The sequence below is a fragment of the Camelus bactrianus genome, chromosome 8 (assembly GCF_048773025.1).
Source record: "Camelus bactrianus isolate YW-2024 breed Bactrian camel chromosome 8, ASM4877302v1, whole genome shotgun sequence".
Classification (NCBI taxonomy): domain Eukaryota; kingdom Metazoa; phylum Chordata; class Mammalia; order Artiodactyla; family Camelidae; genus Camelus; species Camelus bactrianus.
Genome location: NC_133546.1, coordinates 54,698,924 through 54,771,012, shown reverse-complemented (window position 1 = coordinate 54,771,012; position 72,089 = coordinate 54,698,924). Strand labels below are relative to the sequence as shown.

At 36.1% G+C, this 72,089-nt stretch overlaps 1 pseudogene; it reads left to right on the top strand.

The window, feature by feature from the left end:
• Positions 1-49,553: 49,553 nt before the first annotated feature.
• On the top strand, positions 49,554-52,569 carry LOC123614947 (ferritin light chain pseudogene; annotated as a pseudogene).
• Positions 52,570-72,089: the final 19,520 nt, after the last annotated feature.

The following is a 72,089-nucleotide window of genomic DNA, read 5'->3' as shown; positions in this document are numbered from 1 at the left end:
TTCTGGAGGATTTTAATTTTTTCTTCTAATCAGTATTTTCCCATTTATTTTTATTTTTATAGAATGAACTATCTTTGATTACAATTTTATTGATTTCACATTCATCTTCATTAAACTGAACATGAGTGATACTTGTTCATTATAAATTATAAATCTTTTCTGTATCAATTTGTTTCTCATTACTTTTTGTGCTATTCAATTTCTAGTCATGTTTCTACAAAGTTAAATTAATGTTAGGGGTGAGGCACTAACCGCCAAAGCAAAGAGATTCTGATTCAAAGATGATTCATTTTTAATAAAGAACAAAGTTGTCACAGTAATACGTTAATTTTCTGAAGCGTAAGGTGCCTTTTACTCTGGTGGCAACGTATCTCCATCACCTTTGCCCTGCATTAGTGAGATGAAATAGTTCTTGTTGGACATGAAAGAGCACCGTGTTGTAAACTATCATATTTCTGTTCATGGAAAACGAACAGAAAATATAAAAATCATCTTGTAAATATGAGTCTTATACTCTCCTTATTAGGGTTTCAAGAAGCCCATGTACTTAAGAATTCATTATGTTTTTCAATGATTCTTATATAGTAACTATTGAGCCATTGGATCCTTCTGAATTTTTCCGTTTATAGAATTACATCAATCAACTTTTTCTTCAGCATGATATAATCCTAAAATCTCAAAGGTTTACAACACCGTTTAGTTCTCACTCATTTTACACAAATGCTGAGGGTTGGCTTCTCTTGGCCAGGCTTTACTGGATTTGGTTGGCTGCCATGGGGTCTTACTATATTTGGCTTTGCTCTATGTGGTTTCTTAGTACAGGACCCAGGGTGAAAAATCAAACACTACTACAACATATTGTTGTAATGGCAGAAGGCAGAAGTTCAAGGAGACTGACAGAAACTTGCAATACTTCTAATAGCTTCTGGTAAGATGTAGCATCTGTTACGTCTGTTTACATTCCATTGGCCAAAACAAGTCACATGTCAAAGCCCAACATCATTGGTGCACGGAGTTATACTTCTCTCATGAGTGGGGCCAGGTGTAAGTAAGTGGGTGATGAATATTTGGAAACTAAGAGTATTACCTACCAGAGAAGGAAACTAAGGAGCAGATTTATTTTACTCTGCTTGTTAGTAGATAGGCAACTATTCATCCACCTACTAATTTAAACACACATTGCTTGAACGTCCACTGTGGGTCAGGTCCTTATTAAGGATTCCTTTGTGACATGAATTGACAACAGTGGAAGGAAATAGAGAAACGCACAAAATGGTCTCTATCAAGACACTTTCATTTTTTTAGGCCTGGGGTTGGTAAATGTTTTCCATCAAGGGCCAAATACCAAATTCCTTAGAGTTTGTGGGTCACCTATAGTCGCTGTGGTTGCTTCCTCTTTTTCCTTTCTTGACCTCTTCCTTTTCTTTCTCCTTTTTAAATTATTTTTCTAACAATTATTTAAATACGGGGAAAAAATTCTTAGCTCTCAGACTGCATAAAAATGGAGCACTAACCAGATTTAACCCATTTAACTGTCATTTGCCAACCCCTTCTTTAAGGAAATACAACAGAGTACTCATAAAAATCTAAGCAAAACAAAACAACTGTCTACAAAATGGGAGAAAATATTTGAAAATGACACAACTGACAAAGGTTGAGTTTCCAGAATATATAATCAGCTCATACAACTTAATAAGAAAAAAACAAATAACCCAATCCAAAAATGGGCAGAAGACCAAAACAAGCAATTCTCCATTGAAGACATACAAATGGCCAATAGACACATGAAAAAATGCGCAATATTGCTAGTTATCAGAGAAATGCAAATCAAAACTACAAGGAGGTATCACCTAACACCAGTCAGAATGGCCATCATTCAAAAGTCCACAGACAATAAATGCTGGAAAGGGTGTGGAGAAAAGGGAACATTCCTACACTATTGATGGGAATGCAGTTTGGTGCAGCCATTATGGAAAACAGTATGGGGATTCCTCAAAAAGCTAAAAATAGAATTACCATATGATCCAGCAATCCCACTCCTGGGCATATATCCAGAAGGAACTCTAGTTTGAAAAGATACATGCACCCTTATGTTCATAGCAGCACTGTATACAATAACCAAGACATGGAAACAACCTAAATGTTCATCAACATATGACTGGATAAAGAAGTTGTGGTGTATTTATATAATGGAATACTACTCAGCTATAAAAAAAGAAGAACATAATGCCATTTGCAGCAACATGGTTGGACCTGGAGATTGTCATTCTAAATGAGGTAAGCTAGAAAGAGAAAGAAAAATACCTTAGGATATCACTCATATGTGGAAACAAAAAAATTAAAAAGGGGGAAAAAAAAGACACTAATGAACTTATCTACAAAACAAACAGACTCATAGACATAGTAAACAAACTTATGGTTACCGGGGGAAAAGGGGTGGGAAGGGATAAATTTGGGAGTTTGAGATTTGTAAATCTTAGCCACTATACATAAAAATAGATTAAAAAACAAGTTTTTTCTGTATAGCACAGGGAACTATATTCAATATTTTATAAGCTTTAATGAAAAAGAATATGAAAATTAATATATGTATGTATATGCATGACTGGGACATTGTATTGTACACTGGAAGTGAACACATTGTTAACTGACTGTACTTCAATTAAAAAAAAACTACTCATATTGAACAAAGCCTCATCATTTCAAATAAGACTACAGACTCTGTAGTTTGATTAACCCATAAATCTGTAAGTCGATTCTTTTTTAGTTTGCAAAGTCCCCAAAACTGAGAGAACAGTACAGAACCTCTATATCAAAAAGTACCTGTGACAAAGCCTGTGTGACTCTGACCACTTCCTTTAGTTGCTCAGTCCCTTCCTTTAGTGGACAGAATTCAAACTTTAGCTACATGCTCAACTTTTCACACAGATTCTGGACTTCTGAGATGGTTTATTTTGAACTTGGAATAATGAAGATAATTGGTATAGTATGTAAGGACATGAACTGAGTTCGGGTCTTGGTTCTGTCACTTATTAGCTGGGTAGAGCGTGTCTGTAATAGCTAATTTATGGCCTCTGTGTGATAATCCCAACATCCGAGTCATCTTATGGCTGTATTTTCCCTTATGATTTGACAGTCCTGGCTCTTTGTAGACTGATTAGGGATTGAATTGTAGACTTTGTTAGCATGATGTTATGGGACTCCAGGTCTTATTTAAATCCTAAGGAGGATATTGATTGTTTCCATTTCTTTACTAGGCAATTGGCCAGATTAGGTTGAGGCCACAAGTTCCAAGCTCTTTCTGTGGATTCTTATTGCAATGTTAGTTCAGTTTTCAAAGCATTTGCTGTGTTATTTGGGTTAACCCCACATGTGTACCAGCCAACCTCAGAATGGGTGGAATTTTACCCTATAGTTCAGTTCCCAAAAGCTCTGATATGCTGTTTAAGCTGAGATCTGTGCAGTTTAGAGGTAAGCGCAGTAGCAGGTGTGGGATTTATGGGACTGCCGGCCATTCCCTCCTCTCCATGATCTCCCCCAAATTTTCTGTCTCCTTGTGGCCTCTTTTTCCTGCTTTCTGGGGTCAGAAACCTAAAATCTTGCTCCTCCAGACACTTTCTGAAACTGTGTTTGCATTTAGGATCAAATGATGGGAGGACACAGAAAGAGAGCAATGGGGATTTTCTTCATACCCTTAGAACCACAGTCCCTCTCATCTAGAGGATTTCCTTCTCAGAGTTGTGGACCCAGCCTGGTTGCCATTGCTACTGCTGGGCAGCTACCACCCACCACCCACTACAACAGCATTGCCTGTGGGCTGTAGCAGGAGAGGATGAAAAAAGACAGACAAAACTGTCCATTCTCCCACTTTCTTCAACACTCAGCAGCTTCTTCCTTGTCCTTAGATCAGCATGTTTCTCCTGGAGCTCTTCCTGTCTGCTGGAGGTATGCACTGACAAACTGGCAGCTGCCTTTTGTCCAGATTGGGTGATACCACCATACACACACACACACACACACACACACACACAATCTCACCACTGGTTCCATGGAACTTTGAATTCTAAAATTCTCATCTCCTTTCCCAACCTCCCTACTACCATGTACTTTTCAGGACTTTCAGATTGCTGGTCTCTGCTTTCTGTCTAGGATTTAGAACTGCATTCAGTTGAAGAAGTGGAGTGGAATGTATTTATGCATTTTCCCTAGAATCTGAGCTCCAAGTTCCTTCATAATTTTATTTTTTTAATGTTTTTTTTTTTAATTTAAATGGAGGTACTGGGTATTGAACCTAAGACCTTGCATATCTGCCACTGAGCTATTCCCACCCTCCTGTCAATAATGTTGAATGGGCATGTATAGGAGTGAAATGAAGGGTGGTAGAGATGAGGAAAATAGAGGAAAATTATTAGAAATGGTAATAGAATTCCAAACAGGAGGGCACAGAAGGAAAGCACCAGTGTGGTAAGGAAAACACAATATGCTAACATACCATGGTGTTTTTGGTGATTGATGTGTCCTGGTAAGTTACCTGGAAAAGCAGAGCTTGGAAACCTGAAAGAGTGCATCTCAGAATACAAGTAAGGCAGTGAGTCTGGTCAATCAACATTTCTCCTAGTGAATGTATTTAGAGCACTTAAAACAGTTTGTTGCTGCTCATTGTAAAGTCAAAAAGATAGTGGTGGTGGATTTCAGTCATATTCTTTTACTCTATTTGATATCCTTTATTATAAATAAAATAACATGCATGCTGTGTGTTACAAGGGTAGGAGAAAAGAAAAGAAACAGAATAATTACTTTAAAAATTCCAAGACTATACATATATATATAAAATACATATACATATACATATATACATATACATATATATACACATATATATACATATATATATAAAAAACTGAATCACTTTGCTGTCCACCTGAAACTAACACAACAGTGTAAATTAACTATTCTTCAATAAAAATATTTTTAAAAAGTTCAAGTCAACTGACATGAAGAGAACAAATGTTGAAATAATCAATGAATAAGTAATAATGATTAAAACATAAAATTTGGGAATTATAAATTTGACAATATTATTTCATCAAACACTCTCTGGTAATGTCAAGTCATCTCGTTTGAAATTGCTTCCTTTTCAGTTTAAAAACACTTCAGTAACTGGTACCTTGCTATTAGAAGAGAAAGTAAGATCGCTGTTTCAATATTTGTCTATTTCAGAGTCTTTCTGGTTCTTGACCTTCTCTTGGTTAATCCATGTGAGCCAACGGCTCATAGGTATCAATGTCATCTTCAACGCTCTAGTATGAAAACTATAGCAGTTTCCCCAAGCAGAATGATTTCCTTCTTGCACACCCATGCAGACCCAGTGTGAAATTCAACAAGAGGGGAGCTCAAAAGGACATAGAGAAGCTGCAGAGCCTTAGTCTCCATGGGATCCTAAACTCCTACTCATGTTTCTATGAAAATTTGTTTGTATTTTAACTAGATATTCAATGCACAAATGAGTTTGCCTTATTCCTTGTTGATTGTAAAAGATTTCTGATGGTCCCCTGTGGTTGTACTTTTTGTTTACACACTTAAACACAGAAAGAATTGACTTTTTTGAGCCAAATTTGTCAGTTGAGGTTTCTTTTATCATCTCTAACATATTATAAGGTCAATAGCAGACTAGTCTAAAAATAATAAAATAAATAGTTTTTGAAAAGGATTTAAATTGACATAAACTACTGAATTTTATCTAGATAACCTACTAGTTTATGGGGACATGTTAAGACATCTTCATCAGAATTTCATTCATATTTACCTTCATCTGTTTGTGAACACTGTGAGATGTATAAGCATGTTTGTAGTTGCAAATGTTTAAAAAATTGCTATCTGTAAGAACCTTAAAAAAAATGACAATAACAGCAACTTGGCACATTTATATTCCATAGGAGTAATGAACAAATCTATTTATTTGTAAACATTTCACCTTCAAGTTCTTGCCCTTCAGCCATACAGACATGATTTGAAGACTTTAAGCACACAGCAATTTAATCACAAATATCTTCCAGCTGCTGGCCAGTAATGGCATCATTTCTTATTGTCTCTCTTTTCCTTTTTCTTCTCTCAAAAATACATCCCATATAAGTAAAACTGCCAGATGTCACAAATTGCAACCCTGATAAACACAGTGAAGCCTCAAAAACAGATGGAGGTATCTGAGGCTCACTGCCTTCAGTGACTCTGCCCTTTCTCTGGTGTGATTCACAAGAGGTGATTATCATGAAGCCCAGACGCCGGCTCTGCAGCTGCCGCCCAGAGCTGCACCTTCTCGCTGTGTCTTTTGCTTTGTACAATGAGTCTGAGAACATTTAGACCCTGCTGTGTGTGTTTTTGTTTTGTTTTGTTTTGTTTTTATGATTAGTCAGTAGTGAAACTAAACGGGATCTGAAGATAATAAATCAAACTTAACAGGGAGCAAAGACAATTTTTTTCCTGAGGCAATGCTAGCATTTTTTAAGTACAATACCAGGAGAGCTTGGTGCCTATGTAAGATGCAAGTTGAGGCAAATTCCAAGTGATTGAACAGGCTATAATGATGATGGCATTCTAGTATGGAAGCCTAAAAGATAGATCTTGAGAGAAAGAATTTTAGCTCCATCTAGCCCACTTAAGATCTACTCTACCACATGAAGCAGGTGTTTCACAGCCAGATGATTTACATGTGAGGATGGAGAAAAACAGTAAGAGAAAATTAAATAGTACTAGATCAGAGATCCCAAGGAGTCATCCATTATTATAATTGGAAGTATCAAGGAAAGACATGTTATTGACCAGGGACGAGACAACACATTGAATTTTTAATATTATAACCTGTTTCAAGCACACAACTTCAGCAAATATTAGGTAGACAGATGCCCAGAGGAAATTTAAGGCTGAACACAGGTCATGATGCAATAGATTTACTTCCCTGCACATACTTCCCAAAACTCATGTAATGTGGCACACAAGGAGGTGAATTAGATTTGTTAAGGCAATTAGCAATTATTTGCTATTTACATATGCTTTTAAAAAGTGGGTGACAGGATGAGGGGTTAGAGAAAAGGATAGAAAACCTGCTTACAATCTCAAAGTAACTAATACTCTGATTCAAGAGCTAAGACACACACACAAGAGACAGTAGCATCCTACAGGAACCAAGTGCTTCTGTACAAATAACAATATAAGTTTCTTATTAAGGGCAAAGATCACATCTTATGGATACTATGACTCCAGTGCTTACAAATATTCATTGAATAAGGTGAAACACAAAACAGGCTGAATTAGAGTAAAATTCTTATTGGCCAATACTTCAAGGGGTAATAGGCATGATTTGGCAGAAAAGAATGAGAGAAATCCAATGTGGGAGAAACTATTATAAAATAAAGAGAAAATTATATATAGCATTTAAATTTGCATTTTTTAATTAAAGTATAGTCAGTTTACAATGTGTCAATTTCTGGTATACAACATAATGGTTTAGTAAACCATATACATACATAGATTTGTTTTCATATTCTTTTTTATTATAGGTCACTACAAGATATTGAATATAGTTCTCTGTGCTATACAGAAGAAACTTGTTCTTTATCTCTGTATATATATATAGTAGTTAATATTTGCAAATCTCGAACTCCCAATTTATCCCTTCCTACCCTCTCCCACCCTGGGTAACCATAACTTTGTTTTCTATGTCTATGAATCTCTTTCTGTTTCATAGGTTAGTTCATTAGTGTCTTCTTTTTTCTTTTTTTTAGATTCCACATATAAGTGATATCATATGGTATTTTTCTTTCTCTTTCTGGCTTACTTCACTTAGAATGACAATCTCCAGGTCCATCCATGTTGATGCAAATGGCATTATTTTATTCTTTTTTATCGCTAAGTAGTATTCCACTATATAAAAATACAACTTCTTTATCCAGTCATCTGTTGATAGACACTTAGGTTGTTTCCATGTCTTGGTTATTGTATACAGTGCTGCTATGAACATTGGGGTGCATGTATCTTTCCAAATTAGAGTTCCCTCCAGATATATGCCCAGAAGTGGGATTGCTGGATCATATGGTAGGTCTGTTATTAGTTTTTTGAGGAATCCCCATACTGTTTTCCATAATGGCTGCACCAAACTGCATTCCCATCAATAGTGTAGGAATGTTCCCTTTTCTCCACACCCTTTCCAGCATTTATTGTCTGTGGACTTTTGAATGATGGCCATTCTGACTGGTGTTAGGTGATACCTCCTTGTAGTTTTGATTTGCATTTCTCTGATAACTAGCAATATTGCGCATTTTTTTCATGTGTCTATTGGCCATTTGTATTCTTCAATGGAGAATTGCTTGTTTAGATCCTCTGCCCATTTTTGAATTGGGTTGTTGTTTGTTGTTGTTGTTATTAAGTTGTATGAGCTGTTTATATAATCTGGAAATTACACTTCTGTCAGTCTCATCATTTGCAAATATTTTTTCCCATTCTGTAGGTTGTCATTTTGTTTCACTAAATTTGCAGTTTCTGAAAAATATAGACTAAATTCCTGACTTTAAGTTCAAGACCATAGGCAAAGGGAAGTACCATAAGTTTATTTAAGTGACTAAAGAGGAATAAATACTATATAAGGAAAAATGTTCTTGGAGCCACATGTAGCCTGAGTCGTCATAGGAATGTACTAAAGGCAAAAAAACTACTTGAAGACTCATAAATATTCCAGCATTACTTGAAGAAGGACTAGTATAGCTTATGGGAAAGGAATACAATGATCAGACATAGTCTGTAAGAACTGATTTACATGTGAAAATTGAGAAAAGCAATAAAAATAAAGAGTACTAGAGATCCCAAGTCATCAATTAATATCATAATTGAAGGAAACAAGGAAAGATGTCTTATTGGCTGAGGAGATGGTTGGGAAAAGACAGAACACTGAGTTTTTAATATTAAAACTAATTTCAAGCATACAGATTTGATAAAGGCTATAGTTTTGCCATATTTGTTTATATTCTTTTCTTTCAAAGAAATAAAATAATACAGATGCCTCTGAACTTCCTTCGTTCCATTAAGTTCTCCCTATGATCAAAGGTAGGCATTAAATTAGATTCATGTGTAGAGTCTATGTTTTTATACCTTTATTAAATCGGTGTGATTCTATAAAATATTGATTATGGTGTTTAAAATGTATATAAATGTTTCATTTTGCAGCTTGCTTTTTTAAACTCAGCATTTGGGGTTATCCATGTAAATATTTGCAATACAGGCATATGTCGGCGGTATCGCAGGTTCAGTTCCAGACCACCACAATAAAATGTGAGTCAAATGCATTTTTTGGTTTCCCAGTGCATATAAAAATTATATTTACACTATGCTGTAGTCTATTAAGTATTCAATAGCATTATGTCTAAAAGCACAATATACATCCCTTAATCAAAAAAATAATTTATTGCTGAAAAATGCTCACCATCATCTGAGCCTTCAGCAAGTTGTGATCTTTTTGCTGGTGGTGGATCTTGCTTCAGCAGGTGGCTGCTGACTGATCAGGGTGGTGGCTGCTGAAGGCTAGGGTGGCTGTGGAAATTTCTTAAAATAAGACAACAATGAAGTCTGCCACATTGATTGACTCTTTATTTCGTGAATGATTTCTCTGTGGCATGCAATGCTGTTTGATACCATTTTACCCAGAGTAGAACTTCTTTCACAACAGGAGTCAATTCTCTCAAATGTAACCACTGGTTTATCAACTAAGTTTATGTGATATTCTAAGTCCCTTGTTGTCATTTTCATAGCATTGGTTTCAGGCTAAAGTCACCAGCTGCGTTTGACGCTAACAAAAGAGTCAGCCTCTCATTTGAAGCTTTGAAGCCAGGTATCGACTTCTCCTCTCCAGCCGTGAAAGTTCAAATGGCATCTTCTTTCAACAGAAGGTGTTTGGTCTGCGTTGAAAAATCTGTTGTTTACAGTAGTCACCTTCATGATTTATCTGAGCTAGATCTTCTGGAGAGCTTGCTGCAGATTCTCCAACAGCACTCGCTGCTTCATCTTGCACTTCGATGCGATGGAGACATTTTTCCTTAAAGCCCATGAACTAACCTCTGCTAGCTTCAAACTTTTCTTCTGCAACTTCTTCATTCTCTCAGTTTTCACAGAATTGAAGAGAGTGAGGGCATAGCTCTGGATTAGGCTTTGGCTTAAGGGAAGACTGTGGCTAGTTTGATCTTCTATCCAGACTAAAACTTTCTTCCTATCAGCAATAAGGCTGTTTTGCTTTCTTGTCATTCGTGTATTCCCTGGAGTACCACTTTCCATTTCCTTCAAGAACGTCTCCTTTGCATTCACATCTTGGCTGTTTGGTGCAAGAGGCCTAGCTCTCTGCCTGTATTTACTTCCCACATGCCTTCCTCACGAACCTTAATCATTTCTAGATTTTGATTTAAAGTGAGAGATGTGTGAGTCTTCATTTCACATGAACACTTAGGCACCACTGTAGGATTATTAATGGTCCTAATTTCAATATTGTTTTGTCTTAGGGACTAGAGAGGCTAGAAGAGAGGGAAATAAACAGGGTAATGGCTGGTGGGTGGAAGAGTCAGAACACAGACATTTATTAATGTATTTCATCATCTTCTATGGGGGTGGTTCCTGATGCCCCAAAACAATTACAATAGTGACACCAAAGACCACCGATCACAGATGACCATAACAAATATACTTTAACAAATATTATTTAAAAGTTGAAATATTGGGAATCCCCCAAAAGTGACAGACACAAAGTGAGAAAATGCTGTTGGAAAAATAGCACTGATAGACTTGTTTAATGCAAGGTTGCCACAAACCTTCAATTTGTAGGGGGGAAAAAAAGGCAGTATCTGGGAAATACAATAAAATGCAGTATGCCTGTACAAGTTCCATGCATTCTGATTCATTCACTGTGACTGATTTGCTGACTTTGTTCATGGGATCTCTGGTCATACAGAAGTTTTCAACTGTAATGTCTAATTTATCAATTTGTTCTTGTAGGGTTTGTACTTTCTTTCTAAGAGATTCATCTTCGGCTTGAAATAATAGTGCTTCTGGTTATTGTTTGTTTATTGTACTTCATTGTTTTAAATTTTCTTCTAAATTTTGGGACTTAAACAGAAATTTACAGCATGTTGTGTGAGTTAAGGATATACTTTTCTGCTCTTCAATGTGGATAATCAATTATCCATTTATTAAACAGCCAATCATTTCTCCACTTACTTTTATTGTTCTCTCTATCATACAGAAAGTTGTCATGTGGGTGATTTTTTTCTTTCACTGACATATTTGTTATCCTTGCACTAGCACCACAATTATTATGATTTTTTATAACATCATTAGTATTGGTAAGATTATCACTTGTTAACATCTTGCTTGCTAGGAATTTGATTGGATTATGTTAAATCTATGGACTGATTTTGGGATATGTGACATATTCATGGTATCGTCTTCCCATTCATGAAAAATAATACCTCACCATTTATTTAGTCCTGACTTCATATTCATCACAAACTTTTTACAGTATCCCACATAAAAGACTCCTGTTATATTTAACTAGATTTATATATAGGTTATAATTTTAGTTGTGATTTTTAACTGGATCTCCTTAAAATTTCAATTTCTATTTGACTTTCACTGATGAATAGAAACACCAATGATTTTTTGCATTCCTATCTTATACATATCAAATGTAGAACTCCTAGAGGGGTTCTAATATTTGCCTATGTAAGTAGTTCAGTCTTTATGAAAATGTGTTATTAATAACAATTTTGACTGGGAGTTATTTTTATTTACTTATTGCATTGGCTACAAGTGCACTGTCCACTATATTTAGCCACCAGCCATGTCTGGCCATTTAAATTTAAGTTAGTTAAATTTAAATAAAGCTAACTGCTCAGTTCCTCAATTGCTATAGCAACATTTCAAGTATCCCATAGCCATATGGCTACCATATTGAACATTTCCCATCATCACCGGAAGTTCACTGGGCAGTCCCAGGCTAGAATCTTCAGTGTAGTAAAGAATAGCACATTCAAGATTTCTCACTGTATTAATTTCATACTGCTGTGTAACTAATTATCACAAAGTCTGTGGCTTAAAACAGGACACATTTATTAGCTCACAGTTCCTGCAGGTCAGATATCAGAGCACAGAGCATAGTGTGACTGGATCCTCTGCTCAGGGTCTCACTAGGTTGATATCAAGTTGTGGGCCAGGGGTGTAGTTCTCACTGAAAGACTGGCATTTTCTGAGCTGACTGGTTCTGGTGGTGTTCAGTCCTTTGTGACTGTAGGAATGAAGTCCCCAGTTTCCTACCAGGCACTACCTATGCCGCTCTCAGCTCCCAGAGCTCTACAGCTCCTTGCCACGTGGCCCCAACGGGCAGTTCACAACAGGGATCTTTTGTTTCCTTAAGGCCCACTAGAGTGTATCTCTCTTATTTCCTCTTCTATGACCAATGAATGACAACTCTGCGTTCAAAGGAGTCTCCTGGTTGGGTCAGGCCCACCACAAACGCGTACTGTGTCCCTTGCCTGGGAATCCTCTTCACTCCACACCCAAGTCAGATGCAACCACTGCTTTGATTTGTATCATCATAGGTTACTCTTGTCCATTCTTGATAAATAAGTGGAATCCTCCAGGACGTAGTCTTTTGTTTCTGGCATCTTTTGCTCAACAAACTGTATTGACTGTTTTATGTAAGTTATGCTGTGGTATCTATCAGCAATTTGTTCTTTTTTTAACTAAACAGTAGTATTTGATAGTGTGAGTTAATCACAGTGTGCTTTTTGCACTTTCCTGTGTAGGTTGTTTCCAATTTGGGACTATTATAAATAAATCTGTGAATATTCTTATATGATTCTTTTGAACACATATTTTTATTTATATTGGATAAATATGTAGCAGTGGAATTTCCAGATCACAAGGGTATGGATGTTTAATTTCCTTAAGCTTAGCGACTGCCAGTCTTTCAAGGTAATGGTACCGTTTTACATCCTCATCAGGATTGTATAAAGAAATACTCATTTTTAAATCCTTTAAGATTGCTCTATTATTTATATGGCTTCAAGAATAAATTTTCCTAATTGTTCAATTTGGGACTAACTTTTATTGCATATATTATGTTTGTTTTTCTTCTTGTACTTTAAAACTTTAATTTTTATCTCATCTTGAGTGATAGTATTCCCTCCTCATCTAGCAGCTTGGGAGCCTCTACCCAGCCTCCTGGAGGCACCACCTTAGACACAGTTATTATTGTGATTCTCAGCCCCTGAGAGTTACGTGTGAATTGAAACGAATCTGGCCTATTTACCAGCTTTGCTTAGGTTCTGTTTGTGTAACTCTTTCTACTTGCTTCAGTTTTTCTGAGTAGAAGTTCAAACTTCAGACCTGGGCAACAATTTCAACTCTTTTCAGCACCCTGTCCCTGGAGAGCTAGAAGAATGGAAGCCACTGATCCACCTTCAGTCTGGCTCTTATCCCCTGACATACGTACACATGCGGCCTATTTTCCATTTCAGTTACCCAGAAGTAAAAAAAAAGAAAGAAAAGAAAACTCCAGGCCACCTTTTCCAAGGTCCATTTCCGAGAGCCCGGTAAGCATACACAGTTAGCTGTCAGCCACTGTCCTTTTTATGTTAATTGTATTTTATATTAATACATTGTCCTTGGAGATGGATAGCTTGCCTTTACTCACAGCTATGCCTTTTAAAGGCATTTAAATATTTATTTCCATCATTGCTGTTTATTTGGAAGTTGCAGGTGGTTGATTAATGTTTGAACTCCCAGAATCATCTTGACTGACTGGAACGTCTTTGAAGTTTTTAACTTCAGCTATCGAAATTAATATAATTATGTTCATGATGATTGAAAATGTATATTAGGGAAATACATAATCAACCAAAAATTTCTCCTATAACTTTAGTCAGGTTTGTCTGGAAAATTTATGTCCTTACCTTTGTTCCTAATTATGGATCTTTGCATCATTTATATAGAATCATAAATGGGGAACATTGATAAGATAGATACTTTGTTTTATTTTTATAAACCAATATAACGGAATGAAGACTCGGAGTGTGAAATACATTTTCAATTATTGTTTTCCAATAGCAGTGATGTCATTGCACTTATCCCTTTCTGTTCACTTTCCAAAGACCCCTCATAGTCAATAATAAATATTTTCACAACAGCTAGCCATGATTGTGACATAGAGCCCACATAGAGGCTAAACCAATGATTTTGATGAAACAGCTAGACATTGATCATTTTGTCACAGAGAACCATGGTTAATAAATTGCAGTAAAGGGTTTAACTTGATGGTTTCCTAAAATGGTGCAGTTATATAAGGTAACAACTGAAATGAATGTCTAAAATACTGAGAGAAAGTTGGTTTACATTTTCTATACAAATATTGCAATACAATTTGCTTAAATTTTATTGATTTCTTACAATATTTAAATCATGAGAAAGCCCTTCTAGGTAGCGTTATTTGTCTCAAGGAGGTGAAGGTGAACAAGATTTATTTCAATGGACTGAACTTTTACAGAGAACTAGAATTCATTACCTTCCTATCTATTACTACAGGAGACTTCATAACATAAAATCTAATGGAATACTTTTGAGAAAAAAAAGTCTGGGTTCACAAATAAAGATGAAGAAAGGCGGAAAAGACTCTTAAATTCAGTAAAGATTTCTAACCCTATTGGAGCGTTGAGAAGCTGGCTAAACCACTTGAAAATTTCAGTTGAGTCTTCTTGAAAGGATCTGGAGACCAAAATCGAAAATGTTCACCAGAGTCATAGTTCAGTTCAGCAGAAAAGAATACAGTAGAAATAAATGGACATAATGCTCTACTACTGAAATAATAAAAACTATTTAAGACCTAGAAAATATTACAGGTAACAAGTAAATGAAGAAGCTCTGTGAAGAACACATGCAGAGACACTGGTCCTCACTAGCCATGTGAGCACGCGCTTCAGGTATATCAACTGCAGTTGTGGCTCGAGAGTATTTTGCCGATGATTCCTAAATATGATGCCAATGTACAAATTGTGAGTCACCTGCTGGCAGGTGCCTCTATAACTAGTTGAAGCAGAGACCAAAGCAGGATGTTGGGAATTTGTAGAAAGCAAGGGTAAAACTCTGCTGGTGGGTAGTACTGATGAGATAGGGTGCAGTCTGTGTTCCTATGTCCTGTGCTCTATTCAGTACTGCCCTGCATCAGACACACAAAGCTTAAAGTGGAAAAAGAAGTTGGAGGATGATTTTAGGAGGGAGTATTAAGTAAGGCTTCAAAATAATAGATTCCATGAGGGCAATATTCTAGTTTCTTTGAAGATTGGTATGTTTCAAATATCACTTAATGAGAGATGATTATGCATTAGCAGCCTTTTTTTTTTTTTTTTGTCTTCTCAAATGATAAACACTATGGTAAGCAGAATAGTTGCTCCACAAAGAGGTCCATGTCCTAATCTCCAAAATCTCAGAATAGATAACTTTATATGGCAAATGGTGATTAAGTTAAGCACCTGCAAATGGGAAAATCTTCCTGGCAGTGTCTGGGTGGGCCCAGTGTCAGGATCCTTACAAGGATCCTTATCAGAGGGAGGTAAGAGGGGCAGACTCAGAATGAGAGAAAAGCATACAATGAAGAGATGCAGTCAAGTCAAGAAATGCAGAGGCCTCTCAAAGTTGGCAAAGGCAAGGAACAAGTTCTCACCTAGAACTTCCAAAAGGAATGCAGTCCGGCTGACTCACTGTAGAATTTGACCTCCAGAAGTATATGAGAATAAATCTGTATTGTTTTAAGACATGAAATTTTTGGAAATTTGTTACAGCAACAACAGGAAACTCACACAAATGCGTGGTCATCCTTTCCCCCAACTGATTTGATGGCACAGATCATTTATTCTATGAACCTAGGGCAAATTAACTAGTATTGTGATGAGGCTGAAAGCTATATTTTTGTCTGTCTACCTTCCTTTCTTCACAGTCTGCTTTTATCTTAACTAGAGTCTGGGAACATCATCTTCTCTGTGATAACTTCTCTGGGAGCTAAGATTAACTTTTACTAATTTTACTATTTACAGAACCAGCTTTTTGATAGTATTACATGCTCTATGAAGAAGTAAAATACAAGAGATTTTCTGAATGGACTGACTCCTGAATGGATTGATTGGTTGCATCTGCACATGCCCTGCACAAAGAATCTGACTGAGACTCCTAGAAGTTGGTTGGTTAGGAACAAACTGTGCTCTTACCCTCCTTTAGGTTTTAATATCATTAGACCTAATATCTTGAACAGTGACAATAATAAAAGGATTACATTTTTGGATTTTAATTTCTGCCTGGATATTTGGTTATGAGAAGGGCATTATAATGTTTAAATTTGAATCATTTGATGAAACATTGGTTCAATATGGAGGTAACTAATGTTATCAGGAGATCTTTATAAAATGTTTGGGGAACTGCCCTGGACCATGGATTAGTCTTCTATGGTTGCCACAGCAAAATACTATGGACTGCATGGATTAAACAGGAGAAATTTATTTTGTTAATAGTTTGGATGCTGGAAGTCCAAGAACAGAATGCCAGTGTGGTCAGGTTCTAGAAAGGGCTTCCTCCCTTGCAGAGGACCACCACCCTTTCTCATTGTAATCTCACACGGCACAGAGAGCATGAGAGCAAGCTCTCTGGTGTCTCTTATAAAGGAACTAATCTCATCATTACAGCTCCACTTTCATGATCTCATCAAAAACCTCCCCAAAGCCCTATCTCCAAATACCGTCTCTTTGAGCATCAGGATTTCAACGCGTGAATTTGTGAGAGACACAAACATTCAGTCCATAATAAACCATAGGTCTAGGCATTATTTGAAATGAAATTTAGAAAAGGATAAATTTTCAACCTGAGGTACAGTGGGAACTTGTATTTATTTTAATTAATACATTTTTGTTAACAATATCAAAGCCTTTTGCGTTAGAAGTCTGAACTATTCAATATAGGTCCTAGAAAACACGCCAAGGGTCAGTGAGTGATGGTGGATGTGAGGGCTGCTGAAAGCGGGAGCAGGATAGCCACTGAAGAGGGCAAACGGCTCGGCAGTATTAGGAGAGAAGTCCTTGTTTTTCATTTCTCATGTTTCCCTATGTGAGGAATAATTTTCTCTCCACTCCCAGAAGGAAAACACAGGAATTTTTTTTAAGTCTAACCTTTTCTGAACCAAACTTCCTGCTCTAAGAGATGATAGGTGAGATTGGGAGAAGGAACTCAGTGCCTGTTGATGAGTCTTATATGAGATCTCTCTTGTTAAAGCAGCCTCGCCTCAGAAGCCATGCTTTTTCTGCTTCTGTGTGATGCACTTATTAAAGCGTCTTGTAGGCAGATTAGTATGATCATTTAAGTGTTACGAAAGCCTAATTTTGGCTGTATATCCAAGCCACATTTTTCCTATTCAGCTTTATCAATAAAAAAACTCACATTTTCATATCTCAGTTTATGTGTGTCTTAGCCCACGTAGGCTGCTACAACAAAAATATCATAGACTGGGTGGCTTAAACAACAAACATTTACTTGTTACAGATCTGGAGACTGGGAGGCCTAAGATCAAGATACAGGTAGATTTGTTGTCTGGTAATAGCTTGCTCCCTGGTTCATAGACTATCGTCTTGTTATGTCTTCACGTGATAAAAGGGGTGAGAGGACTCCCTATGGTCTATTTTGTAAGGGCACTAACCCCATTCATGAAGCTTCATGCTCATGACCTAATTATCTCCCAAAAATCCCACCTCCTAATACTATCACATTGGTGGTTAGGATTTCCACATACAAATTTTAGGGGAACACGTTCAATTCATAACAATCTGGTTCTTTTGCAGTTTCTTCAATTTGTCTAGAAATCTTATTGGAGAGAAAGGAATGAATAGTTATCACACCTAAAACTCTGTTCCTAAAATTCGAAAATCAAGAGGTTCTGCTGTAAAGAGAGGAATGTTTTGTAATTACACAAAAAGCACCAGCCTAATTTTTGCTGAACTCTCTTACATGGCAATGTGTTCCTTGCAAGACTAATAATAATTCATATATGTTCATCTTTTCCAGTTTTTAAGTTGTCTATACATCTTTTCTCCCCTGATCTTTCTAGACCTTGTAATATAAGTAGGCAGGTATTTTGCCTCATTTTACACACGAGGCAATAGAATTTTGGAGACTCTAGAAGTGCCATCATAAGAACTAGAAAGTAAGAAAGAAGAAAATGGAACCCACACTTATAATCCAGAGTTCACTCATTAACTAATTAGTAAGGTAATTAAATGGCATTGATTATCAGGTACTGTGCAAAGTCCTACAGATACCTTGATGAGCTAGAGAGACATGATAACTGCTTTTACAGAGTTCACAGTCTAGAAAGGAAAACAGACAATAACATTTTTAAAGTCAATGAAGTTAAAAATGTGTAGTTGCAGGAGAAGGTCAGTTTGTCATGAGATCATAGAGTAGAGAACCCCTAAGCCAGGCTATAGCTTTGACACTTCTCTAAATAGAGCTTTAATGCTGATGATGTGTCCAAAGGTTGTCACTATTAGCCGTAAAGGATCAGAGTAGCTACTGTTTCTATCTAACAAAAACTATTACAAAGAAACTCTGATCATTCTTCAATATTTAATTTAAAGTATTCAATATGAAGAATACAAAGATAAATAGGACACGGTTTGTGTCCTTAAAGAATTTACAACTTTGTGGAAGAGATAGATACATAAGAGTGTAATTGCAACAAAATATGGCAGTTTATCATGAATCTTTATGCCAACTGCTTCATAAACACAGAAGAGAGTACGGCAAACTATCTGGGATGTCCATAAAGGTATCACTGAGAGAATAAACTCTGAGCTCGCTCTTGAGAGATATATAAAAATTGATCAAGTAAAGAAAATGATGAAAGCTCCAAAAAGAGACAGAATGTGAAAAGATAATCTATCATTAGTGTCATGACACATCCAGGAGATGGGAAATGTTTAATTTCTTTTCACTGCTGAATGCTTCAAAGGAATATATAAAAAGGGCCAGAGGTCCATGCGGAGTTACACTGAGGTGAGACTGCAAAGGCAATATGATTATAACCTTAACAAGGAGGCAACAGAGAGCTATTAAAGGTCTTTAAATACAGGATTATTATGAAGATAGTTTAGGATTCTGCATTGTAGATGGGTTGTAGTAGAAAGACTCATTCAGGGAGACTAATTAGGAAGCCGTGGCAATAGTTCAGTCAAGAGACAATAAGGGACTTTACCAAGGAAGTCAATGAGTATGGACAACAGAGGCAAAATTCAGGACACTTTCTAGGAGAATTTTCAGCACTTCAGTGTTTGGGATGAAGAGAACTCAGAATGATTAACGCCCAGTTACTGTAACACATTTAGGTAGAGCAGATATCCAGGGATGGGGTTGTGGCTACTATAATAATTTAATTAACTGTAACCACTGAATAATTAGTGATACCAATAATAGATGCCTCCAGAGAGTAAACTGTATCAGTTCAAAGATCCTAGAATATATGACTTGGTTGAATTGAAGTTGAATTTCAAGATTTGAAGGATTAGAAGGTAGATGGTTTTCGACAATGGAATTACATAAGAAATATGTTTGGAGTTTAGATACAGGATAGGCATAGGAGTTCTGGAGGAAGCAAGTGTCTCAACAATGTAAACAAAATAACTAGTCTTTGGTTAATCACACTTTATGGTGGCTAGTGTTCTAACTCAATTTATATATTTTATTTTACTAAGATGACTACACTCTTTGTTTTTATTAGACAGAATATAAATTTTATACAACTTATGTGTGTAAAGAATGTAGCTTATTGCATTTATTTTATGCTTTATTTTTTCCAGCTAATCAAATAAGTTCCTCTTGTGGGGGAAAAATATGTATTATGTCACCAAAGCCAGAAATAATAATTTAAGCACAGAATTTGTGATCTTCTCTGTTTTAACTTATTCTGTTGATCTAAAGGTTAAGAGCCATCATATGCCTATTATATATAAATGGAATGAATTTCTATAAATTACTTAAAAACAAAATGAACAAAATTGGATAATAAAGTCACATAAATAATTTTAAATGATACTACAAAATATTGTGATGAGTTGAATACGTAAAGACAAATCATGCCAAAAAAATTTTTTTAAATGAGTATTTTCATTTGGATATCTTTGTAAATGCAGAAATATAGTCATATACATGCAGAGAACTTTGCAAATATATGGCAATAACTTTTAGAAATAAATTCTCCAATTTCTGAAACATGAAATTGCTAAAACAGTTGTAAAATCCTAGTGGTAGATTTTCTACAACATAATCCTATGACAGTCTCCATCTATTTCTAAAAGTGCGGTTTGTGGTTTTTAAAGTGACTCATTTTAGTTTAGCGGGAGATATTGGTTGAATCACATGTAAATTATCATCAGAAATACATATCTTATTTTAAGCTCATGTGAGGTTCAAAAGGAGTGCATGAGAGGGCAGAGGTAAAAATTCACAAAAGAACAAATCTGCTAAGAGTGCAGCTTCTGGAATCAGAAAGACTCAGATCCCTTGCCTGTTCTAACACATTATGGCTGCATGGCCTTGGGAATTTAACACTTTGTGCCTCATCTCCTCATTTGCAGAATGAGCCTATTAGTGGTAACTCATAAGAATGTCATGAAAATTAATGATATATTAGTACATATGTGAGTATAGTGCCTGGTACACTGTAGGTGCTCATTAATAGTAATGTTATTTAAAGTATTATTCTTTTTTCAAATGACAAAGAGAGTAGAAGGAAAAGGCAGAGGAAGAAAAGATCATAAAAATATCAGTAAAGAAAAGACAGATCACCCATAAAAGAGTCAATTCTATTGATAACTGACTTGTCAAAAGCAATAATGGAAGGCAGAAAATAGTAAAATATTTTTGAACTACTATGAGAAAAGAACTGTCAACCTAAAATTGTGTACTCAGGAAGAAATCTATCAAGGACAAAGATGAAATAAAGAATTTTTGGATGAATAAATCTTGAAATGTTTGCTGCCAAGGATCTTCCAGTAAAGGAAATTCTAAAGATTGCCATTTAGGGAGAATGAAAGCAATTCCAGAAAGAAGACTGAGGTGGTTAAATATGAAAAACAAACAAAATTCAATAGTCAGGTAGGCAAATACCTATAAAAAGTCTATATGTGATGATGATGATGATGATGTCTAATTCGTGGGTTAAAATATCAGAAAAAAATAAGTCTTAATGACAAAATAATGTAAGTACAATTACACACAATGTCTACCTCCCTTCTAATGAATCCTTCATTAGATTTCTTCCTGTCTCTGTCTTACTTTTCCAAGTCTCTTACTTTTGCCACTATCATCTACTAAAGAAAATAATTTTATTCAAAATTCAACATTATTAGTAATCAGGACAACTCAAATCAAAACCACAATGAGATACTGTTGGATACAATTTAAAAGGCAACTAGTAAGTATTAACAATGGTAAACAATAAAATGCGGTTGACAATAAAATGCAGTATATCCTTACAAAAGAATATTATTCTGCCAAGAAAAAGAATGATGTACTAGTATATAGCATTACATACATGGACCTTGAAAACAGTATTCTAAGTGAAAGAAGCCAATCACACACAAAAAAAAAACCCCAGGTATTTTATGACTGCATCAATGTGAAATATTCAGAATAGTAAACTCTACAGAGACAATATAGATTAGTGGTTGCTTAGAGCTGGGGAAATGGGCGGAGCTGTGGAGTCATTGCTAATGAGTATAAATTTCTTTTAGAGTGGTCAAAATGATCTAAAATTGACTATAATAATGATTGTACAACTATGAATATAATCATGATCATTGAATTGTACACTTTGAATAGGTGACCTGTATCATCCATGAATTATATCTCAATAAAGCATATATATATTTGGATATATTAAATTAGCTATTTCACAAAAAGGAAAACAAATGCCAATGTACTTATAAAATGTTGTTCAATCACATAAAAAGGAAATACAAGATAACAGTGAAATAATATTTAGCGCCAACTAGATAGGCAAGGCTTAAGAATTAAGAAGGCTGATAACAACAAGTGTTGTTGAAAATGAGGGTAAGTAGAAAGATCATTGCCAAGAGCTGGGAGAAGCTGGGGAATGGGGAGGTTAGCGTTAAATGGGTACAGAGTTCCAGGTGGGCAATAATGAAAAAGTTCTGGAGACTGATGGTGGTGATGGTTGTGACACAATGTGAATGCACTTAATGTTAGAGAACTGTACAATTAAAATGGCTAAAATGGTAAATTTTGTTATGTATATAATAATAATAATACATTTTTTTAAAAGCAGAAAGAAAGGAAGGAGGAATGTGGGAGCACAAACTTGGGTTAACAAACTTTGATATTGTAATAATTGCTTTTACCAAATCATATTCTCACCTTTATGTAAACACATAAGAAATATATAATCAAAACCAGTGCTTTCTATATTTGTCATTATACTGCTACTTCAAAGCACAATGTCCAAAAGCACAAAAGACTAAACTCTCAATACCAGTCACCACCTCATCTATGGAACTTAGCTCAGTTGCCTTGAAGCTGCTTTGCTAGCAGGAATCTGCAACAACCTGTTTCCTTGCTGTAAAAAGCAGAGACATGCTTTGCTCGCTTTGCTTAGTTCGAGGTCATAGATTCAGGGCTGCTTGTGCTTATAAACCATAACTCGTCCCCTGCCCTAACCGGCAGGACTTGCTTTGCTTACCAGGCGTAGGTGGACAGTGCAGGCTGCTCTTGCTCACAGAAGACTGCGACTTAGCCCTTAGCTGGGAACAGCTGGGCTGCTTCGCATGCTTGGACAATTTCTAATCATAGTACAGAGACTCTGTGGTGGTCTGGGTTTTCATGATCAGTTATTCGGAAACTGTAACCTTGCTCATGATTGTTTGAGGCTTGAAATAATTGTTTGTACTATCAATATTGTAACCTTCTCTCTAAGTATAAATTCAGATTATAATGTTTCTGTTTTTCACAAACTGAAACTGCTGACCTGCATGCCTGCACATATACCATGCCCTTTACTCATTTCTGTGACTTATTTCACTTTGACTCTTTGTTTGACTCTTCTCAATAAATACAAGAGCTTTGGAGGAGCTCGGGGAGTCAGTCTCCGGCTCCCTCTCACTATCTTGACCTGATAAAGTCTTGAGTAATTTTGTTCTTCTGTAGTGGGATGTTTGCTGGACAAAACCCACAACGAACAGAACCCACAGAGGAAAGGTAGGAAGGAAAAGAAAGTAGAAATCAGTGGAAATTCTTATCCACAGGTGACTGAAGTCTATATAAGAAAATGAATTAAAAAGATGAGAACTAGACTGAGACCCTGCTATGAGATGCAGAAACCTCCCCTCCTATTTCTGTCTTCCCACCTCAGCTCCTCCATGTCTGACTCAATGGCTTGTTGTGCACCAGAGTGAATGCTCCCCTGACTGTAGCTCTTGAGGAAAACTTTCTCTCATTCCCATTCAAGGAAGAATCACTGAATTGAAATCAGGGAACCATGGACTCATCTCTCTCTGACTTTGATTTGTGGACCATGCTGTTCTTAGGCAAGCCTACTTTGCTTTCTGTCCTCATTTATGAAGCCAGTTATGGAAGATTAATGAGGGGAATCCATATTTGAGATGTATGATGCTAATACCCTCATTCTCCACCTACAGGTATCCCTCTCCTTGGCCTGAATTGTGCAGTATCATAGTTCTGTAATACCTTCTCTACTTCTTGGATTCCTGAATTGCATCCAGAACTAAAAAAGAAAAACAACAGCTTTGGTATTGGAGAAAGCAAGGAGAATAGCGTTGGTCTTTCCCTTCCTATCGCAAGAGGACTGACAAAAATTAGCCATAAATTTCTTTCTGGTTCATCAGGAAAAACACAAAGCAACAAACACAACTACATTTGACTGTGAAGTTTAAAGAGAAAGAGAGCAATTTGGAGAAAATACGGTACTTTTGTTCCTATGTATTCTCATTATTGACACATTCATTATGTTGTAAGAAATCAAAATGTTTCAGCTTCTTATAAGGTGCTTGGACCTAATACATTTAGAAGTAAACAAGAGATTTAAAGAAAAAGCTATCCGTTAAATATCTACTAATATCTGTCAAAAGCATATCTCATTAATGTTGATGACTTTCAAGAATTTCAGCATTTTTCCCACAGGAAGGTTCTATCTGACAGTACAAATTACAAATACAGATGAAAATAAAAAGTGAATTTAAAAGGGTACAATAAATATACTTAAAATTGTGAACAGTGAGTCAGTGTTTGAGTTCTAGCTAAAACTCTGTCACTATCTAAGAATGGGATCTTGAAAATTTTGGTTATGCTATGTAGGGGCAAAGTGACTGTTTAGCTTGAAAGATATCTAAAGCTGCTTCCAGTTTTAATTTTAGAGCCTGTACAGTTTTGTCAAGTATCCAAATTGATGCTTTCCACAATGTTAAAATCTACCTTAAGAAATAACTGCATGACTGCATGTGTTTTCAATCTATTATTTGGAGCTCTGTAGACAAAACTTCAGCCATCAAGCAAATTAGATTATCCTCACTTCTCAAGCAATAAAAGATGCTGTTTTGCATAGAATCCATTATTTCTTTACTTCAAAATAATGCTTATGGTTGACTTCCCACTAAGACAACACACTTACTATGAATAATTTAGTTTTTATTCTCTTTCTTCCCAATCTTCCTGACCTAGTCCTTTGTTATAATAAAGGACCAATCAATAAAAGAATGTTAAGACTTCCTTATGGTTCATACCTAAAAGGAACTTTAGAAAAGAAGTACATTTAGATTTTTTCCATTATATTTATCGCTGCTAGAGATTGGGAACAGAATTCACTGAGCTCAGTCATATTTTCAATAAGATCTATATCCCATAGAATTGTTACGTCTGTAATAACAGACATTCCTCAGGACTAGAATGAGATTCTCTTCATTTTGGAGTCTCCACTATCTAGCACTAGGCAACAAAGCATGACAGATTCTCTATAAATGTGTGTTGAAGTGAATTTAACTGAAGGGAACAAGGGAAAGAATTTTTAAAAACTTCAAATTAATTGGGCCAGTCACTTTGTGAGCACTTTACAAAAGTTATCCCACAAAGGTCACCAACTTTATGTAGATATTTTAAATACAATGAAGCTGCATTTGTTCAGGGGAAAAAAAAAACTATCTCATGGATTTCATTAATGTATTAGAGCCAAGTTGCATTAACTCCGGTTTGATAAACCAGTTTCTTTTCAGATTCAAGGTTTGGTCCCATGTTCACCCTACCTCATAATTTGCCTGCAACTCTGTTTCCCATAAGCATTTTGGATTTCATTAGAGGGTAGAAAAGTAAAATTTTATGTTAATAGAAATGAACATATCCTGTGTATTTTAATGATTATTTGTAAAGTTGTAGCATTCCCAACTTATAAGAATTTGACTTTTGCCTTCTCTGAGTGTTGACAAACTTTTTTAAAAAGGAATCAAAGAATAGATAGTGAAAAATTAGTATGGTTCATTCAATCCCAGCATATTTTGAACACTAGATGAACATACAGTCATGACAGGCCTACAGATTTAAGCTTAAAAAAAGGCATTGTGAAAATGAATTACTGAATATACCAAAGTTTCATCAGGTTATTACTTAGTTCCAAATATATTCTCTTTCGGCCTAAAGATCTATAGAATTATTCATGGGATATTTGCTTCAGTTGAAGTGGCAGTGTAGTCTGCAGTGACTTTCTATACAAAGGGCAGCATATTTACACTCCTGAGTGTCTACAACTAACTCACATAATCAACAAATATTTATGGGGCAGCTGCTACGTGCTGAGTCTTATTTTAAGTTTAAGCCCTGGAAAGAAAGCTTCAACTGCCCTTGCGAGCAACATTCTAGTAAACTATACTGAAATAGGGACATATAAACTTTCTAGAAAGTAAATAAAATATGTACAATTAAAAATGAAAATTATATATAAATAAATAGGATATATTCAGTTTTAAAAAGCAAATAAATAGGATATATTTCAAGTCTATGGGAAAAAAAATGATTGATGGTTTAAAAAGATAATGATTAAAAAGATCTTTTCTGAAGAGAAGACAGCTATGTGAGAATATGGTGGAAAAGCATTCTAGGCAGAGAGAAAATCAAGCACAAAGACCTCAAGTGCAGACTAACTTGATCTTGTTTGAAATGTGGAAAGATCAGTATTCCTGGAATTTACCAAAGGAGGGGAAGGAAGGTTGGAGATGAAGTTAGTAAAGGAGGCAGAAATCAATCAGGTCAGGTCTTCTAGGTGAAGCGGAGGGAGGTGGATTTTACTTGACTTGAATTGCAATGGGAAACCACTGAAGTAGGTAACTATACAATTTGTCATCTAAACCAAGATACTTTTGAGAGTGAAAGGAGGCTCTACTAATAATCATCCCAGACTAATAACAGCAAACCAGTACTCTCTCAAGATTAGAGGAACATGAACATCCTCTACTGAACATTTCTAAACAGCAGAGTGGCACGATATGACTTACGCTCACAAAATATTAAATTGAAGTCTACGTAGAGATTGGACAAAAGAAGACAAAAGTTTAAGTAGAAAGACCAAACATAAGTTACTGTTTATGTCCCACTGACAAATAGTTTTGCTTGTACTCAGCTTTATATTAGCAGAGAGGGTAAGATGTAATCAGGTATGTGGTTAGAACAAAAAAGGAAATTTTGTTGAATTGGATGTGACATGTAAAGGAAAGAAAAGAGTACAGAATGACTGAATATTTTTGCCTTAGCAAATGGGTGAAAATGAGGCCATTTATTTATTTTGAGTAAACTGAACAGGAAGAGAAGAAACGAATTCTTTTAGGACAAATGCATTTTGCAGTTAAGATTATCTCCAAGTAAAGAATGTCTAATGTTAGCTCATTGATAGGGGTGAACTGAGTCAAGTACCCAGGCCAAACTACTGAACAGTATCCGTTAATTCAGATTCAATTGCCTCAAGTAAGCCATAGGCAAAGGTAGTTAATTTTGAAGGTCTATCCTTCAGCAGAAAGCAAACCTGATAAAAATGATAAAGCATAACATAAAAATATTTAAAGACATTCCTCTCTTTCAAAACCCAGGGCTTTCTACATGACCCAAATATCCAGAAAGAAAATTAAAGATATGAATATATGTAGTGGCACAAAAATGCATTAACTTTATTAGACTTTGCTCAGGTATGTATACTTCCCATAGTTTCTTACCCTGCTGTGAAGGACTTAGTAGATATTGGCACTGCATATGTTCTAGTACTGAAAAGCAGTGATGCTACTATATCAATCAAAACGTTTATTCTCTCTTCAGCAATGTAAATAAATGACATTAGAACACTCTCTCACACTGTACACAAAAAATAAACTCAAAATGGCTTAAAGACTTAGAAGACACTGTAAACCTACTAGAAGAAAACACAGACAAAACATCATCTGACATAAATCTTAGCAATGTTCTCCTAGGGCAGTCTACCCAGGTAATAGAATAAAAGCAAAAATAGAATAAAAGAAAAAAAAACTTACAAGCTTTTGCACAGGAAAGGAAACCATAAACAAAACAAAAAGACAACCTACACAATGGGAAAAAATATTTGCAAATGATGCACATGCCAAGAGCTTAATTTCCAGAATGTACAAACAGCTTATACAACTGAATAACAAAAAACAAACAACCCAATCCAAAAGTGCGCAGAAGACCTAAACAAGTGTTTCTCAATGAATACACACAAGTGGTCACTAGGCACATGAAAAAATGCTCAATATCGTTAATTATCAGAGAAATGCAAATCAAAACTACAAGGAGGTATCACCTCAGACAGAAAGACCATCATTTAAAAGTCCACAAATGATAAATGCAGGAGAGGGTGTGGAGAAAAGGAATGCTCCTACACTCTTGGTAGGAATGTGGTTTGGTACAGCCATTATGGAAAACAGTACAGGGATTCCTCAAAAAACTAAAAATAGACTCACCATGTGATCCAGCAACCCCACTCCTGGGCATATATCTGGAGAAAACTACAATTCAAAAAGATACATGCACCCCAATGTTCATAGCAGCGCTATTTACAATAGCCAAGACATGGAAACAGCCGAAATGTCCATTGACTGATGACTGGATAAAGAAGTCATGGTATATTTATACAATGGAATACTACTCGGCCATAAATTAATAAAATAATGCTATTTGTAGCAACAGGGATGCACCTGGAGATCATCATTCTAAATGAAGTAAGACAGAAAGAGAAATAAAAATACCATTTGATATCACCCATATGTGGAATCTAAAAAAAAAAGAGACATAAACAAACTTTTTTATAAAGCAGAAACAGACTCACAGACATAGAAAATAAACTTACGGTTACCAGTGGGGAAAGGGAGTGGAAAGGGATAAATTGAAAGTTTGAGGCTTGCAGATACTAACTACTATATATAAAATAGATAAACAGTATGTTTACTGTATAGCACAGGGGACTATATTCAATATCTTGTAGTAACCTATAGTGAAAAAGAATATGAAAATGAATCTATATATGTATATGTATGACAGAAACATTATGTGGTACACAAGAAATTGACACATTTTAAATTGACTATATTTCAATTTAAAAAAGTAAATCATTTTTAAAAAGGAAAAAACAAGAAGTTGTGGCATATATATACATACACACACACACACACACACACATATATATACACAATGTATATACTACTTGTGTACACACACACACACACAATGGAATACTACTCAGTCATGAAAAAGAATAAAAAGAATGCCATTTGCAGTAACATGGATCAATCTGGAATAAAGTAAGCCAGAAAGAGAAAGAAAAATACCACATGACATCACTTACATGTGGAATCTTTAAAAATGATACAAATGAACTTATTTACAAAACAGAAACAGACTCACAGACATAGAAAACAAACTTATGATTACCGGGGGGAAAGAAGAGGGTGGAGGGATAAACTGAGAGTTTGAGATTTGCAGATAAACAAGGTCCTACTATATAGCACAGGAAACTATATTCAATATCTTGTAATAACTTATAATAAAAAAGAATATGAAAGGGTATATATATATATATATATATATATATATATATATGAAACATTATGCTTTACACCAGAAATTAACACAACATTGTAAACCCTCAATACTTCAATTTTAAAAAATGGTTATTCTCATTCATAAGCAATAAATATCACTAATATGAAAGGTCAGGATCTGACATGATTGGACAGGCATCCATTCTGAATGGCTGGTGCCTATGTTATACTAATAGTTAAAGAATGTTAACACTATTAGTAATTAAAGAATTTAATGCTACCTGCCTATACTTTGATTCCAAAAGCTTTACAGAGTTCACCACGACCAAATATTTTTATAGAAAATTACAAAGAAATTACAGGGGCCTCTATCTAGGTATTTTATGCAGGATCAAAGGGAATTATAGAAAACAGTTAAACCCACAATAAGAAGTAAACATAATTAATTTCATATGGTCATATATGACCAACTATAAAAAATACATAGTAAATAAAATCATTCTGTATCTCTTCCTCTTAAAACTGTAGGTAACATTTTAACCATTGTGCCTGCTCCTTGTTTCAAAGCTGGCAAAACTGAAGTTTAATCTTTACCTATGTGTTTGTTCAGAGTTCAGTCACCGAGGACTGGTTTTGGTGGAGAACTCAGCAAATAGGCTGGATCTATGTTCCCTTGGTGGTCGTGTCATCTCAAAGGATATCTGCATTTTTCTTTATGCTGCATATGTTCAATCCACAGACGTGACTAAGCAGTAAGTCATGACACAGGAAGTGGCACAGAGCTAAATAATACATGGGTTTGAGTTAGACAGAGGAAGTGGTAGAAGTCACTTCTCATGGGCTTAATCATAATCAGTAATTTTGTATTATGCATATCTCTATTTTGGAGGGGATAAAACTTTTAAAGTTAATTGGCTTATGATTTATAATTTGCACAGTTCCTTAGGAAATGTCACTCTCTGGGTCCTGAATGATACGATGGAATGAGTCGGGGGCGTGTTAGCATCCCAGATCTACACTAAAATATTGACCTACTATTTAGTAAACATGGACCAGAAGATAACTTTTCCTGGGTTTTAGGTTTTCTCATCTGTGAAATAGAGCTAAAAATATATAACTATACATAACTTTTAGGTTTGCTCTGAAGATAGAATAAAAAAATAAATACTTACAATGACTTGTCCAGTGCCTCACGCAGATCTAGTGCTTGATAAATGTTATCTTTGTGTTTAACAAATTGCCTTACAGAGTAGCAACTTCTATTCAAAAATCTCTTGTTTTTCCTTTGTTCTCCCTCTTCAGTTAGATAACCAAGTTTATTTGAAAAGAATTACTAAGTTAGAATTTCTAAGTGTTTCTGTATTCTCTATTCTCATAACTATTTTCCTTATGAAGTAATAGGACAAAAAAGGACTTTAGAATTTTTCACAATGTCCTAGAGTAGAACTGGCCTTTCACCTACTAAATCAGAGAGTTACATCTTGTTTTCAATAACAGTCAAGAGAAGGTATTTCATGAGGCCTGCCAGGGTGTGCAAAATTCTATTAGTTAGAAGGATTTCAAGGAAAAGAGAAAATACATTATTAAAGGCATAAGCATTAAATTTTGAAGGAGTATCCAACGAGCTCTGATTATTTATTTGGACATCTGTTGGCCTTAGAGAATGGGACAAGCATTTATATATCTTATATTCGTATCAGTTCACAGACAGGAGTTCCCCAGGTGAAATCTGAAACTGGCCTCCAAACACAGAGATCCAAGAGAGACTGAAGAAAGAAGCAGACCACTCCAGGTTGGCAGGTGGCAGGTTCCATAAGCAAAGGAACTTACATTGAAGGCTTGTCTTGGGCGACTGCAAGATAAGTAGATCTCTGCACCAGCCCACCAGAATTTTAACACCTATATAGAGGCTCTAACTGGGTTCAGTCACATATACAGTCCAGATGGTCTCAACACCCTACTCTCTGAAGGCTGAGTCCTTGAAAATGGCTGCATGTATATTCTAGACACACAGGGAGGCGATAAGGAGCCTCCAATTGCCCAGGTCCAGCTCCAGAGTCAACTGGTGATCACATCCTCACGATGACCTCCTCCAACACTTTGATTGTTACTCTATTTTCACAGCTGAGGCAAGTACTAGCATGCCCCTGGGCCATATGTACCAAGCGACTTTCAAAGATTATGAAGACATTTTACCCTTTAGAGAATCTCCTTTCCCTGATTTTCATGCTAATCTAAGAAATAGTCATAAGTCACAGGGCAGAAGATACAGACAAGCAGCATGTATATTTAACTGAGTAATTACCACATAACAGGCACTAAATTGGGTGCTTTGAATGCATTACCTTATTTGACTCTCACAATAATCCTGACTTAGGTACATTTCCTCATTTGGAGATTAAATCTTAGAGATTAAACTTCTTGACCCACGGCATGTAGTTGGTGGGGGGCAGAGCCAGAAATCAAACTATGTCTTTCTCTGAAGTAAAAACTCTTAACCAATAAGTCATGTTCTTTCCAAGGTCATAAAAAGGAAAGTAAAGAGATAGAAAAACAGGAAAAACAAGTCACCAGTATCCCACAGTGGCTTTGCTACATCTGCAGCATTGATAGAAATTGATTCAAAATTAGCCGTACTTTAAGATGATAGTAGCTTCTTGAATAAAACTTAATGTAAGCTACTTTTTCACTTGATAATACCAAGTTTCTTTTCTTAGTAAAGTCCAAAAACCTAAAAGATCCCTAGTCCTATAAAGGCTTAGAGTACCTCTAGATAATAATCATGAATGCATCAATATAGTGTCAAAATGTTTAAATTAATCAGCCTGTTTTTGTTCACAAAAATACCAAATGACTTATTTATTGTTTTTGTTTAATTATCTGTTTGGTCCCACTGGTTTGACAAAATTGGCCTTTTATTTTGGCATAAGGTAAATAAGTATTAATCAATAAATTATAGGAAATTGGAGCCACCAGGGCACATTTCAGACACGAGTTCATTTTGTTCATTTATAATCGACTGCAGTGGGACACATCCAGCAGGTGAGAAGCCATTACCTACAAGTAGATTAATCACATTAAATATCATGCTTTAACGTACCATTAGAAATACTGCCTGAATAAATCACTTTTAGTATCAGCTAGAAAATGGGTGATCTGAAAATAGTTAAGATCCCTAACATTTTCAGGGACAGCACTTGTTCTCCTTACTTCTAGCAGGGATGATCAGATTCAAACAGACCACAGCTATAAAATTAGGCCAGAGAAGATTCAGCACCAGGACTAATACAGTTCTTAGCAAGTATGGCAACCGCTAAATACAGGTACGGTGTGACTGCTAGACCCAGAGCTGAGTACATGTAAAAGTCACAGTCCCTCCCTTAAGAAGCTCCTCTCATTAACCATAACAAGATGTGAGATGTAAGATGATAAAACAACATGCTTTTGTTCTGTAAAATTCCTCCCCTTCTACAGAAGTACTTAAGGGCAAAGGAGCCTGGTGTCTCTAACTTGCTCTGGAATGGTTCAAAAAATATGCTTATGTTTTTATTTTACATGAATATGCATAGTTTAAGTTTTACAAAAATGAGATTAAATACACTGTTCTGCAACTGGGTGTTATCACCTAACAATGTATCTCGGAGATCTTTCTGTGTAATGATACATATTCTTATTTGATTTTTCTAATAGTGTCATTGTCAGTGATCAGTGTACAATATATTATAAGTATCAAATCATTATGTTGTACACCTGAATTTTATATAATTTTTGTCAAATATACCTCAATAAAGAAAGCCCATGAGGAAAAAAAATAGTGTCATTATATTTTATAGGCACTGATGACTATTTAAGTAGTTTTGATTTTTCAATATTATAACCATTATATTATTAACCTTTGTTATGCCTGTATCTTTATAAGCCTGTCCCAGTATTTCTGCAGGAACAGTTCCTAGAAGTAGAATTATTAGATCAAATGATATAAGCAATTTACATCCTAGGAGATGCTAGCAAAACACCCTTCAAAAATTAGAATGCTCTTCGACACTGTATGAGTGGCCTATTTGCCTTCAGACTCCTCACAACTGTATATTAACCATTTTTGCCTTAATGAATGCTGTTGGGTAAAAACACAATATAATGAGTGAGCTGCGCAGACACCAGAACTCCCTCCACCTCAGTGACCCCAGGAAGAATGAATGTCCACATTTAGATGGTGCATTATGAGAACTTTAATCTTTCCTTAAACACAATAATGTTTTCTTTTTCTTTTATTCACATGATTTCTAAGTATATTTTTTATGCAGGATGGTTTTTCAACCTTGAGGTACAATGACTGTAAAATTTGTCTTTCAGTGACAACCGATAATCATTAACATGTGCTAAGCATCTTGCCTGTTTAGAAGGGGATACGACAAAGATCTCCCAGATGGAAAATTCTGTTAAAAGTAGAAAAGCATTTGTAATTTACTCAGTGTGGTGGTTTTATCTTTTTTTATCCTCCCTTGCTTTATAATGAAATTGTCATAGCAGTACAAAATAAAATCCTATATATAAAAAATTTTTTTTAAATTTTATCCAGCTTATATGTATCATTATTGCTTTGATTTGGCTTTTACAGATTACTGAGGAGGTTAAACTTTTTTAAATGCTTGCATTGGTCATTTGTGCTTATTTTCTGTAAAATGTCTATGCTTATCACTTGCCCATTTTTTCCTCTTTTTTGCATTTTCTTATTAAATCATAAAGTTTCCTGTGTATGATGGTTATTACCCCTTTGCTTCATTTAAACCAAAAAAAAAAAAATCTTCCTTCCTGTGCTTGTCCTTTGCCTTCATGTATGATGTCTATTAAGAATTTTAAGTTTTGTGTAGTGAATTCTTTTAATTTTTCTTTATGTATTCTGAGTTTGACATCTTATTTAGGGAAGTTTTTGTTATCCCTAAATTCTAAAAAGATCCTTCTACATTTTCTTCTGCTACTTTGAAAAATTTACGTCTCAAACTGTTAGTAATTGTTGTGTAGTATGGGGGAGCTATTGAACTCAAATTTTGTTTCCAAATCAGTATCCATGCCTCTTTCATTTAATGCTTGATTTTACTCTCCTTGCTAATTTGAAATTTAACCTTTTCTCATACATTAAAGTACCACATAGATATGGCCCGTCTCTGTTCTCCTTATTCAATATCATCTATATATTTCTGAAATAATACTGTGCTATTTCAGTTCTATGGTTAAATATTAAAGTATATGCCAGGACAATGCCCTCCCTTGTACATGTGGTGTAATTGTTAAGAACACAGATTCTAGAGGCAGTCCTGGCCAAAGCACTTTCTGCCACTAGCATGTCAGTTGAACTTTCTGTACCTCCCATTCCTTATCTGTAAAATTTTCAAGAGTATAGGATTATTCTCATCATTATATGACTACTAGGATTATAGCATTATTCATTGGTATAAATAAATGAATTAATCCATGTGAAATTATTAGATCAGTATCTATGAACACTGCCTATTACTGTTTCCCACCGGCTTCACATATATTTTTGAAAAATATGGTTATTCTTTTGCAATTTTTGCTTCATGTAAGCTTCTGCACCAGTGTTCCAATTTCCATAAGTATTACTGTGTATTTACACTTTGTTAGACAGGGCAATGGGCACTAGGTTAATTATACCTGAAATACTTTTGTGTAGCTTGGTATTACTGGGCAATGGAGCCCTGTCTTTATATGAAATTTAAAATAGAGTCAAATATATCAGTCCTTCTAGTCTGGACTTTCTACGGTTAAAGCTGCCCACTCCATCCACTGACAAACAGCTCCCAGGACTCTGATGAGAATGATTTGAAAATCTCTGCTCTGGAATAATTTTTGCCTTATTACATGATCTCTCAACACATGTAAGTTGGTCTCAGTGAACTGTGACTGAGTTACTGTGCTTTATTATCTGAGAGGAGGCTGCCATTTGGTGTACTTCATAAGAAAAGCACCCCTCGACAATATTCCAGAATTTGCAATTTCAGAAAAGAAAGCAATAAATGACCACTATTCCCATCTGTTCCAAAGCGGCATTTTACTAAAGAGGCATAATAGATTAACATGCACCATATGAAAGAATTTTTGTTTAACCAAAATCAGAAAATTCTGTTTAGATGGATTCTCACTGTAACATATGGTTAGGTGAGATGATATTATAATTATATTCACATCGCTGTGGTAAATATGCTGACTGCATTCGTCTTTTGTATAAAATACACTATTGGATTTTGTGGTCCAGCAGTGCTGTTATTGGTTGTCTTTTTGAGTTAATATAAATAGCTCCCTAAACTGTAAGTAATCTAATCAGCTTCCTGTATTTATATTTATGTCATCACTTCTGTTGAGCTAAAAATGCAACTCACTTGTTACTGTCATAAACATAGTCTGCTGGGTACAAGGAGTTACAATAGGCTATACTTGTTCTGTTGTTACACCTTGTTCAATAAAGAGACTGCATGCACTTGCGTTGTCTAAAACATGAGTTATTGTACACTGCGGGCCAAAACATAGGCTGGTTCTGGAGCATGAGCTAATAGCGCAGACTTGGGATCAGTGAGTGGCTCTCTGGGTTCCAATGAGTAAGGCAACTTCCCAGCTCATCTGAAAGAAGCACAGTCCAGCATCATCACAGCAACATGTCCATCTGTGAGTTTTAGCAGCTCTGAATGAGCGCATTGCAGAGACTGACTCGTCAGCCAGTTACTGAATGTTGCACACTGCTTTGCCTGTGTGATAATAAAAGGGACCACAGATGGGACTATTGTTTTAGGAGGGTGCCAATAGTGGACATCCTGAAGCACTGTGTCATCAAACTATACAATATCACAGGGAAAAAATGGATAATCTTCAACAAAGGGCTATTATGTAAAGCCATGCTAGATACTTTGAGCCATTTGTGAAGAAAAGAAGAATAAATTTGAATTGTTCAGTAAGGAGTGTCTCCTAGATGCCTTATAATTATTGGACAGCTCATTACAAATGTGACTCACGTAATGTGCATTTTACGATGAAGGGATTAAAATCAGTAGTTTTTAGCTGAACAATAAATGAAAACTACAGAACTTGAAACAGGGCCCTTAGAATTCACTGTACTCTAAGCGTTTTCTCTGCTCGTACCTAAAGAAACACACCTGCAATATGATTATACCCCCATGTGACATACAAGATAAGTGAGTCTTGGACATGAAGAAATTGGACCAAGATCACAACAATTTTGGAGCTAAATTCAAATTAATTTGTCTAATTTGAAAGCCTCTAGCCTAACATGAAATCATGCTTTTCTCATTGTAAGTTCAATTTTCCCCTAATCGAGCCCTCCTTAATTAGTTGGCATGTTTTGAAAATGTAATCAAATATATACAGCCAACTTCAGATGTAAACCTCCAAGTTGTAACAAAGGTTAATATCTTTGCATAGTTACCCTATTTTTTAATACAAAAGAAGCAAACTACACAGATAACACTTAATTCCCCGACATTCTAATTCTTGGTCTTATTCTTCTTGTTCCTCCTCCACAGACAACCACTATCATGAACCTGGAGTGTATTTATTCTGCCAGACAGTGTTTTTAACTCTTTTAGTACATACATATTATCTACAAGCCATTGATATTAGTTGATTATGTGCTGATCTGTATAAAAAGCATCATGCTGGGCAAGTGATTCTATAACTTTCTTCTTGTAACACGACATATAATTTAGCCAATTCATTTTAACATTAGCATAATAATATATCTATGTTTTATTTATCCATTCCCCACTGATAAATATTTAGATATCAAATTTCACCATTTTAAATAAATCGGTAGGAAACAGCTTTCTGCATATCCTTGTGCACATACATGAAGTTTCTCTAAGGTATATACCCAAGGATCTTCTCAGTGGTCAATGCCCACACTGTCCAGTGAATTATCTTAAATACAACTCCTTTGTACAATGAGTCTTTGTGCAGTACTATACTCACATAATATTCCATCAATAATTTACAAATAGGCCTATTTCTGCATATTTGCCAATGCTAAATTCTTTTGAAAAAATTTTTATTCTTTAATCTATCACTGTTATGGATTAAATGTATTCCTCCAAAACTCGTATGTTGAAATCCTCAATGTGATGGCATTATGGCTTTGGGAGTTAAGGTCATAAGGATGCAACTATCACAAATAGGATAGTGCCCTTATAAAAGAGACCCCAGAGAGCTCTCTGCTTTCTTCCATGTGAGGATACAATCAGAAAATAGCTGTCTATTAATCAGGAAGTCAGCCCTCACCAGACATCAATCATCAAATCTGCTAGCACCTTGATCTTGGATTTTCCAGCTTCCAGAGCTGTGAGAAATAAACGTTTGTTGTTTAAGCCACCAAGTCTATGGTATGTTTCTTGCAGCCTGAACTAAGATAGCTAGCTAGCTAGATCTTTATATATATATAAATAAAATAAATGAATATCACAGTGTTCACCAACAAGATCAAAAGATAGAACACTATTGGTCCCTTAGAAGTTGCTTGTCTCTGTCAGATCACATCACTCTCACCCTCTGGAATGACTTCTGTGTTTATCATTCTCTTTTTCCAAATAGATTTTACCATATGGGTATGAATATCTAGTTTTAAAAATCTGAGTAGCAAGCACAAACCTACAAATGAACAAATGCAACTTGTAATAATCTTAAATGTGAGTCAGAGAAATTTGCACAGTTGAAATATGGGTTCTATCCACATACCATCAAATGCTGGAGAAAAATACTGTGTCAAACGGTGGTTAGCATGTGAAATGCTGGTAGAAAATATGCTCCAGCATTCTTCAGACCATGTGATGAGTCAGGGAAGGAGGAAGATGTAAGCAATAATTAAAAAACAATATAGACAAGGCTCTCCAAAAGAAATTATATACGTACATATGTATATGTATAACTGAATCGCTTTGCTGTACACCTGAAACTAACATCGTAAATCGACTACACTTCAATAAAAAATAAGAATAAAAAAGAAATTTTTAATTCAATTGACAGGACTTTTTAAGAATATTCAATTGCATTTTTAAAAAAGAACATTGGTAAAAACCGACAATATAAAGCCATTTGCAGCAACATGGATGCTCCTGGAGAATGTCATTCTAAGTGAAGTAAGCCAGAAAGAGAAAGAAAAATATCATATGAGATAGCTCATATGTGGAATCTAAAAAAAACCAAAAACAAACAAACAAACAAAACAAAACATAAATACAAAACAGAAACAGACTCATAGACATAGAATACAAACTTGTAATTGCCAAGGGGGCAGGGGGTGGGAAGGGATAGACTGGGATTTCAAAATGTAAAATAGATAAACAAGATTATACTGTATAGCACAGGGAAATACATACAAGATCTTATGGTAGCTAACAGAGAAAAAAATGTGACAATAAATATATATATATGTTCATGTATAACTGAAAAAGTATGCTCTACACTGGAATTTGACACATTGTAAAATTATTGTAAATCAATAAAAAATGTTTAAAAAACATTGGTTTTTTAAGTTTTATATTAATATAAACTATACACAGAACTAAAATTTTAAAGTTCTGTTTGATTTGGTTTGCCCTGAATATTTAGGTCAAAGTTTATGCAAATAGGAATTTTCACTGGCCCTGAAGAGGAATAGTTGAAACTTTTGGTTCAAAATACATCACAATTTCTAATATATTTAATACACACAACACACACATATATATAAAATTTCTACCCCTGCTGCTGAAAGTTCTTTCAATGAGCATGTATACCCAACCTATACTACCCAATTTGATCAGAACTTTGGATTCCAACTAGAATTCAATACTATCCAAAAAATTTAAAACAAAGGTAGACTTCAATTGTTAATTGACATTCTCTAGCAGATATTAATATATGTTACATCACAAAAATGTAATATAACAATAAAAGTTTTCACAAAGTTGTGTAGTAATTATATGCTGTGGGAGCTTAATATAATTTTTCATGGCACACCTTCTTATTTTGATTAATATTTCCTTTGTGTATCATTACTCTTCTAGAGACTGAATGAACTTAAAATTGATTACTCAGTTTAACTATATTACTTGTAAATCAACAAAATTCAAAATAAAGGAAAAAAAATTGTGCTTACTTTCTAATAAGTCTACATGACAAATATAAACATACTCTGATTTAAAATAATATTTTTGAGCCATAAAAATACCTGGTAATACTCTAAATAAAATAGAACTTCAGCTTTTAAAGGGCTTCAAGTCAGAAGGTTATTAAATTTTTAAAAATTCAGACTTAAACAAATTACAAAAAAGAATGATAGCTTACATGTGAAGAAATTTGGCATCCCCATACGTTCATATTTTGGAGTTACAGTCTTTTTAGAGTAAATTAATAAATTATAGCAATTTTTGCAATGGAATGAATGCCAGGATTCATTGACATAAGAATATAATTTTGATTTATTAACTACCACATGCAAAATGATTATATGATCTACTTTTAAAAAATGTGTGGGTTTTGCACAGCAAAGGAAACTCTAAACAAAACAAAAAGACAACCTATGGAATGGGAAAAAATATTTGCTAATGATGCAACAGACAAGGGTTTAATCTCCAGAATATACAAACTGTTCATACAACTTAATAACAAAAAACAATCAACCCAATCCAAAATTGGGCAGAACATCTAAACAAGCATATCTCCAATGAAGACATACAAATGGCCAATAGGCACATGGAAAAATACTCAATATCGCTAATTATCAGAGAAATGCAAGTCAAAACTACAATGAGGTATCACCTCACACCAGTCAGAATGGCCATCATTTAAAAGTCCACAAACAGTAAATGCTGGAGAGGGTGTGGAGAAAAGGGAACCCTCCTACACTATTAGTGGGAATGTGGTTTGGTGAAGCCAATATGGAAAACACTATGGAGATTTCTCAAAAAACTAAAAATAGAGTTACCATATGATCCAACATACCCACTCCTGGGCATATATTCAAAGGGAACTCTAATTCGAAAAGATATATGCACCCCAATGTTCATAGCAGCACTATATACAGTAGCCAAGACACGGAAACAACCTAAACATCCATTGACAGATGATTGGATAAAGAAGTTGTAATAGATATATTTTATATATAAATGTAAGATAGATATATATAATGGAATACTACTCAGCCATAAAAAAGAATAAAATAATGCCATTTTCTGCAATATGGATGGACCTGGACATCATCATTCTAAGTGAAGTAAGCCAGAAAGAGAAAGAAAATACCACATGATATCACTTATACATGGAATCTATAAAACAGACATAAATGAGCTTATTTACAAAATAAAAACAGACTCACAGACACAGAAAACAAACTTGTGGTTGACAATGAGAAGGGAGTAGGAAGGGATAAATTGGGAGTTTGAGATTTGCAAATACTAACTACTATATAGAAAATAGATAAGTGACAAGTTTACACTGTACAGCACAGGAAACCATATTCAATATCTTGTAACCTATAATGAAAATAAATATATGTATGTATATGTATGACTGAAACTTTATGCTGTACAACAGAAATTGGTACAATATTACAAACTGACTATACTTCAATTAAAAAATTAATATAAAGGTGTGTATATATAAGTGAATATGAACATAGATAATCATCAGATCATTCTGAACAATGAAATCAGTGGTGATTTTATCTTCTCTTTTTTTAATCTGCATTTGAAACAACTTTGTTATAATAGAAGCTACTTTTACATAAACTATCAGTCTAATTACATGGTAGTTTTATCCTGGAGTCCTAGAACCTCTGATTTACTCTCTCTCTCTCTTTTTTTTTTTTTTTTTCAGGAAAGTAAAGTGAGGATTTATAAAATGATAAGATTCTCTCCAGGGTACAGTGAACAGACTCAGATGAGTAGCTGCCCTGGGTTTCTTTGGCAAGCTGTTTACACAGAGTGTAAAAATGAGTTGGCAGAACATTTATTTGATTCTCTCTTGCATGCACCATAAAAATATCTCCCTAGGCAAACAGAGACAGCAAAATATTTATGGCCAATCATATTCTCCTATTATTAAAATATCTCCTTAAAATAAGTTTCATGCCTTATTACAAGTGTCATTATGTATTTATTTGTTATATTTAGAAAGCCCTGAAAAAAGCATGTATATAGTATTTAGGTAAGATACTCAATGCATTTGACAAAGAAATGAAAAAAGTTACCGTATAAGTATTAGAAAGGAAGAGATAAATATCATCATCATTGCAGATATGATTGCTTATCTGAAAAGCATACAAAAATAAACTGAAAAACTCTTGGAACTTAGAGTTCATTAGATGGCTAGCTATAAATAAAATAAAAATAGCTTTTGAAATAACTGTTGTAGAAAAGTGTGTTACACCTCAGTGTTACAGCTCAGTTGTGACAGCAACCTGGATCCGAGCAAGAGACAAGCAGCACTCAGAGAGTTGGAGAACTCAGGTCTGTTTATTACACCAACGGGCCCAGAGGAGTTAACACTCCAAGCTCTGGACCCCTTCTGTAGGTTTGCACAGGCTTTTATAGGCTACCAGTCTAGACTTTGCAACATTTTGTAACATCATATGCAAATAAGGTATAACAAAGGTGACTAATTGGAAACAAACTTTGTAGAAATGGACCAATCAGGAGTGACGGAAATGGTCCAATCAGGAGTGGGCTCCACGCAAATGAAGCACTACAAATGAATCAATCAGGAGTTAGCTCAGGGAACCAATAGAATCTTAGGGGTAAGTTCCGCTTTCCTAGAAGTAAGCTGTTTCAGAGTTTAAAAAGCAAGGTAATGCCACTGGGCCAGAGAATCAGATGGTGCTGGCAGGAGAGTAGTGGCCCTGCCTGGGGGTCCTGCTGGCCTTTTTCATGGGGCTTCCCACATCATAATAGGAAACAAACATAACATCAAAACCTGGCAATCTGATGCACTCAGTAAGTCTGCGAGCTCTCTGATATCTTACAATAAATCAACTTTTATCTAAAATAAGATTTGATTCCATTGTTGACAACTAAAATCTTCATCTAGATCTAATATTTTTGACAAATTTAAGGGAGAAGTGTTAGATAAATAGATAAACATATCTAAAATGATATCTATACAAGTAGACAAATATCAAGAGTGCGTATACTCTAGAGCATGACATTTGGGGTGATTTTCACCTCACTAATTTTTAAATTTTTATTGTACTAGTAATGTGCATTTCCTACAAAGTAATTATGCAGTATAAAGTAGAAAATATCAGTAGACTTGTCAAGCAGAAAGAATATAACGTCCTCATTTAGTATGGCCATAATTAAACAGTAAATATACCAAAAGAAAAATAGTCTCTGTGGCAGATAGCTAGCTGTCTTCCAAACTAACACACAAGCAAATAAAAGCACATCTGTTGCCTCTTCTGGGAGACAAAGCCAGACTGCCGTTCTCAGCCTTCCTTGCAGTTGGGTGTGGACACATGATTATTTTAATGAATAGACTATAAGTGGAAGTGATGTGACCATTTTCAAGACTGGCCCATATAAACATCCCACCATCAACCCTCCCTCTCCAACCCCCTTGTTCTGGCTGATGGCAATGCCCTGATGACCTTGGAATCGACATATTAAAAGTGATAGAGTAGCCAATGATTCACCCTGAATGTCTATAGAGAAGGGTTAGCTATCAATATAGATAATAGCCCAGGATTTTTTAGATTAGAAAAAAACTTTTTTTAAGGCACGGAAATTTTGGTGTCTATTCAGTCAGCCTACTGAACACAAATGCAGTCTCCATCTCTCACCTCATCTACCTTTCCCTCTAGCCTCATCTTTTCAAATCAAGATTACTTGTGGTATTACTCTATGCCTTTTATTTACTTTTCCAAAAGAACTATCTGCCTTCAGTGCCTGGAGACTTTTAAAAAGTCTCATCTGTAACATAACTAACAGAAACTGTCCAAATTTAGAATAAAGTTGGTGTTTTCCCCCCAGCTTCAAAGCTGATAAATTATTTTTATAGTTTTATTTTTATATGGACATTCCTATTATTTAAAGAAAGAAGACTACATGATTCTTCTTACACTGACATATTTTACTAAAACATTGATTTGGAATTCTTTTTTCTTTTTTTCTATTAGTTAGTCTTTAATTTTTCTGTAATAAACATGAATTACTTATGCAATTTTTAATGAGAAAAAGGGGGTAACGTGTTTTAAAGTAGATACCTATTTCCATGTTCACATATAGTGTTGAATTTAATTAAACCCAAGTTCAGATACAGACAAAAATTTCTGGCATTGTCAATCTGGCTTTCATTTCTCATCAAAATCATGTGCACAGGCCTGTCATGGTCTCACAGACACTGGCATGACAGTGTGCATGTGGAGAATGCTCTCTCTTTCTAATTTTCACCTTCAATTCTCTAACTTTGTCCAAAATTAGGAACTGAAAAGCAGTTTTGGTGGCACCAAATCTGGAGTTTTTAGATTTAGCTATATATCGATTTGAGATTAATAGGGAGCCTAACTAGTTTTTCAGATGTCCTGTCTTTGGGAAATATATTTAACCTTCAAACACCTGGCTGAAACTGTGTTTTTGGAATGAAATACTTCCTTAGTAACAAATTATTATAGTTAAAAACAACTGGCACTGTCAATAGCACAATCTATGATCAATCCTAGAAGTGTATCCTCTGCAGTTCTCTCAATTTAGATGATACACTGAGCCATATACAATGATAGATCTTTCTGAAATTTTATGATCTGTCTTGAGCAGAAGGTTATGTAGTGTTGTCAGGCATCAGAGTGATGTGTACTCCACAAAAATTTGTCATATCATAGAAAGCTTAAACTTAGGCAGGAAGTATATGACTTTCCTTGTTCTATCTGATCTCACTGAGTTACTATATTTTGTTTTATATTTCAAGAGCATCTACCACTGAAAAGGCAGCACATTTTAAAAATAATGGTGAAAATCCAGAAATGGTATTTCATAATTTGGACTTTGTTAGTCTCTAATTTCCACCATAGGGTTTTTGTTTTTTTTTTTTAAAGAAGGAGAGCAAACCATTTACATTTTTATTACTTGTCACTAACTTTTCCCCCAAAGAAGGAATTTCGATATTGCACAAATCTAGGATTTTGTCTTTAAAAATTGCAATTAAATGTGCTGTGTATATACAATGGAATATTACTTATCCATAAAAATAATGTTCTAATATATGCTACAACCTACACAAAACTTGAAAAGTTCATGCCAAATGAAATAACCCAGATGAAAAAGGACAAATATTGCATGATTCCACCTACAGGAAATATCTAGAAGAGGCAATTTAATACAAACAGAAAGAAGATTAGAAGTGAATTGGTGTTGGAGACAAGAGTTAGTTACTCCTTAATGGTTATAGAATTTTTATTTGAGTTGACAAAAAAGTTTTGAAAATAGATATTGATAATGGTTGTACAACATTGTGAATGTTATTAGTGCCACTGAAATGTACACTTAAAAATGGTTAAAATGGCAAATTTAATATTACATATTTTACCATAATAAAAAAACTGAAAAACTGCAATTAATGAGCAGTGGCATGGTCAAAAAAGGTATAGCATCTAATTTTATCCCCAGGACAACCTTGGCATTTCGAACTTGGATTAAAACATTTATTTCTGTTCATTAATGTAATCAAGAATTGAGAATATTTCAAATAATCATATTACTAACATTGACTAGTAATACTGAAAAAAAAAACCAAACCTCTAGACTTTGTGGAAATAAATAACCATGTTTTAGGTATCTACACTATAATTTTAAAAGTTCTTCCCCAAATATCAGGGTTAAGTTTTTGAAACAGATATAAGAATTACTGATTAAATAAATTAAGAATTTATTTGCAGAGGTGGAATATGAATATTCTTATCAAATTTTTAAAATATATTTTAAGCACATACTCATATAACCATAATAAAGACAGAATACTCAAAGATTTACAAGATAAAAATATAAAAATAAAAAATAAAGGCAGAATGCTAAATAAACAGGCAATCAGTAACATTTTACTTTTCCAAAATTAGATTAAGAATGATTATCCAATATATTTGGTTTGATATTTGATTCCAAGAGAATTCTTTGAAATGAAGCCAATACATTTTTCATGACCATCAAGTAATGGAGATAGTCAAGCAGAACAGAGGGAGAAAAACCACTGAGACAAAGCAGTCCTCTCATTGTTCTTCCTTGCAAATAATGGTGACATTCAGGATTGTTAAAATTGAACTGTGAAAGTTTAATTTTCAATTATCTGTTTGAGGCTTCAGCGAGTTCATATTCCTTGACCAACCAGTTTCGTTGCATTGATAGACTAAGGGCTTCTGCATGGCTTTTTACTTTTGAAGAAAGTGTGATATCCATGCATAGACGTCTTTTTCTCTTTTGCAGGCTACTTTCCAGCCACTTATATATGCATAGAAAATATCTGAAGTCTTACTTAGAGTTCATTTTTTTTCTTGAATGCCACTACTCTGTTAGATAGGTTTAAATTTTAGTATAAAAAATATCAATTATTTTTATAGTTTTTTCCCATTGGTTCCAAAGCTCCTTTCTCTCTTATCACTTTAATATAATCACGTCTTTAAAGCTTCTCCTAATACAGTCTAAGAATGAGAATTTAACTATTGGAACCATCACCTGGTTCAATGTCACTGAATCTTCCCCAATTAAAAAAAAAAGATTCTTATGAAACAGCATAGATAGCCCGAAAATAAACCCACAAACTTTTGGTCAATTAATCTTTGACAAAGGAGGCAAGAACATACAATGGAGTAAAGACAGTCTCTTCAACAAATGGTTTTAGAAAACTGGATAACTGCATGTAAATCAATGAAGTTAGAACACCCCCTCACACCATACACAAAAATAAACTCAAAATGGCTTAAAGATCTAAACGTAAGATAAGACACTATAAACCTCTTAGAAAAAAAACAGGCAAAGCATTATCCAACACAAATCTCAGCAATGTTCTCCTAGGGCAGTCTACCCAAGCAATAGAAACAAAAGCAAAAATAAACAAATGGGACCTAATTAAACTTATAAGCTTTTGCACAGCAAAGGAAACCATAAGAAAAACAAAACAAAACAAAACAAAAAACAACCTTCAGAACAGGAGAAAATATTTGCAAAAGATGAGAGTGGCAAGGGCTTAATTTCCAGAATATATAAACAGCTCATACAACTTAATAAGAAAAAAACAAACAACGCCATCCAAAAATGGGCAGAAGATCTAAACAAGCAATTCTCCAATGAAGACACACAAATGGCCAACAGGCACATGAAAAAAATGCTCAATATTGCTAATTATCAGAGAAATGCAAATCAAAACTACAAAGAAGTATCACCTCACACCAGTCAGAATGGTCATCATTCAAAAGTTCACAAACAATAAATGCTGGAGAGGCTGTGGAGAAAAGGGAGCCTTCCTACACTGCTGGTGGGAATGCAGTTTGGTGTAGCCATTATGGAAAACAGTATGGAGATTCAAAAGACTAAAAATAGACTTACCATAGGATCCAGCAATCCCACTCCTGAGGACTGTGACATTTGCCTTTACCTATCACTTTGTAAGACTATACAGTTCTAAAAGACAAATTCATGCTGTTGTTCTCACTAAAATATTTACATCCCTTTTAAGCACCAAAGTTCTATTTGGCACATAACAATTAATTAGGTCATAAATTCACTAGTTACATTTTAGTGTTCTTAATAAGATTTCAAAGAAATGAAATTCTCATCAGCAATACATCCACAAATCATATTTTAGAATGTTACTTCTGAAGGTAATAATTTCAATATCTTATTGATTCTAATTACATGCAATTTGAAGGGCACACTTTTCTGACACTGACAACAAGTTCTAGGGCTGCAACAAATCTAGCCCTCAATACCAAATATACTATGTGGGAAAGTGATCAATAATTCACCATTGAAAATCACCTATAACTAAGATTCATAAACTCAAAAAAAGTAGAAATATATAAGCTACATATGATTACCATATAATACAAATACAATACAATGATTTGTCTAGATTTTGAATTATGTGTCTTGCAATAAATAATAACCATGTATTAGATACAGCAGTCTGTGCTACCTTTAACTAAAAGAGTTTAGATTACAGTGCTTCAAGCAAAAACAGAAGCTTATTATTCTCTCTCATGTAACAGCCTCAGGTGTAGGGGCTATCAGAGGAGTTCTGCTCTATGAAATCATGCAAGGATGCAGATTCCAACCTGCTGTCTGTCATGTCTTCAGTTAGTGTTTTTATCTGCATCATTGCAGCAAACACACGCCATAACGTCTATGTTTCCATTTGAGCCAAGAGTGGAAAAAATAAGTGAATGGTGAGCGATTTCCCTTGTAAAAGTTGTGAATGCTTGTAAGGTCGCAAACATAACTTACCTTCACATTCCGTGAGCCAGAATGTAGTCACACAGCTAAAGCTGGCTCTGAGGGAGGCCAGGAAATACAGTCTGTGGCTGGATAGAGATAGCTGAACTTAAACTTGGAGGTTTCTGTTACTGCAAGGAAAAAAAGAACATATACTGTAGACAATCTATGTGTGTGTTGTAGATTGCTATCCTACTTTCTGTGCCCGGGGAAGCAGTGAAAAGATCTTTTGTACAGATGCCTTCTGAAAACCTTTACAGTAAGAGGCCACTGACAAATTTAGAATGCAGGATATTAAAGGTTTCACCATGTTTTCCTTATCTAATTCCAATGGTTTTCTTTAAGATACCTTTTCTTATTTTAAGTTTCTCTTCCTAGTCCATGCTTCCTGAAGAAAACTTAGCGAAAAGCAGAGTTTACTCCTCAGCCCAAATGGAACTCCAAGAAATAAAACTGCTACTGCTTGGGTATCCCAACACCCAAGGAACCCACAACAATTGCTTCTCAGAGGTGTTCCTAAGTGTAGTAAGCTGCTGTGACCCAGACACTAAAGTTACATTCATTCATTCACCACTCTGCATTCATTTTTTTTTTATTGAAGTATAGTCAGTTCATGATGTTGTGTCAATTTCTGGTGTACAGCACAATACTTCACTCACACATAAACATACATATATTCGTTTTCCTATTCTTTTTCACTGTAAGCTACTACAAGATACTGAATATAGTTCCCTGTGCTGTACAACCACTCTGCATTCTGAACTGCACCACTTCTTACTCTCCACTGCTACGGTCCTGTATCAAGCTATGATTGCCAGTCACCAGGTCTGCTGCAACTGGTCACTCCACTTGTATCTTTCCCCCTGCAAGAAATTTTTCACATAGTACCCCAAATGATTATGAAATACATAACATCACCATCCTACTGAAACTCTCCATTGACATCCCCTTCCAGGCTTTGGCCCCAGCCTGCCTCTTCCACCCTGTTTTCTACCACTCTGCTGAACAACCAGAACTCCTGTGTTACCTCTTTCATTGCATAAAGGATGACCTAGATCATATGATTTCTTCTTCTCATGCTCAAGGACCTAATCTCTGTGTCTTCATTATTGAAGACTGCAGTAATGCCAACTTTAAGCCCTGTGATAGACCTCCTGTGTTTAATGATTAGAGTATTTTCTAGCTATCCTCTGAAAAGAAATTGAGCGGGGACATCAGCCTGGGTTTGAACTTTTAACTAACTAGTAACCAGGGGGCGTGTCTAGGCCTTTGAGATAATCATCTTACAGATAGTTACTTTGTTTTCTAACTTGCTCCTCATATTTCTCTTCATTACTAGATTCCATTGGAATTTAAGTTCTTTTTTTAGTGAAGAAGTAAAAGCTATGTGTCAATATGGTGCAGAAGGGAAGCCTAGGGGATGGTGCACTAGTAGAATGAACTCAATCTCTTACGTTTTAAAAAGCAGAGCAGTATGGAGACTGGAGGAATTTCCACTACATGTCCCTTACTACCAATATAATCGGTATGAATTGCTCCCGAATAATTGGTATTTCGTAAATGTCACATTGCTTTATTATTTTTATAAATGATTTGAGCCTTACTTACCAAATAAAAAAATTCCATATCAGTAATATTTCTCGGTTGTTTCCCACCCTTTAGATTTGGGCCATGCAAGTTCTCAGAAAATGGGGGAGAGCTCTTGTCTTCAATTGGTGGTATCAAAAAAGAGGTCACTCCTCACTTCCATCTTTGACATAGCTTGCTTCCACACCAGAACTTTGTACAACCTGAAAGTGTAAGACTTCCAAGTACAAAGATCCATGTTTTCTTCCACTGGTTTCTTTTTCCCAGGGAGGCAAAATATATAATGGTAAATAATATAGAACTTGGAATCAGGATGCCCCAAGATTTGAATCCTGGCACCAGGTAACTTATTGGCTATGTGATCTTGGACATATTATTTAACCTTTCTTTACCTCAATTTCCTCATCTATAAACTTAGTATAAAAACAGAATCCATCTCAAGGTTCTTATGAAGATAAAACAGGATAAAGTTGAAGACGTTCTCAGAATTTTGCACAGGGTAAGTCCTCAGTAAATGTTAGTTTATTATTGTTGTGGTGATAGATGTAGCTCTGAAACCCAGAGCAGAGAACTACCCCCATCATGCCTCCTCCATTTAATGCCATTTAATTCCCTGGTTAGGTAGGAGGAAAGGTGGAAAGTGGGCTACCAGTTTTGTAATGATTCTATAGGTGGAGAAAAAAATAATGAAATTAAATTTGCACTAAAGACTGCAGAGTCTTTATCTATTAATAAATGACTTTGCTACACTAATCTCTCCCTCTCCTCCAATATTCCCTTTCATGCCCCACTCTCAACTTTGTCCTCATCATCTAAGGTCTTGGCCCCTTCCTCGGGTCAGACATACACTATCCCTACCTCAAGGATAGCAAGTCCTAGTCCCTTCTTAGATCTTGTAGACTGTAACCTCTGCTGCTTTGAGCCTTACCCAGATGCCATCTGCTCTGTTCCTAGAGATTGCAGTGGAGACATTAGGTTGATTCCCAGGGTGAGAAACAGAAGGACTAGGGCTGCAACTCTAGTCTTCCTCAACCACTGAGAAGAGCTGCAGCTAAATTATTTAACTGCAAATATAACTCAACATCATGAGATTCAGATTATTTCTTGAAAATCAGACAGTCTAGTCTACACATAAAACATGTATTTATTCTTTCGTTCTGTAGCACGATGAAAGGCCACCAAACTGACTAAACTACATACATGTTCATCTGGACAAAGGACACCATGTTCATATAATTATTTTCTAGTCTGGTCAATTTTTTCTTTACAATAATTACAGTTTTATGCCAACACATCCTGAAAATGGCAATTTTACAGTACAATTATATACAGGCACATGTTACACAGTTCATATTCTTCAATTTTCTCTCTAGAGGGATTGGCCTGAGGGGTGGGGTTGTGAAAATGGAAGGATTACGGACTATCTGAAAGCAAGAAGTTCAGAAAGATCTGTATTTTAAACATCAACTCACTACTTACAAGTTACGTGCTCTTAAGCACGGTTTAATCTTTCTGAACCTTAGTTTTTCTAATTCAAAAATGTAGATACTTATATTCATTATTTAATATTAGATCTAAGTAAAAGATATACCCAGGAGTAAGTTAGACTTCAGAATATCCATTTTAATCTTGGTACTCTAGATCAGAAAGCACTGATTAAATTATAAAGTCAAAATTAGGCACCTTTTTTATTCCCCCCACAACCAGACAAAGCAGTTGAACAATTTCAGCATGTTCCACATAGCACGGGAGAAGCAGGCAGCCCCCAGAAGAGACTGTATCCTACAGGTGCTGAGTTCTACTAGCTTCACTACTTAGAAATAGAATTTCTCTTCCCATGAGGAGAAGCCGATGAAAGGACAGGATGGCAGTGAGACCAGCAACTTTTCCTCCAATACTGTTCTCTCCTGGGAAGAGTAGCTGCTCAGCTGTGAGGAAAATTGTCAAGTGAAAGACAGAAATAACTCTCCAATGCCAGCTTCACTGGACACTTGCAAGAACTAAAGAGGATAGTAGTAAATCTTTAGCAGAGCACTGGTAATATAAAGGAAGTTGTGTATATTGTGAATTGTTGTTACTGTGTTGTTATAATAAAGTCCGACAAGTCTGAAATGAAGTTGGTCAAGAATTTGTCTTAATGTACAGTGAGCCTGTTGCTTCCCTAATGAAGTAAATCCAACTTTGTCAAGCTACACAGGCCATGTTATAGTCCCTCCACCCCATCCATCCCCACCCCTCTATCCCACCTCCATCCCCAGCTTCATATAGCTTTAAATTTCATTGTTAAATTAGCCAATTTCTGATCTTCTAGAAGGGAACATAATTCACTCTTCCAGTGTCCTGCTTCCCCACATCCTATAGATTTCAGCTACTTAAATATTCTACTAAGCAGTGTGCTCAGCGGTCCTGCTGATCTGTCTCTCAATTCAACAGTGTTTGGACGGAACAGACCCAGGGACGCCCCCTGCTCCAGCCTCGGACCACCCTTCAACCTTTTTTTCCAGTTGCAACCTCCAGAACCAGCCACTCTGTTACCCTTGGCCTCCGTGACCAGCCAACACCATTTTTTTTTAGCTTAACCCGTTATTACCAATTAACCCCGAGCTCCCAGATTCGTCAGAATTATTCCTCTGAGGTGGAAGCCACTGTCAACTGCCTGGTTAACGTGCATCTGCGGGCCTCCTGCACCTACCTCTCTCTGGGCCTCAATTTCCACGGCGAGGATATGGCTCTGGAGGGCTGGGCCACTTTTTCTGCGAGTGAGCCAGGGAGAAGCACGGAGGGCACCTGGCGTTTCTTGAAAATGCAAAACCAGCACAGGCGGCCGCGCCCTCTTCCAGGACCCTCAGAAGCCATCTCAAGAGGAGTGGGAGGAAACCCAGGACGCTGTGGAAACGGCCATTCCCATGGAGAAGAACCTGAACCACGCTCTTTCGGACCCACACGCCCCGGGTTCTGCCCGCCCAGACCCCCACCTCTGTGACTTCCGGGAGAGCCGCTTCCTGGCAGAGCAGGTGAAACTCATCAAGAAGATGGGCGACCACCTGACTAACCTCCGCAGGCTGGCTGATCCCCAGGCTGGGCTGGGAGAGTATCTCTTCGAGAGGCTCACCCTCACGCAAGACCAGGAGCCTCCGCAACGCAGCGGCCTTGGGGGAGCCCCTCTGGTGTCAGGGCTTCTGCCTGAAACCTCTCTCTGCAGCCACTGGGCAGCTTTTTAACTGCCCAGCAGCCCTCTCCCAAGCCTTGGACCAAATGGAAATAATAAAGCTTTTTGCAGCAGTGAAAAACAAAACAAAACAAAACAAAACAAAGCAAAGCAAAACAAAACAAAAAAAACCACTAAATAAAATTTTAAGCAAGACTTAGTTTTCATTTAATATAGAAGACATAAAACAAATGTTCATAGTTTAGTATTGGCCTAGCAGATAATTTAATTTAATTTTATTGTATATTCTTCAATTTGTACACACTTTCCTTTTATAATGATACTATTTTTCAGACTCGAGATATATATTAAGAACTTATTTTCCCTGTGAATATCTCATTTTGCCTTGTCAAAACCACAAACTAGATTTTTTGGCTATCAATTTGAAATTATAGTTAACAAGAGGTCATTATCACTTCCACCTGTCAACCCAACCCTCAACCCCGCAAACATCATGCTTATAAATGACGATGTTTTTCTATAGGAGTACTCTCACTGATACAGAAAAAGTAAATTGTTTATAGGAAAAATGATTTAAAAATTTGAGCATGAGTTTCATAGTTATAAAACAGTCTTTAAAATATAAACTGCCTGATTTTTGGCAAAGAATTATTGGATTACCTTTATCAAGGGCATATTCGTTTATTGTTTCATTCTACAAATATTCCTGGAGTATTTCTTCTGCTATTTATTAGAGATGGAGCATTTAAAATGTCCCTAAGAATTGTTTTTTTTTTTCCTCTGGAGTCTTCACAGTCTCATAAGGGAGATAACAACTTATTTACACCACAGGGACGGCAGTGATTAGTAGTGAGATACAGCTGTGAAAAAAAGGAGTCTAGGCGCACAGAGGAAAGAGCTATTAGCTCTGCCTTTGGGGACTGGGTAATATTTCAAAGATGCCATCTGAACTGGTCATTTCAGTTGCTGCTTTCCAGTGTCTACTTTTCATTTTAGCATCTTTGAACTTTGCCCTACTTATTTTTCCTGGTGTTTCCGCATTTACACCCACAGCTACGTGTTCACTTTGAGGACTTCACAAGAAAAAATGGTCTCAGGACTTCTAGTTGTATTTCTTGGAAACCTGAGATTTTGTAAAGCTGTTTCAAGAATTCTACAACTGTTTAACTCAGGTAGATATTTAAATCTGTCTCTCTCTCTCTCTCTCTCTCTCTATATATATATGTAAAGAAACCATAATAAGAAGCAACCTATCTAAATTTATTACATACAATAAACGTAAATTTTTCAAACAAGTAACATTACATTTTTTAATTATTAGAATAGAGACTTTCGTTATCTCTGAGTATACATTTGAACATATATATGTTGTCTTGGATTTAAAAAAATTACATCACTGCCCATTTTTTAATTAATGACTGCTTTCAAGAATGAATAAATAAGTGCGTTATTAGAACGTATACACCCCATTCTCTCTCAAATACCAGAAAAGACTCAGACTTAATGCTCTTGTGATGGTGTAAGACAAGTGCACACAAGAAATAATAAACAAACAAAATTGTAACGATGTAGTATAATAGACCACTCTGATGCTTATGGTCTAATTTTAATATTACAGCTAAATGTACATTAACAAACCCTTATAAGTAGAGATTTTTGCTGGCTATTGGTTAGAAACTAGAAATTGTTTTCGGAGTAGAAACATGATATTTATAAATAAATTTGACTATAATTATATTTAAGGGGTCGGTCAGCATGACAAAATGATTTGAAATATACTAGATAACCTATTTTTCAAATAATACCTAACACTCACTCATTAGACCCATTCATCAAGCAAAAAAAAAACAAGGAAAGCACAGTCTGAAATCATGAAAGTCAACTTTTTCAAAACTTTAGAAATTAATCAAAAGCTTGCAACAATCTGAGGAGTAGTTATTAAAGAACAAAAATGGTGAAATCTACACAAGAAGAGTTTTGTCGCATTTTAACTTCTAATCCAAAATTCCTTTCTCCAGCTTTGCAGCAGTATTGAAACCAACAGCTTTGTTACAGTACTAGTTGTGAAAACCAGCAGCCTAGCAGCCACTAGAGGAGGTAGGTTGGATCCACAAAGAATCCCATGCCCAGAGAATTTTTATCAATTTGATCTGTCTGGCGCTACCTCAAAAAGTTCGGATCGCAGGGATTTTCTTTATTTGACCCGACTCAGTGCTCACACTAGCACAGTAGAATGAACCTTCTCCCCAGGGTATTTGTCGAAAACAATCAGTGGTAACTGGCCCAGATCATAATTGTCTGAGGCAGTGATACAATTTGGGGCAAGCAAGAAACTGGACAAAAAATTAAAACAGAGATCTGGTAAATGAGATGTCATAGGGATATTTGAACAGCTTCAATATATTTCTGGGGATCAAGAAAGATCTGAATGAACACAAATTAATGTATACTACATAGTCTCTTGTAAAACATAATGTAAACAAAACAGAAAAAAATTTACATGAATGAAAAATACAAATATTAAGGAAAATACAGATATAAGCAAGGGCAAATTATGTTCAGATTTTTCTGGTGGCTAAGATGTCACTGAATTCATGGCATTGGTGTTTAATGCCATTCAAACCCAGGAACTGAAAGCATAATTCCTTCCATTTTCTCCCTACTTCTCCCTTCCAAGGCCAAGAGTGAAACAACGCCACACTAAGTAGCTAGGGATTGCAATGTCATAAAGCCATCACTTCTTGTCTTGTCAACAGTTGTACCATATATTAATTAATTTTCCAGCAGAAGATTATATCATAAACATCAGATAAGGGCCTACACATGAAAAGAGACAATATTCCCAACAAAAGAACTTATTCTTGTGGAAATGGTAACATCATAATCTGAAAAAAAAAACTTTAAATATTCATATATATTGTCTACACAGAGATAAAGTATGCAATCATATCTATGAAGCAAGAATAGTAAGTTATGTAACAAGAACAAGTGCCTTAAATTAAGACGCAATTTTGCAAAAGAACTAGAAATTTTGCAAAAAAAAAAAAATCGAATTCTTGTTAATGGAAAATATAATTTTTGAAATAAACAACAACAAAATCTTTTAGTAGATAGGATAAATAGAAGACTAATTTATTTATATGGAAAGCTGGTTAACTAGAAAATTAAATTAAGAAATAATTTCAAATGACAGAAAGGATAAAATAGATTAAAAGTCTGAAAGAAGTCTGAAGAGAAGTATTTCAACATTTGTTTTTTGGGGATCTCAATACCATACACTTTTGCTTCAGAGTTCCAAAAAAAGTTTTACTCTTGGCTAAGACTTATCACAGCAAAAGGATACAGAGTAGAAGTAGTGAGAAAAATATGTACATTGCATCGAGTCCAGAGAAATCAGGTACAATCTACTGAGTCCTTCTATGTCTCAGCTCAGGGTGTGCTTTTTACTCTAGTGGTGAACCATAGTAACCTGAGTGAAATGTTTCTGCTCAAGGAAATTCAATCAAGCCTTTGGTGTCTAAGGGTTTTTTAGGGATCTGTTACATAGACATACCCTGCTAAGCAACCAATCATGGTAATTGAAATCCAGGACCCCAATAATGAAACCAGGTGCATATAATCAATCTTGATTTTTGTGCAAAACAGTCTTGACAAGATAGAATATCACAGTCCATTCCTCTAGGTATGTAAAAGAATATCTTCAATCATTAACTTAAAAAGCTTTCTAAGAGTCACATTCAAAGGAATTGTGGGTCAGTCATGGAACCAGGTATACATGGAAGCATGCAAGAATCGAGCAATCAGGTATGATTTGTTAACTCTTTCTTCACAGAAAATGGAAACAATAGATAGAAAAGAGTTGTTTAAAAAAATTATTGCCCATAATCTCCTAGACTCAAAGATTTAATTACTTTAAATGGAAAAAGCCTACCAAATGTCAGACAGTATAAAATATTAAAGTGACACTTCTGAGAAGAACAAATACATATTCCAAAAAGTGAACAATGAGAAAAGAGGGGTTGCTTAAAGACAAAGAAAGATTAGAATAACATTAACAATATCGGAAAGCAGACATCAATAAATCATTATTAACATTCTGAGGAAATATAGCAGTGAACTTAGAATTATAAATTATAACAACGTCTTTTTCCACAATCCAAGAGCAGAAACAAAATAAGTATCCTTTCAGATATACAAGGCCCATAGAAATGGTATATATAATACATAATGTAGTTTATATTATATATAACACTAAATAGCATATATTACATTAAAATATATAACCATTATGTATATTTTTATATATGTAAATATTATTGTATATAATGTCTACAATTATATCAAAACTACATTATCTATATTTCAATGAGCCTTGTATATCTGAAAGAATTTTATCTTTGCCATTGAATATATATACACATATACATTTAGAAATTAGTACCCACCAATTCCTTCAGCAAAGACTTTGAAAACAGTAGTATAATAAATAAAAACTGAAAAAAGAAATGAGTAAAAGCACTGAAATTTGATGAGTAATGCTTAAAAATATTTCATACTAATTTATAACTAAATTTCAAGACAGACAACATGTGTGAAATTATGAGGGGCCAAGAAGTGAGATAGATTAAAATAGGGTCTTGAAGTAGTTAAGAGGAGAGTCATGGTTCCTTTTTCAGGGGTAGGATATTTTTATGTTTGACATAATAATTAATTTCACATGCAAGATACTGATGTCAGAAATCTGAGGATAACTACTAGAATTAAAATAAATATAGGAATAAAAACAAATATAAGATGAAAAGAAAAGTAAATGCCAAAACAATTTTAAAAATGGATCAAAATGGAACAAATAATTCAAAAGGAAAAAAATAGAAAAAAGATATAAGCAAAGTGAACTATATTGATCCATAGAAAATATAGTTCATGAAAATAAAGTTAAACTCACCTACTAAAAAGAACTTTCATGGCATCTTTCAAAAGATATTCTAAACATATGTCTCCTGTAAGACACATGTGAAGCAAAATCTCAGAAAATTTTATATATATATACATACACACACATACACTCACATACATATATGTGTATATATACGTAATAAGATATATTGGCCCAAAATAAGCAAGAACAAAGCAAGTAACAATCTTAGTATTTTAAAAAGTAGAATTCAATGGGGGAAAAAAGCTATGAAAAGATAGAGAAGAATCTTAAATGCGTATTACTAAGTGAAAGGAGCCAATCTGAAAAGGCCACATATACTGTGTGATTTCAACTCTATGACACTGTGGAAAAGGCAAAACTATGGAGGAAGTGAAAAAACTCAGTGGTTGCCAGGGGTTAGGGGAAAGGGAGAGATAAATAGGTATAGCATAGGATTTTTAGGACAGTCAAATTATTCTGTATGAACAGGTATCATTACATTTGTCAAACCCACAGAATGTGCTACACCAAGACTAAGCCCTAAAGTAAACTATAGACTTGGGATAACTTTGCTTCAATATAGGTTCATCATTTGGAACAAATGTACCACTCTGGTGCCAAATGTACATAGAGCGGTTGTATGTAATAGGGGAACACGTGTATACGGGACCTCTGTACCTTCTGCTCAATTTTGCCATGAACCTAAAACTTTTCTAAAAAATAAAGTCTATTAAAAAAGAGAGAGAATGCACTCATATATTAGCACTATAATTCAAAATTATTTTTAAGTGGATAGTGTGCAGTGCGCTCAGAATTTGCAAATTGATTTTAATGTTTAGCAGTATTTTAATAATGATACAAAAAGAACACAGGACCTAAAAATTAATAATGAAAACCCTGAGGAGAAGGGACAAAAGATGAGAACATAACATTAATAAATCAATACCAGTTTATTATTCAAGAAAATGAAAACAAGATTTATATTACTATCACAAGCATAGTCATTTTTTAATATCTTTTCAAAGCTGATAAACACAACAGATAGCATTTATGAAAGGCTAACTATATTCCAGGCAATCTTACTAAAGATTTTGTGTGTAATAACTCTTTAAATCATTGTAAAAATTCCCATAAAGTGGGCACTGATATTTTATTTTCACTTTATAGATGAGGGAAATGATGAAATATGTTAATAGCTTTTCTGGTATGGAAACATTCTTACATTCTTGGGGAAAAAGAAAACACACACTTGGTGATGACATCATGTCCTTTTAACATTCTTTTAATTTAATGAGCTAGGCTTTATTTGTTAATATTTTAACTGGGATTTTCCAATGATGGTCCTAAGTGAGGCTGGTCTTGAAAGACTATATGGTATTTAATCTTTAATATATTTATTTATTGTTTGTACATGTGGACTCTCATAAATTAAAAGTATTGACTCCTACTAATGCTATTTTTTGTATATATTATAATTTCTGATGTAGTTATGTTGGTGCTATACTATTTGGTACACAGGTATTCATAATTGTTTTGTATGCATAGGAAAGTACCCATTGCTATAATCATAAAATATCCTTCTTCATCTTGTTTAACAGGTTTTTGGTTTGTGTAACACCTCATCTACAACTCAGATTGCAATTCCTGGATACTTTTTGTGTGCATTTGCCTGCTATATGCTTGTCTATCTTTTTCTTTTTCAAGTATTCTGAGTTCTCTTATTGTGGATATAAAATATAAAATTCAATTTTGTTTTGTGATCTAATCTAAAAATCTCTACTTTTTCATAAAGAATGAAGTAATCCTATGCACATTTAATAAGAAGGATATGTTTACTCTGCCATATTATTTTATGCTAGGTTTTTGCTTTTTAAATTTGTAAAATTCCTTCATTCTGTGGTCAATTTTTAAAATTTATTTATGTATGGATGTATTATCAATCAATATTTATAGTTTTTATTTTGTTGTTACTTTTCTTTCTTTAAAATAACTGCATTTATCTATTATTAGAGGCTGTTAGTTTGCTAAAATAAGTAATGATAAAAATTGGTATTTAATATTATCTCAATTATAATTTACCCTTGTATTTTAAATACGTTAGACTACTTATTTGTTCCGTTAGATGATTTTCTTTGCTTCCCAGCCATTAGACAACCAATGCCTTTATATCCCATTTTTTTGCCCTTCTAATCCAAATTCTGTTTAGATATGTTATTATTATATTATCAGGGTCTATGAGATTTATATTCTATTACTTTGCTTCAATTCTTACATTCTCACATTTCGGGTCAATTGTTAAATACATTCAATGCTCACAATCAGTCCTTGATCCAAGATATCTTTTTCATTTACCTTTCACAAAGCTAAATTCCATTCTCTATTCTGAAGACAGGTTCATAAGAATAATATTCCCTTAATTCTTGCATGTTCAAAACTTTGTTCACACCTATTATATTTGAAGGACTGTTTGGCTACATAGAATAAAAAACTCTCACACTGGTATCTGTTGGGCTTTGGTATCTTGTGGGCTTTCCTCCACTGATACTGGATGACTCTATTCTTCTATGAAAGTTATAGTGAAGAATCCTGAGGCCAATGCCAATATTTTCCTTTATAAGTTACTGATTGTTTTTGCCTTTGTGCCCCTAAATATTTTTTTTTTATATTTAAATTCTAGTTACTGTACTAGGATACATCTTGGTAGAGACAGTTTTATTTAGTGACCATTGTGTCCTTTAAAAATGAAATTTCAGTTCTTTCATTTCAAGAATTTTTTTCTTTAACTGTATTAAATATTTATTCTTTTCCATTATTTATATTTTCTTCTTCAAGGTCTCTAATTATGTATGTGTTGGATTACATTTGCCTGTGTTCCCCCATCTTTCATATTCTCTCTAATCCTGATGATCTCTTTATATTTCCAATCCATTTTGCTACCCTTTCTCATTTTTGCTCTCTTTCCCTTACTGTATTCACTTCAGTGTGTCTTTTACCTTGTAATTCTTCCATATTAATTATTAATTTGTGATAGCTTTATTTTTAATTCGACTTCTTTTCTGAGTTTTACCAGATTTGGGTCAACATCTCCTGTTGGGGCCTCAACCCTGCCCAACCAAGTTTTTCCAAAAAGCCTTGTGGTTTTCATCCACAGAAACAATTCCTTCATTGTACCCTTATGAAAATTCATGGCAGAATGTTAGGACAAAATTTTCAACTTCTCCATGGCAACATTGTTATGGTGTGTGTTCTTTAATAATTGGTACATTTTGATACTCCTCTATAATTATTTTCCCATATAATTTTTGTATTGATACTGTGCCCATTTTTTAAAAAATAACTCATAGTTAACCAAGTTAAATTTTTCTCCTCTAGTTTTCTGGGAAAATGAGGGGAAAATAGACATCTGGAATTTACAAAGGGTCTGTGTTCCTTTACCCTTAATCTTGTTAATGTCTATAATTTAATTAATATTTTTTTCTTTGGGCTTGAAGTTTATCATCATCATCATAACAGCTTTCTGAGTGATAAAACACTTTTACTGGATCTTTAGACTCGAAGCTTCATAAGGGCAAGGTTACTAATTTTCTTCACTGTGCTGTCCCTGGAGCCTAATGTGCCTGCCCAGAAGGGGTGCTTATTAAATACATGTGTGTTCAATAAATAGATAAATTATATTTTCTTTGCTAACTAATCTCTGACACCTGTGTGGTATGTGTTCAAAGACAGAGTTTTCAATCTTTCTGATTTCAGAAAATTTCAATGTGAGAATTTGTTTTCAACTAAGTAAATATGAAGAGTCAGTGTTTAAAATGAAGCTTTGCGTTTTATTTACTTATTTGGCTTCCCAGGTTGTACTACAATCCTAATTCAGTGAAGTAATGTAATAACACAGTGCAACACTAATAAAGATACAGAAGGGGAAAGAATATGAAGTGGAAAGAATGCTGTGGTAGAGGTGACAGAAAAGATTTTACCTAGCCTGAGAATCTAAACTGAAATCCAAGCCCTCCAGCAGTAGAACGGGGGTGCCATTCCATTATTTATCATCCTTTCTTTATTGCCAGTGGGCCAAGTGGTGGGGAGTAAGGAGTCAGAATCTTTCCTTGCTGTGCTCTAAGTGTCATCCCTTCTCTTTGTTTGGCTTTAAGGTACTTTACTTTGCATTTTTTCTTTACCTTTTACAAACATAATATGAGCCTATACAGATACCGCTATTACATTTTCTTAATCAAATACAGGAGGAAAATAGTAGACATTCTTCAAAGTCTAATTACCTTAGCAAAGACAGATGAGGGATATTCTCAATAAGGATGAGAAAATGGCTATTTAATCCTTGGTAACCACTCTTTACCCAAATAGCTACTAGTATTTGAAAAATTTACTGTTCACTTCTGTAATATAGACACAACTGAGAAGACTTAGAGAGTCAAATGAGCTGTAAGTCTTCACCAACCATTTTCTTTCTGTAGTCTTCTTTGAAAGAATAGCATCTGGTGAATTTGCATGGTGATACTGAACATCTGGTGATGGTAATATGTGCTTTTTAAAGCTGAGGTGTATTAGAAGAGTTTGATATCTGTTGTTCCCTTAATGAGGAAGTGCTCCTCTCATTCAGATTATCAGGTAGATGTGAACGCAAATATTTTCACTAGCAGATATACTTTGCAGGACAGATTCTAGTAAGTTGAGAATACCTAGACCAGCCAATACTACTTTATCATCAACATTTTGGTTGTCGTGTGAATATACGTGGGAAGAGCTAGAGGTTTTTCATCAATGTCTGAGCACACCTTAGTGCATGAAAGATGTTTCTCCATACTGCATTTACTATTGAGTGTGCATCTCTATTAATATGAGTACATTTGTTACATAAGACATACTTAGGTAAAATAAAATGCCTATTTCATTTATTCTAATGGATAAGATTCTTCTGGCATTTAAAAGATGACTTAAGTAACTAAGAGCCTAAAAATTTAAATAACATACAAACAAAATCAGAAACTTTTCCCTCCAGGGTACTCACAGGGAGTAGTAATTCCAGTCACTTTATATGTTGTATTATTTGAGAAGAGCTTTACTGGACTTTTTTTTTCCTCCCCAGTCATATCTTTTACACACATAATCCACTTGTTCCCTGACTACTCTCAACTACCATGTGAAGATTATGAAACAAAATCATGGTTCATGGAAATCAGTCAGTAACGTCCAGTTTTTATATTTATCAAATGTGTGGCTTCACCCCCTCGATCTCATGAGTGTACAGGCACTGAATACAGTATCTATTTTCAAGAGAGTCTTTGTCATTTGCAAATAAACAGGATTGATTCACTGTCTAATAAAGCAAAGCAAATCCACAATAGGAAAGCGAGGCCAGTCCTAGGAGAATTTGGATAAAAACGAAAAGCTCTGCAATTCAAAGAAACAAAGAAAAATTTCGATTAAACTGTTTAAATCTTGTCCTGGTTTGTTAGGATGTTGGGAAAAGGGAGGTGGAGAGCTAAGACAGGGTTAACAGACTGCCCCTGTGCCCTTCACACTTAAACCTTCCTAGGTCACTGAGAATGGTCCCAGGCAATCGGGTCATAGGATTACTACTACTACTACTACTACTACTACTATTATTTTTACCTCATTAGCTGGTCAACCAAGAGGCAAACAAACACCGCCACCCCTGCCAGGCAACTGCTCCAAGGAGCTGGCGATGGTCGCCTGCATCGAGCTCCCCGCCGACGCCTTCTGGCCCTACGCTCCGTGCCAAAGAGCTCCCGGGGAAGCAGACAGCAATAGGGGGACTACACAGATGTCATGGATGAATATGCATGATCATAATCTGACCAGAAAGCAGAGACAGGGAAGGCGACCGCCGGCAGATCTTAGCCGGGAAGCCGCCGCAACAGAGCAAGCGGCGGTGTGAGCGCGCACAGGTGCCTCAGGCCAGCGGCGCGGGGAGCTGGCGGGGCCGCCTCCTGGCCTCCGCACTCTCCCAGCGCGCCCAAGCCGCGGCTGCCGCCGAGCCTGGCAACCCCCACCCGAGCCAGGGGAGGAAGAGCCCTAGGAAAGGGCGCGAAGGAGGACGGAGGGGAGAGGAGGTGGGGGGCGGGGGAGAGACCCTACTCCTCCTTGCCGAGGTCTCCTCCCCAGCCCCTCCGGTGGGAACCTTCGCTGGGCTCGCGCGCGCCTCCCTCCCGCCTCCCCACTCCGGGTGTTCTTCTCCCCTCTCCCCTCGCTCTCCCCCACCTCCCCGCTCTTCCCTCCCTCCCTGCCGCGTGCCTCCTCCCCTCCCCCTCGCCTCCCTCCCTTCCAGCGGCAGCAGCATAGCCGCTTCAGCGGAGCCGGAGATGGGCAGAGAGCGCGCGCGGCGCAGCAGCTCCGGATCCACTGCCCTCCCCGCCCGCAGCTCCCCGCGCCCCCGCCGCCGCTGTCGCCGCCTCGGCGTCCCCCGGTTCCAGTCCCGCTGCTAGGACAGCACTGCTGCCGCCGCCGCCGCCCGGCCCGGCCCGGCCCGCCGCCTGCGCCGCGCAGCCCTCGCGCGCGCTCGGATGGCGCTTTCCTCCCCGGACCGGTGAGTAGCCTGGAGGGCGCAGAGGGTCGGGCGCCCAGGCTGCGAGGGGAGAGAATCTCTTTTGCGTTAGGGTGGGTACCCCCAAACCACCTGCTGTGACTCCTCAACCTTCAGGCAGGGGGTCTCGGAGGGCGCCGCTTCGTGATCCCCAAGGGGCTTTTTGCTTTCAACTCCACCTGCTGGCAACCTGGACTCCGCTCCCGCCCGGGAACAGCTAGGGGCAGCTCGCCGTCCCGCCTCACCTTCCAACCCCTTGAGCTCCCAGCGGCAGTGGATGGCCCTGACCCTCCCGTCACCCCGAACGGGGTCCTCTCAGCCCTCACCGTACCCGCGTTTCCTCTTTCTGATGTCCCGCTTCTGCCAGCCCGCAAACGCCCCCATCTGCCACCCTTAACCCGGCTTCGCGCTCACAAAGCCTGCTCCACCAAGTCCGCCCCTGACCCATCTTCCCTCCTTTTCCAAAGCCGGGCTCCGGAGCCCCACTGTCCCGCCGCGTCCCTTGTCAAGGCGAATGGTTCTCCCTGTGAATTCTGACCTCATTCCCTCGAAACGGTGGGACCTTCCCAGCTTTTCTGACAGCCACCCCAGAAAACAGACACAGGCACGCGGTGATCGTGGCTTCTGTACAGTTACTTTGGGTTTTTCAGCACCTGGGCTGTTTAGGGTATGCTCAAGCATGAAGAACGAAAGACAAAAAACAAACCTATTGCGACTAAACTTTTTGTCATTGTTGCTGTAAAGAGCACAACTATTTACGTTGCTCAGATCCCTTGTATTCATTTAGAGGTGTCTTAGCCGAGTACAGGGAATGCCCCTATTTTACCTGTTCCTTCGGAATCAGTCTTAATTCCAGGTTGAAAACCGTGCACCTGAGTGTCTGATGAATCTGCTTTAGGCACAACACTATCAAAAGCTGAGCAACTCTTGGGAATAAGAAGCTTTTCCTTGAAGGAGAGGAGAGTAGCACCAAACTCATCCTTTAAAACCTTCTTTGAATTTGCAATAAGCTAAAGCCCTTATTTTTTCTTTAGATTCAGTGGGTAAGAGAGGGATACCGGAGAATCAGAAAATGCTGCATTGAAAAGCTTCAGCACTATGGGGGTGCTTCGGGTGTTGTCTAGTATCTTAGCATCCAGTCTTTCTGTAGAAGTTTTCTGAGGGCAGCAGCCCTTTCTTCTGAAACCAAATTCAACATTTTAGTACTTCCAGTTGGTTTAGAGAGAGAAAAGGGGAGTTGTGTTCAATGAATGAATAAGAGCAAGGTGATGAGGGAAAAAATGACACAGGAAGAGACAATTTAAATATTAGAAACTGTGCCCCTGGTTCCCCACATATTGAAATCTTGAGAACAAAACTACCCCCCCACCACAGTTTTTGATTTAATTTTTAAGGAAGTGATGAGAATGTATGAATTTCGGCATGTTGGCCAAGGGGCTTGAGTTCTAAGCAATGCAGATAAGAGTATTCAGAAATAGATGTTAGAAACTTTGAAAAGTGTCCCATTTGAGTATGTAGTGTGTGAATATAAATTTCCTGGTGATGCTACTCTTATTCTTTTAAGTAATTTGGGGGAATTAAGAATCAACTTGGAGTTCTTGCTCTTGCAGTTGATGGAGAGTGAATGCTTCCTCACCTTAAACCAGCAAGTCTCTACCTACACAAGAAATAGAAAGGGAAAGTTGAGCAATTATCTAGAGAATTTGTTTTGTGAAGATTGTTTTAAAATCTTGCCTTCTGCAGCATCAAGACTTTAAAATTTTGTTTTAACTCAAACTGTATTTGAGCATTTATTTCTCTTTTCTTGTGTAGACATAGGCAGAAATGCAGTGAGTAAATCACTGACAGGGATGGTTTTAAGTGATTGTTTTTGAGCTGCATCTAAGATCAGGAGAGGCTATGAATAATGACTTTATTGTTGGTTTTCTAAATTCGGAAATTCTAGTTGGTTGAATTCAATGCTTGACTAGGAAGAATATTCAAGACTAAGTATTTAAACTTTAATCACTGCAAATATGCACACATGGACATATCTGGTGGTTAGAGTGTAGGTAAGTTTTGAGCTGAATCAAAAGATCATTTAATTTTTTTCTCTAAATACTTTTATCTTTTGGGTAACAGTGGAATGCTTACTATATGCAATATGTCCAACAATAATGAATCTTTACTGGAAGAGATACATTTCGATTGAATGAAAGGGAAAGCCATTGCAACAGTGACTTTGGTCAATTATTGCCTAGAATTGTGTTAATGATAAGTTCAAAGCAGTATATGCTCATGTAATTCTAATTAACATTAAATTCTAAGCAATGTCAGAAATGCACACCTTTTGTAAAGATGTATGCTTGTAAAATGTGCAACATTAAAATGGCCTTCGAATTACCTATGAAAATGCAAATAATCAGTTTGCCATAGATAGTGGCAGAATTTCTGTTAAGAACTCTTGGTGAGCTGGAACTCTGGAAGATCTGCCTAAATTTAATGTCATTTCATTATTAAGGGTATGCAAAAACAGTTAAATACAGCACATGGGGAAACGGCATACTAATATTTGGATGGCATATCTCTGGATATATTTAAGTTGCACCTTATAATTCTCATATTTGTATATCACCCAGAGGATGAGCTGGATCTAAATTAAATGTTTGCAGTGGTAAAGAGAAATTAAAAATTGATAAAGAGAAGTTAAGACCTGTGAAAATGATATAGATTATTTCACCAGTAGATTGCAGTTAGTTGAATGCTCCGTGTGAAACCATATTCTGGCTTGTATGTTGTGGAGAGACAGAGAGGGGATCCTAGAAGGAGAAGGCAGGCAGGAAGGGAGGAGAGACAGAGAAAAGGTGCAGGCCTGTTGACACCTGCTGAAATTCTTTACTCAAGGAAAGCTAACTTAATACACGCTCTGTTATTTTGGTGTATTGGATAATAGCTGTTTTCCAACTTGGATTTTAAGAAATGTGTCCTTAATTATAGCAATAAAAATACCAATTTTTTTAATGAAGTGGCTCATTTACTTTCTTCAGTAAAGCCCAGGGGTTATAGGCAAACTATTTTATGTAAACTAATTGACCTAAATAAAATTCCAGACAAATTTAAAAGCAAAATCTTTTGGAAAGAAGGAAGACATTAATACTCCCACACACCTAAAATTAAAATATTAGATAAAGAGCCAAGTGATTTAGTGTCTTATAAAGGCAAGAAGATTCAGTTGAGAGGCAACTACACAAAATACTTTCATAGCTTTACATGTATTTCTCATGTTTTCTTATTTACATTTGTGGATGTATTATTCAGTATTTTTGGATATTTGCATTTTTATTTACAAATTCACAAGAGTTTCTATATTATAAAATGCTGCAAATTTTATGAATTCAAAATAATCCCCAAATTGTGCTTGTAAGTATCAAATGATTACACAAATGTTTACAAGTGGCTGTTTTCTCTCTTTATCCTGTAGTGGAAGGAATATTTAACAGAAAGCATTCTCAAAGAGCAAATAAGCAAAGTGAATTTTCAAAACTAGAATGATGATTCAACCAAAGTTTTACAACAATGCTACCAAAGTGGTGCTCTCATAATATCAACTCTAATGGACAGTTAAAATTCCTCCAGAAAAGAAACATTTAGATTCTGTGGTTTTACATATGACTGACTGCGAATTTCACTTTTATTTGTTTAGCTGTAAATGGAATGCTTAGCATTCTTAATAGAAAGACTCACAGGATTTTGGTAAAGAGTGGAAGATACTGAGGGCATTTCATTCCCATCATTTTACTAATAACTTACCCAAAGTTCTTAAGTAGTTAATAGACACAGAAGTAGAATCCAGGTCTCCTGACTTCATCCTGTGTATCTTTTTATAAGATAAACATCAGTTTTCCCCTTATTTTATTTTAGGAAACTAATAAGGGAGAAATCAGTTTAAAGAAAATAAAAAATGGAATGAAATAAAAGTCCGTGTTTCCTCAAGAAATGTCTAGGTCTCATAACCATTATAGTTGAAAGAGACATTTTTTAAATCACTCTTTCCCACATTTAGTTTATAGCTTGGGAAATATTTTGAATATTCAAAAAGTTTAATTGTAATTGGTCTGCTGAAAAATCTTTTAATATTTTTGCTTAATTGTCATTATAAATTCTTCACTAATATTGGTATAAATTTAATTTCTTTCATGGTAATCGTATGTCATGGACATTTCCATTCTCATTTTTAATAGAAGATTCAATGGCAAATACACCTTAAAACAGGTTTTTGCTTCTATAAGTAAAACAGTGAAAACAGACTTATAGTTTCTTATAGTTCCATCTGTGTGCATACTCGATATTTTTGCCACCATAGGGAAATTCAGTGCGCCCATGTGTTCTGGGAGTTTTGTCACCACAGTCTGAATAGCTCAGGTGGTCAGATAAGAGAAGTTTGCTTCACCAAGTTTCAAGTCCACAGTTGAAAATCTTGGCACTTTTAGCTTTCTTTTCACTGATGGCCAGAGGGATCACTGAAAGTGAATGACTAAATCAATGGAGAACTGTCATCATTACTGGGTAAAAAAAACAAATGTTCAAATGTATTCTTGGTGATGTGGCCCATCAGTGTCGGGTCGTCTAGGAAGAGTAAAATGGTGATATAGATTGATGTTTCAATTACGTTATCTAGAACAGTACTGCATTACCTAAGGGTGCTTGGGTTGGTGGAAGTTAGGGGAATGTGCCATGTGGGACTGCTGGGTGACTGGTTCAGAAGCTGAGGAGGAAGCCTTGTCTTAGGAACTGGCCTTGTTTAAACCAATTAAGATGCAGATTTGACTGAAAGGAGAACTACTTCTCTAAGACTCCCATGACCTAATTTCTTTGGAGTGTAATTCAGTCCCCACTTATTGAGGGCCTAGTACATGGCAGGAACTGAAGTGGTGACTGCAGACACAAGGACAAATGCAATATACATTCTGACCTCAAGCAGCTTACAGTACAACTGGGGAGACATAAGAACAAACATGTTACTGATCGCAAGTGTCCAGAGGGAATCAGAAGAAGTACAACTTAGTCGTATTATGCCATGCCAAAGTGGATGGAGGTAATGGCATGGCTAAGTCTTGGAACAAAAAAATAATCTAGGTCCCTAAAGCATATGTTTGCATTGGCTCCGATATTAATTCTAACTCTGACAAAGATTCTTATGACAATGCAGTAACTTACTACGATCAATTGACATAGATAGTCTCATGCTAATGAACATAATGGTTGATTCACTCCTTGTTAAGTCCTAGGGTAATTTTTCTAATGGAAATATAACTAATTATCCAATCTTAATATGAGTTTGAAATATCAAGTTTGTCCTTTAAGAAACCTAAATCCTCAAGGAACATTCAAAGGGATGTGTACAGAAGAAGGAAGAAGGGAAGGCAGTGGACAATGTACATAATATCAATTCCATAATTAAGAGTTTACAAACTGCTTTAACAAAATATATTTAAATTGAAACAGATAATTAAAAGTCTCTGTACCCTATTTGCTCTGATGGTGAACATTTATTAAGTATGACTATAAGATACATAGGTACACGTAGGGCTGTTAATGATGTATCACTGCCTTGACCTGTAAGAGATAATTGGGCTATTTCAGTAACCAATTCCTGCTGATGTTCAAGACCCATGATGGGTCTGAGATTTTACCCTCTGAGTCAAGCATGAATAATTGATTGGAGCCCTTCTTTTGGAGTGGCTGCATGAGGGCAGTTAATCTAACTTGCACCGTCTGTCCACATCAGCAGCCTGGTGGCATTTTTCTGCCCCACTGAATGGTGAAGAAGCAGTTGCAGAAATGGGAGCAGAAAAGACATCCAGAGGTGTTGACAGGTATTTCACAAGGGAAGTGTAGAAGCTGGGGCCATCTCCTGCTAGTTCTAGTACATTTCTTGCAGAGATTAAGGGAACTACAGATCAGAACATGGTCAGAGCTGTCCAACTAGGGATGGCAGATTCAGTACAGAGTTAAATTTAGGACCCTTGCCATAATTTGGGAGAGCTGTATTTTCATGTAAAACTAAGATGCCACTGGAGCCAGGCAAGCTGAGAGCTTGAAACTACCATTTCCATTTACAGATGAGGCTGTACCTGAGGTCTGGAGGAACTTTTCTCAAACTGAGTCATTGAGTCTGAGCTGACCGGACCTAAAATGGAAATGGCAGGCTGGACAGTCATAAGACCTCCATGGGTCAGGAGTTTGGTTTTGACAAGAGCTCAATAGCAAGCTAATGGCTGCTTTTCAAAAGAGGTGTGCCTGGGAGGGGTGTACTTTGTATATTAGAGGGTGACCAGTCCAAAACCCCAAAGAGGACCTGCAAATGGAGGCTGCCTCCCTTTTTCCAGAGGCTCCAGTCAATACAATTATTGGCCTCAGAGTCTTATATCTCACAGGTTTATTCCTGATGTGGGGCTCCAAATACAGAGAGCCTGCCACAGCTGACTGGAAAGCTTCCAGTGCAGTGTATTCATTTGGGCCTCACCTCATGGCTACTAATGTTTGGATTAGCCGATATAAAGTTCCGAGTAGCATGTTCAGGTGAGGCAGAAACTGTTTCCAGCACTCAAAGTTTCCAGTAAGATGCCGGGCATTTTTTTTTTCCTGATTGGAGTTGAATAGAGGGCATTTTTTCGGACTGCTAGTGGCATTGAATATTGTGACTCTACCGATACAGTCCCACGAAGCTTTATTTGGCAAGCAGAGCTGGGCGTTTTGTCGGGGCTCATCAGTTAACACATCCGGTGCAAGTGTGATGACACCACAGTCAGGGCATTGCTCACAGATGCCTCCGACTTGGTCATCAGCAGGACATCATTATATAGTTAAAACTTTGTACGGTGAAGGGTAGAGGCACCCACGTGATGTGCTTAGGGATGGCAAATAGCAGAGGAATTTAGTTACCCCTGGGTATAACCTGTAGTAACTTGAGAGGTTACTACAAATGTATATTGACGGCCGTGACCCATGAGTGTGAGTTGGTCTTTGTTCCCAGGAATCCATGGGATAGAAAAGAAGGCCTTGGCACAGTGCAAGAGAATATAGCAAATGTCGCCTCTGCGCAGTGGGTTCAGTTACATAAGCAGTTGGTGATAATCCCTTCTGAGCTTCTAGTTCTAAGTCTTTTTCACTGGCCGTACAGGCCATTGTATTAAGATTTTGTGTCTCTTCCTACCCAGGCTGTCTTCAAGTCCATAATCAGAGCTGTGATTTCCTTCTCTCTTCTCAGAATTTTATACTGTTTCTGGGAAGAAACAGAGAGAAGATTGGAAAGTGATTTACATGTTCCATTAGCACTTCTCTACATGTGGCCTTTCCCAGTTGTGATCATCTTTTCAGGCACTTAATGGATGATAAAATATAAGCATATAGCACATTAATTCCTGCTGTACTATCAGCTATAGAAACAACAAAAATGGTACACTTAATTGGCCCAAATTCTCCATCCACGAGATCGTGTTAGCTTGTCTTTCCCACTGTGAATCCTAAACCTCATTAGCTGAATCTGAGGTTTCTGTACATCCAGGTAGGAGAGCAACTTGGGTGTACATGTCTAACACATCCATGCATGTGTGATCCCTTCTCCTCCTGAAATTCCCCAGAATGCTCAGGTGTGGACATGTGGCCTTTGATACCTGTTGGGATAGGGATACCTTGGCCTCTGATCATGTTTCTCTTTCAGTCATTGGTCACGGTAGAGGAGGAGACAGCAATCAGGGAGAAGGGAAAGAGAGAGACGTCATGTGCACTTTCCGTTTCTCCTGACGTGGCAATGGCCCCTGGAATAACCAAATGAATTTTGCACAAATTTTGACCCATCTGATACTCTATATGGGGGAGCAAGGTCCTCATGGCTGACAACATCCATTTCAGCCCTGGGAATTCCTGGACTCAGAAACCATAGCCACATTGCTTTTTAGCTAGGGCAAAACCTCTGTCTGCAACCACTGTGTGACTCAGTCTTGGCTCACGCAGTGGTGACCTTCTTTAAGGAATCCACCTTAATTTGGGGCATGAGCTGTCCCATTGTCTAGAGGGCATCCTTTAAGTTCTTGATGGTGTCAACATCAAGCCTGGGAAAGTTTTCCTGCATGGTGGTGGTGACCTCAAGAATCTGTCTAGATTTCTTTGGATCTCTTTCTCATTCTCTGGAGGACCAACTTCATCAGAATTCTACACTCAG